General features: G+C 47.4%; 2 protein-coding genes and 1 long non-coding RNA gene across 6 annotated transcripts; 1 reads left to right on the top strand and 2 right to left on the bottom strand.

Moving 5' to 3' along the window:
• Nucleotides 1-19482: 19482 nt before the first annotated feature.
• LOC142466763 (uncharacterized) lies at nucleotides 19483-31837 on the bottom strand. Of its 3 annotated transcripts, XM_075572142.1 has the most exons (4): nucleotides 31820-31836; nucleotides 27341-27445; nucleotides 23438-23576; nucleotides 19483-22581 (listed from the first exon to the last, which is right to left on the bottom strand). In XM_075572142.1, exons 3-4 carry the CDS (start codon nucleotides 23530-23532, stop codon nucleotides 21102-21104), a joined length of 1575 nt encoding a protein of 524 aa, XP_075428257.1. In that variant the 5' UTR covers nucleotides 23533-23576; nucleotides 27341-27445; nucleotides 31820-31836; the 3' UTR covers nucleotides 19483-21101. The 3 variants fall into 3 exon arrangements, with proteins under 3 accessions (XP_075428257.1, XP_075428258.1, XP_075428256.1); XM_075572143.1 differs by lacking the exon at nucleotides 23438-23576 and having other exon boundaries at nucleotides 31820-31837; XM_075572141.1 differs by lacking the exon at nucleotides 31820-31836 and having other exon boundaries at nucleotides 23438-23587; nucleotides 27341-27447.
• LOC142466762 (uncharacterized) lies at nucleotides 30232-57932 on the bottom strand. Of its 2 annotated transcripts, XM_075572139.1 has the most exons (3): nucleotides 57416-57931; nucleotides 36462-36652; nucleotides 30232-32220 (listed from the first exon to the last, which is right to left on the bottom strand). In XM_075572139.1, the coding sequence occupies exon 3, from the start codon at nucleotides 32106-32108 to the stop codon at nucleotides 30465-30467; it is 1644 nt and encodes a 547-aa protein (XP_075428254.1). In that variant the 5' UTR covers nucleotides 32109-32220; nucleotides 36462-36652; nucleotides 57416-57931; the 3' UTR covers nucleotides 30232-30464. The 2 variants fall into 2 exon arrangements, with proteins under 2 accessions (XP_075428254.1, XP_075428255.1); XM_075572140.1 differs by lacking the exon at nucleotides 36462-36652 and having other exon boundaries at nucleotides 57416-57932.
• On the top strand, nucleotides 32139-37426 carry LOC142466764 (uncharacterized). The gene is made up of 2 exons (XR_012788212.1): nucleotides 32139-32269; nucleotides 36767-37426. It is a non-coding gene; the product is annotated as an uncharacterized LOC142466764 (long non-coding RNA).
• Nucleotides 57933-72089: the final 14157 nt, after the last annotated feature.

Below are 72089 nucleotides of genomic sequence, written 5' to 3' on the forward strand. Positions count from 1 at the left end.
CGCCGAACCCGCAGCTACCTGAGGTAGGATACATATGGGGGGAGATGGGAGATGCAGAGTCGGGGCGGATGGGAGATGCAGAGGGGGGCGGATGGGAGATGCAGAGGGGGGGGCGGGAGAGAGAGATGGGAGATGCAGGGGGGAGAGAGATGGGAGATGCAGGGGGGGGAGAGAAAGAGATGGGAGATGCAGGGGGGGGGAGCGAAAGAGATGGGAGATGCAGGGGGGGAAAGAGATGGGAGATGCAGGGGGGAGGGAGAAAGAGATGGGAGATGCAGGGGGGGGGGGAGAGAAAGAGATGGGAGATGCAGGGGGGGAGAGAAAGATGGGAGATGCACCCAATCACCCCGCCACCCAACCCAATCAACCCCTCTGTCTCTCGCCCTCTGTCTCTCTCTCGCTCTCTGTCTCTCACCCCCTCTCTCTCTCACCCCCTCTTTCTCACCCCTTCTCTCTCTCTCACCCCCTCTCTCTCTCTCTCTCTGTCTCACACTCTGTTTCTGGATCTCTTATTTACCCTATATATCTCAACTGCCCTATACTACACCGAAATAACCTACACTGCTTTATTCCAACTCTGACTCAAGCTTCACACGGAAGACATCGGAACCCCCCCTAATCCAGAAGACAGGTAAGAAACACCTCCCCTCCAATGTATAACATTGCGGGAATGAGGGTACCGGGACATTGAGGGACTGCGGATCAGGTAAGATCCCAGGCGGGATTGCTGCTTTAGATATTGTGAAGCGGGGACGTCCAGACACTGGTTAAGGGGTTCAGGAAACTAGTCATTCACACCTGGCTTTTATTTCTAGATCCGACACACACACACACACACACACACACACACACACACACACACACACACACACACACACACACACACACACACACACACACACACGTAACAAGGACTAATTGTAGTATAATGTAATACAATAAATACATTTATGTCAAAAATGAATGTTGTTCTGACTAGGAATTTATTCAATGTATTTTATTTATATATATTTTTTTTTTTATAACTTTGGTTTTATTGGGTGAAATACATCTTACATGGTAACACTCTCCATTATCTCCAAATATATCACCATAATAAAAGCTTTCATTTTTGTTTTATACAAACCTTCCAAAATTTTGACGAACTAGACTCACAAGACGAACAGGGGGGGAAGACATGCCCAATGGATACTGGGGCAGGGAGGGGGGGGAAGGGAGGGCTGGGGAAGGGAGAGGAGGAGGGGGGGGATGCTCCGTGAACGATCCAAACTGCCGCTGTCAGGTGGGCTTCCGCGTACTATGCTTCTTTTGCTCCCCCTGAGACCCCACCGGTCGCCTTCACCTCCATATATCTCCCATGGCCTGAGTCTCACACCTGCTCTGGGCCTACGGTCACTAAGCTGTCAAGGATCCCGTTCATTACCGGAGAATGCATTTACCGGTAATCATTGCAGAATTGTGGTGATATCTATTCCCGGGATGTCTGTCTGTGCCAACCAAGGCTCCCAGACTTTTAGAAAATTTGAGCCGGTGTCGTTGACCAGACTCGTCAACTGTTCCATCCGGCACACAAACCAAATTCTGTTTCTAATCTTCGGGAGAATTGGAATCTCTGTTTGTTTCCATACTGCTGCGATCTCGCATCTGGTGGCAGTGGCCAGATGTGCTATTAATTTATGTGTGGCGTTTGAAAGCCCCTCGACTCGTCTGCCTAATAGGAATAGCCACGGGTCTAAGGGGATCTCCACATCCAATAGTCTTTGGAGCCAATCCTTAATTTCCTCCCAAATGGGGGTTATTTTTGCGCAAGACCACAGCATATGAAACAGGTCCGCTCTCTCCCCGCACTGTTTGGGGCAGAGCGGGGAGTAGCCTTTGACAAATTTAGATAATTTAGCGGGCGTATAATACCACCTCATCAGGACCTTATATGCATTCTCCTTTAATGTGGTACAGATGGAGCTTTTGGCCGCCACCTGCAGGATCCTGTCCCAGTCTTCGTCCTCTAAAGTCCCACCTAGGTCTGCCTCCCACTGTCTCATGTATGAAAGTCTGGGTTGATCGTCCGTCTCCGGGCACACTACTTCCCTGTACATTCTAGACGTTAGTCCCCTTGTGTCCGTATCTCTTGAACAGAGCTGCTCAAAATTTGTTCTCCGAGGCCGAATAGGGGCTTCATTGTAGAAGGCCCTAATCTGGAGGTATCTAAAAAATTCCGTGTTAGGCAAATTTTTCTCTTCTCTAATATGATCAAATGTTTTTATGTGTAGTCTGCCCTCCAGATCTTTCAGACGGAGATATCCTGCTTGGATCCATTTTTAAAAGATCGTACTATCCATCCCTGGAGCAAAGTTTGGGTTCCCCCAGATAGGGGTCATTAGAGAGTGTAGGGACGTGAGATGGCATTTGAGCTTAACTGCGTCCCAGACCTTCAAGGAGCTAGCCATGGTCTGCAGAGGTGTCTGCATTACGGCCCGACTCTTACAGGGCAGCCAAATTAGATTCTTAATATCTATTGGTGAGCAACATTCTTTTTCTAATGCTACCCACCGGCGAAGATTCGGGTCTGTGTGCCACTGCACAATCTGGCTCAGTTGCGCTGCTTTGTAGTAGGCGAACAGACATGGCACCCCCAACCCTCCTCTCAAGGTCGGCCTCCTCAAGATTGCTCTATTAATTCTCGGGTTTTTCCTATTCCAGATAAATTTTGTTATCAGGGACTGTAGCGAGAGGATATCTTCTCTTACCAGGGGGATCGGGAGGGCCTGGAAAAGGTACAGCACCCGTGGCAGGAGATTCATCTTAACACTGTGTATGCGGCCTATCCACGAGATACTGCACTCCGCCCATTTCCCGATATCCTCACGAAGAGTCCGAAACAACCTGGGATAGTTAGCTTTGTACAAAGCCTTATATTCTTTTGTGATGTATACCCCTAAATATTTGATCATAGAGGGTTGCCACTTAAAATTGAAATTTAGAGCGATTAATTTTTCTACTTGTTTGGGTAAATTTATATTGAGGGCTTCCGATTTGGCCTGATTAATTTTGAACCCTGAAATTTGTCTAAAGGTCCCCAGAATTGAGAAGACGTTGGGCAGGGAGGTGAGAGGTTGTGACAATGTCAGGATCACATCATCTGCGTAGAGCGCCACTTTGTGTGATTGCCCTTTTACAGTTAGTCCCGTAATATCCGGGTTGTTTCTGATATGTGCCGCCAAGGGTTCCACGCATACTGCACCGACACACTTTATTCGAGCAAATACCCAGTATGTACCTGGCAGATACCTGGAATGCGCCGCTCCTCACCTCTGACAAGCCCCGTTGCGTTTGCCTTCCCAGCCTGGGTTCATGCCTGGCTGATGGGCGGCTGATCTGTTAAATGATAATGATTAGGATTTAATAGGCTGCAATGCTTCGCGTGTCTACCAGATGGCATAAATTCATGAATTGTAATGCAGTATATATATATACACTGTGCAGTATTGCAGCCAGCGGGAATAAAATGCTTCAATCCCTGCCTGGAAATACCTCAATGCACTCGGGCAGAAAACAGTCACAAACCTCAATACACCCGGGTATACCCGAATTCGTGGGACTAGCCGAGCTCGAATAAAGTGTGTCGCCAGTGTAGGGCGAACAACAAGGGGGACAACGGGCATCCCTGGCGCGTGCCGCTCTTAATTAGGAATTGCTCGGAGGAGAAACCCTGATGCCTTACCCTTGCCGCTGGCCCCTCGTAGAGTGCCATAATGGCCTCCAAGAGGCGTCCCTCAAAGCCGAATGCTCCAAGCGTCTTCCTCAGATAGGGCCAATCTATTCTATCGAAGGCTTTTTCAGCGTCCAGACTTAATACCATTGACTGGATGTTTTGTTTCTGTGCCAAATCTATCAGATCTATTATCCGTCTGGTATTGTCTGCCGCTTGCCTTCCTCCGATAAACCCGACCTGATCCGGATGAACTAACCTGGGCAGGACGGTACCCGCTCTATTGGCTAGTAATTTGGAGAAAATTTTGATATCCGTGTTAATCAATGAGATGGGCCGGTAGCTCTTGCAGTCTGCCGGGTCCTTGCCAGGTTTATGGATCAGGGAGATTGACGCCTGCAGCATCTGGGCTGGGAATGAGGCCCCATGTAGTATAGAGTTAAAGAGCTTCAATAGGTGTGGGGCTAATTTTTTCAAATATTTTTTATAGTATAAGTTGGAGAAGCCATCTGGCCCGGGCGCCTTGGCCGGTTTAAGTGACTTTACAACTTCCGTTAACTCTTCTAAAGAGAAGTCCGACTGTAACGCTTCTTTCTCCACCCTGCTCAGTGTCGGCAATTTGGCTTCTTTTAAGAATTCCCCTAGATTATCCCTCGTCTTTTGATTGTGTATGACCTTACCTCCATCGTACAGTGTCTCGTAGTAGTTTTTGAATTCCGCCACGATCCGCTCAGGATTGGAAGTGAGGTCTCCCCCTTGTGTGCGTATAGTTTGTATATGGTAATTAGGGATTTTGTTTCTCAGTTTGTTTGCCAATAGGGTGTCTGGTTTGTTCGCCTTTTCAAAGTACCTACGCCTGGACCAGCTCATCTCCTTTTCTGCCTGGGAGGCTAGTTTGATGTTCAATTGCTGTTTGATATCTGCTAATGCTCGCAGCGTGTCCGCGTTTCTATATAGTTTATGCGCCTTTGATAGGGACGCCAGCTTGTCCTGTAGGACCTTGATTTGCTTCTCTTGATCCCTCCTGCGCCTAGCAGCCAGGCACATGAGGGATCCTCTGAGCGTTGCCTTATGGGCCTCCCACAGGGTAGTGTTGGACGAGACACTCCCTACGTTCTCAGCAAAGAAGTCTGTGATTCTGTCTCCTATCTCTCTCTGTATGTCTGGGATTTTGAGCAATAATTCATTAAGCCTCCAATTTGCTCCAGGTCTGGCCCGCAGATCTAGTGAGCACCGCAGCTCAATGGGTGCGTGGTCGGACCACAAAATATCGTGGATCCCTGAGTGGGAGACCACCGGAACCAATCTATTGGATACAAGGAAGTAGTCCAGCCGGCTGTATCGGTTGTGGGGGTGAGAGAAAAAGGTGTAGTCTCTACTGCTGGGGTGTTGTTCCCGCCATATGTCTACTAATTGGCAATCTTTTAACCCCTGTGTGATTTGCCGAATGTCCATTTTAGGGGGGGCATCCGTAGACGTGCATCTGTCTAATTTGGGATTTAGGGTCCTGTTTAGGTCACCTGCTATTATCATCTTTCCCTTAGCCTCCCTGTGGAGCTTTCTAAAGAAGAGGGAGAAGAAATCCGCCGAGGCTTCGCAAGGTGCATAGACCGATGCTAACGTAAGCGGGTTTCCTTGTAGTGACCCCACTAAGATTAAGAATCTGCCCTCTCTATCTACAACCTTCTTCTCAACTAGAAAATCTAACCTGTTGTGTATAGCTATTGCAACCCCTCTTTTTTTAACTTGTGCGGAAGCCATGTGTACTACTCTGAAATCTTTGTCCCAGAATTTTGGGTAACTATCTCTAGAGAAATGCGTTTCCTGGAGAAACAGTATATCGGCCCTGAGACGTTTGTAGTCCCGCAAGGCCAGCTTGCGTTTTGCTGGGCCGTTGAACCCCTTCACATTGTGAGATATGCATCTGACCTCATTACTCATAGTGTTTTATTGATGACCTGATTCTGTCGTTGACTTCTTGCGCCCTTCGGGGCCCTCTGGGAGGTGCATGGATTTCAGTTTCAGCAACTCTCTTTGCGGAGCGTCTCCTCATCTGCCTCTTGATGGGTGGGTAGGGTACGCGAAAAGGGAGAGTGGTACAAAGGGAAAAAACATTAGGAGAGGATACATACAAATCAAAACACTCAAACATATAAACGGTTATACACATGTAACTGATACCGGAACCAGGCCTTCCCTGACCTACTTCCCGCATCACTGCCTTTCGGATTGAGGATCTGGCGAGTCCCGGACCCTGCCCCCCTCCCTCTCTCCGAAGGTCTTTAGGTGGTTCTGGGAGACCCCCCCCCCCATCACCTCCTGCTTGAGGCTTATGCCGACTTCGGGGTAGACCAGCCGGTTCCCACCCCGTGTCCGCGCATCTCATACACCCTAAATGGTAAATGGGGATATATCCCCTAACTTGTTAACTGCACAACTTGGCCTAATGTGACTGTGTTTGCCAATCCAACTTTTAAGAATCAATTCTCTATCCTGTTGCCCCTTGCCTCTCTCTCCGAGTCACCAACCATGTTCTTCAGATTCCCAGCTTACTATACTTAACCCTGCTTCGCTCTACCCATGCTACCTCTCTCCTATCTGCTTACTTCCCCCCACCTGCTTCCAACTTTCCCTAGCCTGCACATCCTCATTCTCCTCCCCTGCGACCTCTCCGCCCCCCATCTCTTGCTCTCTTCTCTGTCTCTGATACCTTTATTTTTAATTCTCACTCTTATATTCCCTCACTCTGCCTTTCCCCCTCGCCTACTTACGTACGCCCTCTTTTTTCTCCTTCCTATTATTTTAGCCTTCCTTGCTCCCATATCTAGTCTAAAACCTACTTCCCTGAGCCCCTCTCGGCTACCTCCTGTTATTACTATATCTGAAGCTCCCTTCTTCTACAATCTAGTCGGCTCTCCGCTTAATGTACCCCCTTTCCCAAGGCCTTCAAGTCCCATATATCGTATCTTCCCTCCTGTTCCGAGTGGGAGACTTCCGCGGTATTCTGCAGATCTTTCGCGCCTTCCGGTGCGGTACGTCTCTGTCTGATGACGTCATCTGATTCCTTTGCCACCTCCAAGATGGCGCCCGTCGCTGTGCATCCGCCCTCGGCTGTCAGCTGGTTTCCTGTTTCCTGTGACCGGACGCCATTTTGAGGAGTGCTCCGCCATGAGGAGGAGGTGTGGCGCGCTGCTTCTTCCCGCCTTAGGAGAGCCGCTGCCGTCTGCGTCTCACGCTGGAACTCACCATGCTCCGGCCTCAGCGCCATCTTTTGCTGAATGGAGGTAAGTCCGTTTACTTTTTGCAGGGATTGAGCTGCCCATCCGTTTACCCTGGGTCGGTCACCCCCCGTTCCAGGGCGGATGTGATCTTCTTGCTTCCCCCCTGGCCGTGCCATTTGGTGAGGGCGCGTCTGTATGACCCGTCCGGGTCAGAGGCATAACTGGGCGACATTAGGCTGATGAATGGCCGGTTTACCCACCCCTCCGGTTAGTGTGTCCAGTGGGCAGGTAGATAACAAGCAGTGGGGCTAGATAGTTTGTAACAGCATGATAACTTTAAAACTGCGCAACTGTGCGCTAGTGTGGGAGGACCGGTGCCATATTTCAGCGCTTCCCTTTTGTCCGAGGGGATCCAGGCCCTCCACTCCGGCTCCAGCACTTCTGCCTCCTCCGTTGGGGGTGCCGGGGCACCTTTGAGGCCCAGTTTGCTTAAGAATTCCGGGCCGTCTGCGGGGTCTTTTATGTGGAGTGCCCTCCCGTTCCTGGTTACCTGCAACCCGAACGGAAAGGTCCACCTGTACCGCACATTCTGCTCCCTGAGGGCCCTTGTAATGGGGAACAGGCCGCGGCGCCTGAGAAGCGTGGCTGGGGATAGATCTTGGAAGATCAGCATCCTGTTCCCCTCAAAGTCCACAGATGGCAGGGGCCTCGTCAGTCGTAGGATAGCTTCCTTCGTGGTGAAGTAGTGTAACCTAATTATAATGTCTCTGGGCTGCTCGTTATGTACTGGACGAGCCCGGAGGGCTCTGTGGCATCTGTCCATTGCCCGGGCCTCCTTGTTTAGGTCGGGGAGAAGGGTCTCAATCCAGCGGGTGACATAGTCATTGCAATCCTCTATCCCCTCTGAGACTCCCCGGATCCGTAGATTGTTCCTTCTATCCCGGTTCTCAGCATCTTCCTGTCTCTCCCGCAGCTCGTCGATTTGTTTCTGTAAGTCCCCCGATTTTTTGTCAGTCCTTTGTACTGCCTTTATGGTCTGGTCCACCTTCCGTTCCAAGTCATCAGTTCTGGTGCCCAGCTTCCCCACATCCCGTTTAATTTCTTTTATGTCCGCTTGCAGGAGCGATTTAAGGTCATTATATAACCTCTCAAAATCGCACCTTCTGACTGGTAATAGTGCTTGGTCGCTGGGGGAGTCGTCCTCACCTTCCGTTTCATTATCTGTGCCGGGGTTTGAAGTTGGCGCCATTTCCTCCCTGCTCCCGCTTGTGCTAGCGCCGCCAAAGTAATTCCTTACATCAACCGTTTTCGTTTTTTTCTGCGCCCCCGGTTTCTTCAGTGCCATCCTGGGATGTTCAGACAGGCTGCTGGCACTGATTATTGTAAAGATCTTTATTATTTGGGTGTTTTTAAATTGTTTTATGTGTCGCGCGGCACGGAGCTAGATTCCTATGCTGCCATCTCCGTTGCCGTCTCACTGTGTGCTCATTTGCATGTCATTTCCCAGAATCCCTTGCGGCAGTGGAAGTGCTTTGTGCTGGGTGATAATGGTGAAAGGCGGGGTTGCAGACCTGCCTAAGACATGCAGATGAGCATACAGTTGTATTTACATATATATTATATATATATATATGAGAAAAATAAACAGTCAGCACACTGATATAGGCCAAAAGGCAGTTGCTAGTCCCATAGAAATCCACACAGCAAATGAACCAGCCCAAAGACCAGTAAGGAGACAGCAACCAGCAAGGAGTAATCCAAAATAAACTGTATTAAAACAACAGTTACACGAAAGCCAACGTTTCGGTCCCACAAGGAGACCTTCCTCAGGGCCGTGCAAACACCAAATGACAGTGACCATACCTATATATGGCAGTTAAAATGTGGAATTCATTACCCATGGAGACTGTGATGGCAGATACAATAGATTTGTTCAAAAAAAGGTTGGACATCTTTTTAGATGGGAAAGGTATACAGGGATATACCAAATAAGTATACATGGGAAGGATGTTGATCCAGGGATTAATCCGATTGCCAATTCTTGGAGTCAGGAAGGAATTCATTTTTTCCCCTTAATGGGGTTTTTTGTTTGCCTTCCTCTGGATCAATAAGTAAGTATAGATATAGAATAAAGTATCTGTTGTCTGAATTTAGCATAGGTTGAACTTGATGGACGTACGTCTTTTTTCAACCTCATCTACTATGTAACTATGTAACTATATACCCACACCCCAAGTGCACCAAAATAAACCAATCACCAACAGCCTATCAAGGAGTAATCAGTGTTTAATACTGCGCCTGCGCGGTCTGTGTGCTGGCGTCCCAGGTTGCCAGGGATACTACATACTGGCTCTGTGTGCTGTGTCAGTGCGCAGTTCCGTTCCCTATTGGCTCCCCGGCTCAGACTTTGCTCTCTGACGCGCAGGCTTGACAGGTGACGCGCTGCAGCTCCCGGCATCGGTCGCAAGTTGCGGACTTCAGAGAGGTTGCTCCGATTACGAGATTGACCTCCCTCAACTCGGTGATATGGAAGGCATTTCCCCGGTTCAGGTATTCTCAACTGGTGCATGGTGCTCAGCTGTGGTACATGTTTGTAATGATAGGCTGTTGGTGATTGGTTTATTTTTATTTTGGTGCACTTGGGGTGTGGGTAAATAGGTATGGTCACTGTCATTTGGTGTTTGCACGGCCCTGAGGAAGGTCTCCTTGTGGGACCGAAACGTTGGCTTTCGTGTAACTGTTGTTTTAATACAGTTTATTTTGGATTACTCCTTGCTGGTTGCTGTCTCCTTACTGGTCTTTGGGCTGGTTCATTTGCTATATATATATATATACATACACATATATATATATACATATATATATATGACAGAAAATATAGACAGCGCCCTTCACACACTACACCTAAATTGCTGCAGCCCGGATAGATGTGGCAAGAATTTGCACCAGGCAAATATGCCCAATAAACAGTGGTGTGAAAATAACTAAATGTATTCTGGCAGGAAAAACTAAAAGTGACTATTAGATAAAAACACAAAAGCAAAAAAGAAGTGTGCATAACATATAAAAATAAAAATAAAAAAAAGCAATAAAAGAGATATTGCCAATTGATGTGGGTAAAAATGACACTGAGTGTCACTGGGACTTAACTAAAAAATGCAAATATAAAAAAAATGGGTTCTTGTGATAAGCAATGAAAAATTCAATACACGATTATGAACCCATAAATGCAGTGAATATTAAAAATACTTAAGTCCACATGTGTCCATGATAAGTTGATTTGCAAAAGGTCCAGGCTGCTTCTTCTTGGGCTCACCGAACTCCCACAGTACCTATTAGAGAAAAAGAGAAAAGAAGCGCCCGATCCTTGTGTAAAATCAGATGAACAAAGTTTTAATATCTCATGGACAAGACAAATGCACACTTACAATTTGTCTGATAAAATAAAGCATGTTATGGGACCTGCCCATGCACCAACTGAGGACTCCTCGGTCTCTTCTTTGTGTGTGAGTGTCAGTATTGGCTCCAAAAAGGATGTTGCTGTTAGCTGCTGTCTCCAGGGGAGTAATCCTTAGTGTTTGTGAGCACTCAATCTCCACATGCAGCCGCCATTTAGCCTTTCTTCTCACACTTGAAACCGGAAAAAAATCTTCAGGCAAGTCCTTGCCTCCTCACGCTGGTGCTGGGAGCTGCCCTGTCACTGTAGGCTCACTGCCAGATATCCCTACGCGTTTCTTCCGACTCTGCGGATTTCATCAGGGGATTATTATGTTTCACTTATGTATGGCACTACCTGCTTTACTTCTTTAGATATCTTCTCCCTGCTGCCCCTGACATATCTATCAGCTCAGACATGCTGTAGAACATATGTGGCTGGGCACATTGGTAACCATGACAATGGATGCAATACACAGCTGGGTGATTAGCAGTATGGAGTTATCTTATGTAAGCTTAATCAACACATGACAGAGCTGCAGGTTTCTTGTGTTATTTTAATTGGGTGATGGTGATTGGTTAATTGACTTTCAGTGTTTGATATATATGTCCCTGGTTTTATTATGCTTCACTTATGTATGGCACTACCTGCTTTACTTCTTTAGATATCCTCTCCCTCTGACATATCAATCAGAGCTCACACCCATTGGTAACCATGACAATGGATGCAAAACACAGCTGGGTGATTAGCAGTATGGAGGTATCTTATGTAAGCTTAATCAACACATGACATCAGAGCTGTAGGTTTCTTGTGTTAATTTAATTGGGTGATGGTGATTGGTTAATTGACTTCCAGTGTTTGATGTATATATATATATGTGGTGAACTGTGTCATTCTCCCTTTGTACTCCCCTGAGGAAGGTCCCATTCTGTAGGACCGAAACGTTGGGTTTCTGGATGTATTTTTGCTTTCACTAATACACTTTGATTTTCAACATTGAGTGCTGTCTCTTGTTTACCAATCCTTGGAACGGTAACGTATAACTATATAACTATATATACAGCTTCATTGGAACTACTGGACTGTGTGCTGTCTCGTTTTTTCCGGACTCCAATCTGGTAAAATCTACTTTTTATATATATATATATATATATATATATATATATATATATATATATACACATACATACATACATACATACATACATACATACATACATACATACATACATACACACACGTCGACAAATCACCCAAAAATCTACAGCAAGCGGGGACCCCCCCAGCCTACCTCCCGCTCCGGGCAGTAAGCGGGGATCGGGGGCAGGGGGGGAGGAGATCAGGGGTTAGGAGATCGGGGGGAAGGGGCTTACCCAGAGCTACCAGCCGGCCCTCTTCCCCGCATCAGCCCAATCAGGGAGGGGGATTATTATTTAATTTTTTTTATTTTTTTTTAAAATGCGCGAGCAGGGGAATTCATAGAGCCGCAGCACGGGTCGCGAGCATCCTAAATCCAGTCGCCACGGGCGTCCATATTTGTCGAACACTGTATGTATATATATATATGTGTATGTATATATATATATATATATGTGAGAAAAAGAGAAAAGAAGCGCCCGATCCTTGTGTAAAATCAGATGAACAAAGTTTTAATATCTCATGGACAAGACAAATGCACACTTACAATTTGTCTGATAAAATAAAGCATGTTATGGGACCTGCCCATGCACCAACTGAGGACTCCTCGGTCTCTTCTTTGTGTGTGAGTGTCAGTATTGGCTCCAAAAAGGATGTTGCTGTTAGCTGCTGTCTCCAGGGGAGTAATCCTTAGTGTTTGTGAGCACTCAATCTCCACATGCAGCCGCCATTTAGCCTTTCTTCTCACACTTGAAACCGGAAAAAAATCTTCAGGCAAGTCCTTGCCTCCTCACGCTGGTGCTGGGAGCTGCCCTGTCACTGTAGGCTCACTGCCAGATATCCCTACGCGTTTCTTCCGACTCTGCGGATTTCATCAGGGGATCCCCTGATGAAACCCGCAGAGTCGGAAGAAACGCGTAGGGATATCTGGCAGTGAGCCTACAGTGACAGGGCAGCTCCCAGCACCAGCGTGAGGAGGCAAGGACTTGCCTGAAGATTTTTTTCCGGTTTCAAGTGTGAGAAGAAAGGCTAAATGGCGGCTGCATGTGGAGATTGAGTGCTCACAAACACTAAGGATTACTCCCCTGGAGACAGCAGCTAACAGCAACATCCTTTTTGGAGCCAATACTGACACTCACACACAAAGAAGAGACCGAGGAGTCCTCAGTTGGTGCATGGGCAGGTCCCATAACATGCTTTATTTTATCAGACAAATTGTAAGTGTGCATTTGTCTTGTCCATGAGATATTAAAACTTTGTTCATCTGATTTTACACAAGGATCGGGCGCTTCTTTTCTCTTTTTCTCACATATATATATATATATATACATACACATATATATATATACATACAGTGTTCGACAAATATGGACGCCCGTGGCGACTGGATTTAGGATGCTCGCGACCCGTGCTGCGGCTCTATGAATTCCCCTGCTCGCGCATTTTAAAAAAAAATAAAAAAAATTAAATAATAATCCCCCTCCCTGATTGGGCTGATGCGGGGAAGAGGGCCGGCTGGTAGCTCTGGGTAAGCCCCTTCCCCCCGATCTCCTAACCCCTGATCTCCTCCCCCCCTGCCCCCGATCCCCGCTTACTGCCCGGAGCGGGAGGTAGGCTGGGGGGGTCCCCGCTTGCTGTAGATTTTTGGGTGATTTGTCGACGTGTGTGTATGTATGTATGTATGTATGTATGTATGTATGTATGTATGTATGTATGTATGTGTATATATATATATATATATATATATATATATATATATATATATAAAAAGTAGATTTTACCAGATTGGAGTCCGGAAAAAACGAGACAGCACACAGTCCAGTAGTTCCAATGAAGCTGTATATATAGTTATATAGTTATACGTTACCGTTCCAAGGATTGGTAAACAAGAGACAGCACTCAATGTTGAAAATCAAAGTGTATTAGTGAAAGCAAAAATACATCCAGAAACCCAACGTTTCGGTCCTACAGAATGGGACCTTCCTCAGGGGGATACAAAGGGAGAATGACACAGTTCACCACATATATATATATACATCAAACACTGGAAGTCAATTAACCAATCACCATCACCCAATTAAATTAACACAAGAAACCTACAGCTCTGATGTCATGTGTTGATTAAGCTTACATAAGATACCTCCATACTGCTAATCACCCAGCTGTGTTTTGCATCCATTGTCATGGTTACCAATGGGTGTGAGCTCTGATTGATATGTCAGAGGGAGAGGATATCTAAAGAAGTAAAGCAGGTAGTGCCATACATAAGTGAAGCATAATAAAACCAGGGACATATATATCAAACACTGAAAGTCAATTAACCAATCACCATCACCCAATTAAAATAACACAAGAAACCTGCAGCTCTGTCATGTGTTGATTAAGCTTACATAAGATAACTCCATACTGCTAATCACCCAGCTGTGTATTGCATCCATTGTCATGGTTACCAATGTGCCCAGCCACATATGTTCTACAGCATGTCTGAGCTGATAGATATGTCAGGGGCAGCAGGGAGAAGATATCTAAAGAAGTAAAGCAGGTAGTGCCATACATAAGTGAAACATAATAAAACCAGGGACATATAGGTGTGGGGGAGTGGTGGGGATCATGATGGAATGTACTGACATTACTAGAGGGCAGAGCCAGACTATGTCATGTGAACCATACATGCATATGGCAATACCACAATAAGTAGAACTTGCATGTAAACAAATAATGAATAAATATGCATAGACTTCTAAACAAAGGAGAACAACAGAGGATATTATACCATGAAGCACATCAGTGAAATTAATGTTTGTCCACACATGCACATGTCCATAGGTATCATCAGGATCTGACCTAAAGAAAACAACTTAGCTTAAAATCCTCGTTAAGCCCTTTTGGGGTCATTGTACTTAAATCAAAGATAGCTTTAGCTTCCAGCTGTAATAGTTGCTTATTCCTGTCGCCACCCCTGGTAGGGGCACGAGCCTGTATAATGGACATGCATCTTAGAGTTGCTAAACTGTGTCTGTGTTTCCTGAAGTGTCGCGCCACCGGTTGGTGTTTTAAATCATCGTCACCTTCAGCACCCAGTAGTGCCTTCCTGATTGCGCATCGATGAATACTGATACGTTCCTTTAACATTCTCATCGTCTTTCCGACATAGTAGAGCCCACATGGGCACTTGATGAAGTACACTACATATTTAGACTCAGTTTAAATATTGTTTAATTTTTGTAGATTTTGTAGATTTTTTTTGGAATGTTAACGTATAACTACATTCTCTATATGGGACGTGCACCTGTGGCTTAATATAAATATATATATATATATATATATATATATATATATATACTGTATATAGTGTTCGACAAACCTATACATTTGCACGCCCCGGGCGAGTGGATTTAACATCGTGGCGAGCTCCTATTGGCCCAAGCAGCACACATGTGATACTAGGTGGCGAGTAGATTTGGCCACAGCACATGTATGAACGGGAAGCATTTAAACAGTTAAATGATGCTTCATGTTATTCTGAGCTCTCCTGCGATCCAACTCTGCGATTTAGGTCAGACTTGGACCACATATTGCGCTCTGCTTTGGACAACAATGTTATCACTAAACGTAATTATGATGGTCTTATTCCAAAATTCCCTGTGGTTCCAACTTTTTATCTGTTGCCCAAAATTCATAAACATGCCTCTCGCATACCAGGTTGTCCAATCGTTTCCGGCATAGGGGGGTTGCGCGAACCTGCTTGCCGTTTTATTGACTCATTCCTGTGCCCACCTGTTATTAATCTACCTTCTTATTTGAGAGACATGATGGAGGTTCTGTCCAGGGTCAACTGCATCATGGTCGATGAGCATACTATCCTCGCGACTTGTGATGTGGAGTTCCAACTTTCCAACTTCACGAGTATTCCCCATCTTGAGGGTCTCAAAGCATCCAATTTTTTTTTATCTATGCAGGATATTTCTACCGATTTAGTCAACTTTATAATAGAACTAATCCAATTTATTCTCACCCATAATTACTTTATTTTTAAAAATAAATACTATTTACAAGTAAGAGGCACAGCGATGGGGGCGGCCTGCGCACCCTCCTATGCGAACCTGTTTCTGGGCTGGTGGGAGAGAGAGGTAGTGTTTTCAGATCCAAATCGTCATCTTAGCGATTTGGGTTTGCTGTGGTTGAGATACATCGATGACATCCAGGTGGTCTGGAGTGGCACCAGTGATGCATTTGCAGATTTCATTGATGTCCTCAACCACAATGAACTCAACATCAAACTCACCTTTTCCTGCAGTCCCACATCCGTAGACTTTTTGGATGTCAAGATCAGTATTGATCAGACTGGCATGATTGAGACAGATATTTTTCGCAAGGTGACTTCAACAAATTCTGTTCTTCATGCCTCCAGCTCCCATCCTCGACACCAAATTTCAGGTATCCCACGCAGTGAATTTCTGAGACTCAAGAGAAATTGTTCATCTAATGTTATCTTTGAACAAAGATGTGAAAGCAAAGAAAAAGCAGGCACCGTTTCTCAGGAAAAAAGCAAAAAAATGATGAATAAGTCAAGGAGAGCGTTTGCCCTAAAAACAATTGTTTAATGGAACCAGCAAACAAATACAGCTAAATTACGGGGTGCAAAGGACCCCCACCAACGCGTTTCGAGCGTGAGCTGTTTATCAAGGTGCCTTGATAACGCTCGAAACGCGTTGGTGGGGGTCCTTTGCACCCCGTAATTTAGCTGTATTTGTTTGCTGGTTCCATTAAACAATTGTTTTTAGGGCAAACGCTCTCCTTGGCTTATTCATCATTTTTTTTGCTTTTGTCCTGAGAAACGGTGCCTGCTTTTTCTTTGCTTTCACGTTTATCTCCATCAGAAAAATCGGATGCACACCCCCAATTGGAAAAAGAAGATTGTTTGGACAACATCTACTCCAAAAGTGAGTTATTTTTATTACTAACACACACTCCATTCTGATACTCTACGTTGGGACACTTTTATTCATAGTGTGGCCCCTTACTGCAGTGTTTGTGGGGGTCCTAGCCCACTAGTCAGACTATAATGGAGAAAGTGATTCATGTTGGACTTCATTGATTATCGGGGGTTATCTTCTCAAGAACATCATATGATATATTGAACATCACAGTTTCTTTTTTGCAAGTATATTTTGAGGTTTTTCTTAGAGCACCACACATTTCCGCTTTTCTATCTTTGAATAAAGAGCCATGGAACTTAAAACAAGATTTTCCAAACGCGGGTACAGTAAAATACAAATTAACAAAGGCTATAAAAACTGCCTTACAGTGGCCCGCGAGAGCCTTTTGCAACCAAAACCTAAGTATAGGGGCAGAAAACAAATTAGATTTGTTAGCACTTTTAATCAACAGTGGCCTGACCGGAGGGGTATTTTACAGAAACATTGGGGCATCCTGATGTCAGATCCAGAACTTAAAAATGCATTGGGCGATCATGTCAGTCTTGTGAGTCGTAGATCACCGAATCTACGAGACAAGCTAATTCGTAGCCATTATACCCCCAAGGTCAATCCCACTTTTTTATCACAACGCGAACCGGGTTTTTTTAAGTGCGGTGTGTGTTTCGGCATGCAGATATATGTACCAAACTACATCTTTTTCTAACATCGCTAAATCACGTACATACACAATACTCTCCTTTCTCAATTGCAAGAGAGAGGGAGTTGTTTATCATCTGTCTTGCACCTGTGGTCTTGTCTATGTGGGCATGACCACAAGGGAAGTACGTTTCTGTGTGCTTGAACACACACGCAATATAAAAAACGCACAACGTGATTTAGACGCTTTAAAAAAAATCACCTCAGTAGCCCGTCGTTTTTTGCGTTATCATGGATCCGACTGTGCGGTCCTTACTGCGTTTGCCTTTGACAGAGTCTCCCTCGGTGCCCGTGGTGGTGACCTTAAGAGGACTCTGTTGAGGAGGGAATGCAGGTGGATCGTGCAGCTGGGTACCATGATCCCCTGCGGGGGTTAAACGATTACCTGGGCTTTGCCATGGTTGTATAGCATGATCCCCTTGTTATAATTGTTATTTCTCTGCCCCTCATTAAGAGGCTCTAACACATGGCGTTTTCTCTTTCTGTTTTCCTATGTTCTATACTGTGGACCAGTACCCTATCCTGGTACTGAATCGTGATTATGGACCCAGTGATGGAAGACTTGCACGCCCGTTATAATGTAGAGTCACCCTCCAAACAGCTGTATGACGACGAAATACCCTGTATCATGTTCCTGCATATCATGCAATCCTGCAAGATTTTGGTGTACGATCGACAGAGGACTGCCACATGGATTAAGTCTTGTGACACCTGTCCGAGTTAATCATGTCTTCAATGCTCCTAAAATATACGGTGTATTTTCAGGATCTTGTTTTCATCAAGGGTGAATGACTTTTGAACATTTGGAATTTATTTTTTGTGCTGTACTGGATGGACCTTTTCAATATCAGTGTTTCAATTATCAGTACAATACTGTTTAACTATAGTGTTTGCAAACCTTGTCTTGGATACCAAGGTACCCTAATACTAATTTAGAATTTAGGAACCACTTCAATGAATTCTTCTAAGGTTTCTCTCTCATTTTTCATTTTTTGTTCAATTTACTTTTTGCTACTTTGTCATTTATATTTATTTCAGTGCTATATGCAGTTTATGCTTTAATAATCAATTTTGCAGTATCTTCCAAGATCCCAGCCCTATATGTGTGTTAAAATTTCCCTTATAATCTTCATGGCTGTCATTGGTGGGTCTCTCTTTTGCTTGCAACCGCTCGTGGTATGTTTATTTGGTTGCCATGACTACCCCACGTAATTGCGTGATGACGTCACATGTTTTACCCTACGATATTTACACGGGACTTGGCAGTAAGGGATAGCTGCCTGCAGATCTCTCCCACCTCCTCCTCATGCGTAGCTGCTTTGAGGAGTGTTTATTGGTAGCTATGTCTACCAGACGTCATGACGAGCATTGCGTCACACACGTCAATACAAGATTTACATATGGGAGTGTTCTGTTAGTACCACCTGACAGCCCTGGACCTATTAGAAGCCTGTATTGGTATTTTAAACACCAGTTTGGGATTATGCCTTACGAACTCATCATTTAATCACAGCTGCAAACATTTTAAGTGTGTTTAGGCACAAATTCAGTTAATACATTCTTGCCTATATATTCTAGCTCATTTCTCCCCTCACCACTCCCCAAAGACCGTTTTAAGTCGAAACGCGTTGGAGTGGGAGTCTGTGGAGTGGGACCCCTACCTTTATCCTGACTAAAAGGATCTGGTCACTTTTTGTCTGACCTCTAACACCCATGCTTCAAATGGTGATGTATTAACATCCTTGACATTTCAATACCTGTGCAACCACTGTTACCATTTTTTGCATTTACCATTTTATCAACAAACAGTTATTTCCGGATGGAATGCGAACAAATCTGCAGTTTGTGCTTATGATTTACATGCATGCCTGATTCAGAGCTGCTTACGTTTGTTTGAATAATCTGGTGTGTTACTTGTTTCAAATACGTGCCTTTGCCTCTAGGGAGATTTATCTCGTAGATGTGAGTCCCCCTCCTCTTTTAATCTTCTCCCCCTGTTCTTAAATCAATAATAATAATTGATTTAAGTAAAAAGATTAATTTTGTAATCATTCCCACGGTATGCCCGTGTGCTTCTTTATAAGGTTGCTTTTTTCTCGTTGTTTCATATATATATATATATATATATATATATATATATACACACACACTGTAAATATTACTGTATTTTCATTTGCATGTCTTAGACAGGTCTGCAACCCTGTCTTTCACCATTATCACCCAGCACTTCATATATATATATTGTGACAAACGCCCCTCTTTTGTAGCGCTGACGTCTGTCTGGGTTCTTCCCGACACAGTCTTCTAGGGTTATTTATACAAAAAACAGGATCATGCAAAGTATTACGTTGCTTAACTCAGGCTTCTGCCTGCTTTATTTTCATCCAAGTAAGGTACTGCAGCTTTAACATGTGTAGGTTAGACGCACTCAGATATTTACACTCAGCGGTTCACTCATATCAGTGTTATAGTATTTCCCACACTGTTATTTCAAGTAACAAGAAACCAAATTATATAAACAAAATCCTATCCCTTTCTGGGATCTAACTACACATCAGAATCAGCCTCTAACTGCTGCTGGGCCAACTAACCTGGTTCCCCCAGTTTAAAACAATGCCCTCTCATTTAGGGTCACTAGATACAGCATAGTTCTTTAGAAACAGCAATACATCTTTGTTTGTCTTATCTGTTTGTGGTGGGAACTCGGTCCCAAGGGTCCAGGCAAATCCTCTGGTACTGAGATACTTGGAGGGGCCGTCCACCCCGAACTAGATGCAGGGGAGCAGCGACACTCCCAGCCCCCAGGCTCTAAGGAGAGAGACTGAAATGCAACCCTCTCTATTCTAAATACATGTGTTAGTGATTAGGAGAGCAGGTGAGGGAGAACTAGACCCATTGTAATCTGTGGTCTGGAGTTTCCATCCACCAGCCTGAGTTAATGTGAAGCTGTGGAATGGATCCTTTTTTAACTATTCCTGCACTTTCTGACCTAAAACGGGGCAGAAAGCTGCCTAACATCTTTGGACTATGTCACATATCCCCCTCCCCAGATCACACCTACTGGGGTGAGCGGCCATGGACCTCACTGGGGTCAGCGTCCTACCTGAAATACTTGAAATACTTGAGCTAACTCCCCAGTACAATATTAAGCATTCACATGACACGAATATGAACTTTTTTCCACGGCAATTATGGACAATATGTCTCGTCATAAGAGACTATACTTGGCAAACATATTTTGTTGCGATCTATTAGGTAACTATTTTGAAAAAATAAATGTCTAGCACACATTCTTATAACCCAGGATATGTTAAATATACTCACAAAACCAGACAGTTTCTATTACCTCCCTGGATTTTTTCTATATTGTAAGCTACCAACTTGTTTTTTTTTTTTTTTTTTTAAACTACAGCCTTGTAATCTTAAGGGCCATCAACCCTGTATATTAATTTGTAGTTTTACCTACATTTTCAATGAAGAGAAAAAAATAACATTGCAATATTTCAAAATGCTTATTCTAGAGGCCTAATATAGCATAACTACACTAGCTTATTTGCAAAGTTAAGTGACATAGTCCACACGTATAACAAAAAAATCGGTCAGTTCCCAAACATTTTTCCCTTTTTTTATTTTCTTGACTTCCAGTCCATTACATCTTCTGACTTTATTTCAACACCCGCTGCAGCCTGCAAATGACTGGACTGTTTCTTTAGCCTCTGACGGAACTCTGGGGCCGGATAGTCTTTGTCTTTATATTGTGGCCCAGAGTGGCGAGATCTGGAAAAATTCAAGGCCAGCGTTGACCTTCGTCGCTTTTGCTTTGCAACCTTTGAACCTTTATGGTACTTCTTACTGCCATGTATTTTCTCACGACCATCACTCTCAGAGATTTGGGATTTTCCCTTTGGGGCAATTACATGGTACTTAAAAGATGAAGCACTGATTACCTGGAGCGCCTTCACCTAGATGGGGCTCTCACCAACTCCGGCTGTACCCTGTGGCCTTTTACCTTTGCAGCCGGCAGGCATGTAGTCTTGGGCCTCTCTTTCCTGGGGCCTACATTTATTCAGGCGGAAGTACCGCTGGATAACCAGTGACGCATTTATCAGGGTTTGATAGCGAATCCTGTTCTGTGTCATCCTAGTCAGAGACTGGATTTTTATAGTTGCTCCTTTCATAATGAGGAACCTGTTTCGTACCATGCGGGCACGGTAGAATGATTGAAGAACACAGGCTGCTTTATTCCGGCGATTAAACTGACGAATTTTCATCCCTCTGTAGGCAGCCTGTAGGATGATAGTTGCGGCGCGTTTACGCCGATAATTTTCTCTTTCCCTTCTTCCTTGGATAAGAGCTTTGCAGTGCTTCTGAATTATTCGAACGCTTTTCTCCTTTTTCAATACGTTAAGTTCCTCTGCGAGAGAATTCTGTTTTGTGCATACATCTCGCAATTCTGTTCTCAGAGCGTCCATTTCTTCCTGGTGCTGGCTCTGAGTGTGCATCAATGCATTCTGTAGTGCTTCCTGCACTTCTAATTTTTCCTGAGTCAACTGTTTCTTCACTTTTTCTGCTTGGTCAGTCAAATCTGAATTTTTAATTTTCAGACTCTCATTTTCTTGCTTTACAGTCTCTAAATCACACAGGGCAATCTCATGGGTTTGCTTCAACATTCCCAGCTCTGCGTTCATACCGTGACCCTCCAGGCGTGAGTTTTGCACCTCTGTGCAGAGCGCGTGAACCTCTTGTAGAGCCTTCCCGTATTTCTGTTTTAGGATAGCAATTAATTTGTCAGACTTAATCTGTTTTTCATCCATGGTGGCAATTACGGTGTTGGCCTTTTCCAGACTAGTCGTCACCTCTTCCAGCTCACTCCGTAAGAGAGACTCTGTTTTCTTCAAAGCCTCGTACTCCTGTAAAGCTGGAAGTATACACCTCTGTAACTCAGCGTTCGCTTCTCGCTCCTTCTTCCAACATTCTCGCTCCTTGACCAATCCCTGCCACAGGACTTCATAATCATGGCGGGCAGCTTGGAGTGCAGAAACCAAAGCCTCTTTATCCTCTGCCACTGTTCCCGTGACAATTCTGCCGGTCACTCCGGTCTGCAGCACATCTCGGCGCCTTTCTGACGCATGTCCTGACAGCGCAGGTGTCTCGGTCACTTCCCCTGTGACTTGAGGAACAGTTTTCTTTTTCTTCTTTCTTTTTGCTTTATTAGCTCCAGAGATATCAGTGGTACTGGGCACACACTCACTGGTAGCTTCCACATTTTGCTTGCACTCACAGGGTGTTGCTTGCTTTTGCAGCTGTTTGTCTTTGAACATTTTGGGGCATATATCTTCCATGTGACCGTCTTCACGACAGGCCCAGCATACTAAATTCATCTGTGGGTACGGCTCTCCTCCAGGGGCCACATACGAGTCGTCATCATCATCATCGTATGGCCTGAAGGGACACTGTTTTTCATGATTATGTACATTACAAAACAAACATTTCACGTCGGCCATTTTAGAAACCCGGCAGGGACAATTTGCTAGCTGCAATTTCACTTACTTCAGCAACTTACATACAGCACTTGCTAGCTGCAAATTCACTCACTTCAGCAAAAGGCATTAGCTTTACAAACAGCACTTGCTAGATGCATTTTTCACTTTCTTCAGAAAACATTTTGGTTTTCTGTTTGGGTTCAGGGTTCTATTGCATCCACACTTCGCACATTCTCTGTGTATGCTAGAAGCAGAACTGGATATACACAGTGGGACAGACTTCACTCATAGCATCTGTATTTTACTTCAGGTGGGCGGCCATTTTAAACCCCCGCATTTATTTGCAAACCCACAGACTTTTTAGTGTCGACCCGCAATCTCCACCATATGTGACAAATGCCCCTCTTTTGTAGCGCTGACGTCTGTCTGGGTTCTTCCCGACACAGTCTTCTAGGGTTATTTATACAAAAAACAGGATCATGCAAAGTATTACGTTGCTTAACTCAGGCTTCTGCCTGCTTTATTTTCATCCAAATAAGGGACTGCAGCTTTAACATGTGTAGGTTAGACGCACTCAGATATTTACACTCAGCGGTTCACTCATATCAGTGTTATAGTATTTCCCACACTGTTATTTCAAGTAACAAGAAACCAAATTATATAAACAAAATCCTATCCCTTTCAGGGATCTAACTACACATCAGAATCAGCCTCTAACTGCTGCTGGGCCAACTAACCTGGTTCCCCCAGTTTAAAACAATGCCCTCTCATTTAGGGTCACCAGATACAGCATAGTTCTTTAGAAACAGCAATACATCTTTGTTTGTCTTATCTGTTTGTGGTGGGAACTCGGTCCCAAGGGTCCAGGCAAATCCTCTGGTACTGTGATACTTGGAGGGGCCGTCCACATCGAACTGGATGCAGGGGAGCAGCGACACTCCCAGCCCCCAGGTTCTAAGGAGAGACTGAAATGCAAACCTCTCTGTTCTAAATACCTGTGTTAATGATTAGGAGAGCAGGTGAGGGAGAACTAGACCCATTGTAATCTGTGGTCTGGATTTTCCATCCACCAGCCTGAGTTAATGTGAAGCTGTGGAATGGATCCTTTTTTAACTATTCCTGCACTTTCTGACCTAAAACGGGGCAGAAAGCTGCCTAACTTCTTTGGACTATGTCACAATATATACAGGCATACCCCGCTTTAACATACGCAATGTATGTATGTAAAGTGAAAATGTACTTAAAGTGAAGCACTACTTTTTTTCCACTTTACGATGCATGTACTGTACTGCAATCGTCATATATGTGCATAACTGATGTAAATAAGGCATTTGTAACCAAAATAAATACAATAGGCTTTATTCAAATAAAATGAATGGGAGCAAGCAAATAGGTGAGAGGCGCGCACGCAGGTCAGTACTGTATAGCAGCTCTCTCCTTCTCGCAGTCACGTGCTCCTTCTCGCTGTCTCTCTCTCCTTCTCGCAGTCACGCGCTCCTTCTCGCAGTCTCTCTCTCCTTCTCGCAGTCTCTCTCTCCTCGCAGTCTCTCTCTCCTTCTCGCAGTCTCTCTCTCTCACTCAGTCAGTCTCTCAGTCAGTCTCTCAGTCAGTCTCTCACTCTCACTCTCTCTCTCTTTCTCACTCAGTCTCTCTCTCTCACTCAGTCTCTCACTCTCTCTCACTCAGTCTCTCACTCTCTCTCACTCAGTCACACACTCACTCAGTCACGCACTCTCACTCATTCACGCACTCTCACTCATTCACGCACACACGCACTCAGTCGCACACTGTCACACACAGTCACTCAGTCACTCAGTCACACACAGTCACTCAGTCACACACAGTCACTCAGTCACACACAGTCACTCAATCACACACAGTCACTCAGTCACACACACACACACACACACACACACACACACACACACACACACACACACACACACACACACACACACACACACACACACACACACACACACACACTGTCACTCAGTCACACACACATACATTGTCACTCAGTCACACACACATACATTGTCACTCAGTCACACACACATACATTGTCACTCAGTCACACACACACACACACACACACACACACACACACACACACACACACACACACACACACACAGTCACACACACACACACACACACAGTCACACACACACACACACAGTCACTCAGTCACACACACATACATTGTCACTCAGTCACACACACATACATTGTCACTCAGTCACACACACATACATTGTCACTCAGTCACACACACATACATTGTCACTCAGTCACACACACACACACACACACACACACACACACACACACACACACACACACACACACACACACACACACACGTCACTCAGCCACACACACATTGTCACTCAGCCACACACACATTGTCACTCACTCAGACACACACACACACACACACACACACACACACACACACACTGTTTCTCAGTCACACACTGTCACACACTGTCACTCAGTCACACACTGTCACTCACTCAGACACACACACACACACACACACACACACACACACACACACACACACACACGCACGCACACACACACACACACTGTCACTCAGACACACACACACACACACACACACAAGCAAAGATTGCAGCAGACGATCTTCTCCTCCCCCTCACAGCAGACAGGAGCGAGCTCTGAGGAGGGAGGAGGGGGGAGGAGCGGGGGATCGGAGGAAGCAGAATCACGGGCTGCAGTAAGTGCGGGCAGAATTGCTGGTTAAGCTGCAGATTTATGGAGCTTGGGTGCAGGAGGAACGGAGACAGATGGGAGGGGGAACAGAGACAGATGGGAGGGGGAACAGAGACAGATCGGAGGGCAGAGGGAACAGGGAGATCGAGCATGAAGGAGGTTGCAGGAGTGTTGAGGTGCGCACGCCGCCCCCTGGTGTCCGTACTCGCGAAGCACGCGTACGTACACAGGGGGTAAGGTGCAACAACAAAAAAATGGACGTACTAGTGAGTGTACGTAAAGCGAGTGTATGTAAAACGGGGTATGCCTGTATATATCTCCAGTATTCCACAAACCTATACTGCTGCGGCACAGTTTATTCGAGCATTTGCCCGTTCTGTGCCGCAGCAGTAGCCTGGCGCGCGCCCGAGTGTGACGGGCGCACGCCGAAGCAGCGGAAGAGCGCCCTCCGATCGGGGCGCTCTCCCTACCTCTGCCGGGTCCGCCGGGTCCCCCGGAACCCCCTGCCGCTGTCCCGCGATCGCGGGACACCAGGGCTCCCTCGGGGAGCCCCTGGACACGCGTGCAGGGGGCGCACGCTCCCGATGACGCGTGACCGCGCGTCTATGACGCGCGGCACGCCGAGGGGCGGCCACTAGCAAGCCGGGAGATTTCCCGGCTTGCGGTACCGACCACACTTCAATAAAGTGTGTCGGTAGTGTACATTTGCACGCCCTGGGCGAGTGGATTTAACATTGTGGCGGGCTCCTATTGGCCCAAGCAACACACGTGTGGTACTAGGTTGCGAGAAGATTTTTTTTGTTCGGCGAGTAGATTTTTTGGTGATTTGTCGACCACTGTATATATATATATATATATATATATATCTATCAGATGGCACTCCAAAAAAAGCATGATAATAGGTGCTAATCCCATAGACATAACATAGGTAAAGATCCCTTACCAGGCAGAGCAGAAATCCTAAGACCACGCAGCAAGGAAGAGACTGCACACAAAATAATGCATTAATAAAAGGTTTATTGAAAAAAACTGGCACCAACACCGACGTTTCTCAAGGAAGTGCGAAAGGTCCTGTTTGTAGGACCGAAACGTCGGTGTTGGTGCCAGATTATTTCAATATACCTTTTATTATTGGATTATTTTGTGTGCAGTCTCTTCCTTGCTGCGTGGTCCTAGGATTTCTGCTCTGCCTGGTAAGGGATATATAATATATAATATATATATAAATATAATAAAGCACTTACATAAGGGATGGCCAGGCCGGTCCCAGGGGCTCCAGGGGGCACGCCGGCCTTGCGCTGCAAATTGGTCCCGACCTCCGGGTTGGATGCCAGTCGTGGCCATGCCCCCGCTTCTTCATCAGCTGCAGGTCTCTTCCTCACTCTGTCCCACACTGAGCTTCCAAAGTCAGCGCGCACCAGAAGCTTAGGCCCAGCTTACTTCTGGCACGCTGACATCAGAGGCCCGTCGCACGCCGCCAGCGTTGGAAGCTCAGCATGGGAGACAGAGTAAGGAAGAGGCCTGCAGCTGATGGAGAGCCGGGGCCAGGTGGTGACCGGCAGCCGGGCCTGGCCAGAGCTCGAGGCTAACTTGCACCGCCAGGTCCCCGCAGCCACCGGGCCCGGGAAATCTGTCCCAACTGTCCCCCATGTCGGCTGCCCTGCTTGCTGCTCTCTAAATGGAACATGACATACAGTATGTAAAGGTGGCTGCATTAATGTCCCTCACTGGGGACGTTAGTCTGTGTCTCTGTCCTCCACCTCAGTATTCACACGACATTCCAGGACATTTGGTCACGGCCGTTTCGCCATGACTCAATACACCTCTGGCCACTTCACCGCTAAGGTAAGTGCCTAAAACCCCTACCCTAAAACCTCTATATCCTAAGCCCCTCTTTACCCTAAATCCCCTACCTTAAGCACTTACCCTAAAACCCCTTAAATTAACACCCTACCCAAAACAGTAATAAAACTTACATTAGAAGCGGCTGGAGGCGGAGGGTCTGTCTGTGGCATAACGCCGGCGGCCAATTGGTCGCTGCGAAAATATTCTGATTCACAGCTGAGTGAGGCTACAGACAGCTTCAGCATAATGGGAAACACACATTTTATTAGACCCAACAGAATGGAAATATAAAACATTAAGAACAAAATATTTATTTACATAAAACTACAATAAGAATGATACAAATAACCTGCTGTTAAAAAGTTATAACTTTTTTGTATCCTTAAACTTGCCTGGCTATAGAGAAAGGTCTCTCCCCTGTGTGTGTCCACCTGTGTATATTCAGGCTGGATAACTGATTAAATCCCTTCCCACATTCATGCGGTCTCTCACCTGTGTGTCTCTTCTTGTGTGTGTTCAGGCTGGATAAGTCACTAAATCCCTCCCCACATTCCCCACATACATGCAGTCTCTCCCGTGTGTGTGTCCTCTGCTGTAGGTTCTGGTGTGATAAAGTCAGACTCTTCCCACTTTCTCCAAGATCTTTTCCTCTGGCAGCTGCTAATATATATATTTTGGAATGAGAAGCAGTTACATTGTTTATTAATTGCCTTGACTGGTTGAAAGATGCATTTTCTGTCATATTTATTGGAATGCTGCAAGATTGTTCTGTCCTCATCTTTTCCATATACTCCTTTGGGTGTCTGAATTTCAGATGTTTGAGGGGGTAATCCTGACAACAAAAAGCAACATATATGGTCTCTCTCCTGTGTGTGTCCTCTTGTGTTTGTTCAGGCTGGATAAGTCACTAAATCCCGTCCCACATTCGTGATAGAGAAGAGGGGAGTGGGAAGTGGGAAGGGAGAACATTCTAGCTATTGTCATGGATTTCGTTGGGGTGCTGGGACTATAATATAATATGAAAGAAATACCTATGAAGAGACATAGGTTAGAAAAGAAGGCACCTAGTGTAGCACTCCCAACGGTGTAATGATTATACGATTAAAATGTAACCTTTGTTGGTATGTTTTTAAAATAATGGTGGACTATACAACATAAAAGGTCTCAAAAAAACCACTTACTCAGCTAGTCTCTCTCAGATTCATATGTGTGTAATATGCCAATCTGTAATATATGTTCCTGTTAGAACAGGTATAGGTTCACCTTAGATCCTGGTACAACCAGGTAAAGGTAAGATATCTTATCTTTCAAAAAGCAAAAAAACACCACTGAGTGAGCAGTAAGACCTAGGTACTGGTGTTATCTGATACTGCTATTCCTTATTTTGTTAACTTGGTGTTCGCCACTAAATAGAGAGCGTGTGAGTGTGATAAAAGTGATTAAAATGCCTGGTATCAGGTTAGTGTGGCCTTGGTTGCAGACCACAAAAACCTATTGATTTACTTATTAGTAAACCCTAGTGGAGCAGACTATGTTTAGTTATGCTCTAGTAACCGCAAGTGTCAGTAGATGGTGACTTCATATAATTTAAACAGGGGGTACTGTTTTAATGGTATTGATAGTTCTAGTGGTAGCATTTATAAATGCAAACATATGATAGGTTGCTATGGGATCTATTTGTTGGTGTTCCTGCTTTGATTGGCAACCACAGAATTAGCTGTTATTTAACCATTAGCTTTTACTCAGGTAAGTATATAAATCATACCCAACAGGTTCAGGTTTTCTTGCAGCCTAGTAGTGTGTAGTTATTTACTTAGGTTCAAGCCTAAGGCAAGTATAGACTTGTAGAAAACACCAATGCCTTTGTAGGTAGCAGCCTTTATTTAGAGGTAGTTCTAATATTGATAATATAGCTAGTATAGCTATGCATATCTATTACTACTTTGTACCTCATGTTTTTCATGTAAGTCTACTTGGACCTACATATAACCACATAGAACCTGATCATGGTCTGGTGATAATTTTTATGCCAAATCCACATGGTATGTTTATACTGTGTCTCCGTGTAGGAAGGATATCAGCTCAGTTAGATTAATAAATAGCCGGGCAGTCAATTTTAAAGCCTTCCCCACTCGCTGTGTTGCGGGGGGAATACACGGAACACTGGATGATCAGCATAAGCTAGATGCACTTGTAAGTGAGAGGTGACTTCCCGGGTCACATGGTATTGTGTAGCGTAACGGCATAGCGCACTGACGGCCGTTTTAGTTTTGATGACGCTTTTTCAAGGTGGCCACATTCCCCACATACATGCAGTCTCTGCCCTGTGTGTGTACTTGTGTGTTTTCAGGTGGGATAAGTGACTAAATCCTTTCCCACATTCCCCATATACATGTGCTTTCTCCCCTGTGTGTGTTCAGGTTGGATACATCCCTAAATCCCTTCCCACATTTCGCAAATACATACGGTCTCTCTCCTGTGTGTGCAAGGTAAAAGAACATAGTTCAATGATAGTGCTCTAATGACCTTAGGTAATGAACATGTAATCAATAAACAATTTCTTGATTGAAGAAGGATAGTAGGCTGGGTTAATGGTATATGAGTGAGTATATAAGGTATATAGGTGGGCGTATAGCTAAGACATATGAATAATGTCCTGGTGAGTGTGGTGAAATGGAGATATATAAGTCCCACCACATCACTCCCAATATGGACCAAGTCTGAAAAAACGCCTATGAACACCTGTAGTATACCTCCCAGTACAATGATAAAGTACAGTGACTCACGTGAACCATGCCCGTTTAGCCTTCTGGTATGCGTGCTTCTGCGGGGTTGAGTATAACATCAGGTAGCCACAGGATGCGGAAGTGCAGAGCACAGCAGAACAACAGGACTCCACGGGACAGCAGCGGTATGGTAAAAAAGATACTTTATTCACACATCATGGTGCAGACAGGGATGGGTGCAAAAAATCTCCTTCTCTTACGCGTTTCACGCCTGTGCAGCGCTTCGTCAGACTGACGTCTCTGACGAAGCGCCGCACAGGCGTGAAACGCGTAAGAGAAGGAAATTTTTTGCACCCATCCCTGTCTGCACCATGATGTGTGAATAAAGTATCTTTTTTACCATACCGCTGCTGTCCCGTGGAGTCCTGTTGTTCTGCTGTGCTCTGCACTTCCGCATCCTGTCTCTCCTGTGTGTGTCCTCTTGTGTGTGTCCAGGCTGGATAACTGACTAAATCCCTTACCACATTTCCTACATACATACAGTCTCTCCCCTGTGTGTCCTCTTGTGTGTTTTCAGGTGGGATAAGTGACTGAATCCTTTCCCACATTCCCCACATACATGCGGTCTCTCCCCTGTGTGTCTCCTCATGTGTGTGTTCAGGTTGGATACATCACTAAATCCCTTCCCACATTTCGCACATACATGCGGTCTCTCTCCTGTGTGTGTCCTCTTGTGTGTGTCCAGGCTGGATAACTGACTAAACCCCTTACCACATTCGCCACATACATACGGTCTCTCCCCACTGTGTGTCCTCTTGTGTGTTTTCAGGTGGGATAAGTGACTAAATCCTTTCCCACATTCCCCACATACATGCGGTCTCTCCCCTGTGTGTGTCCTTATGTGTGTGTTCAGGTTGGATACATCACTAAATCCCTTCCCACATTCCACACATACATACGGTCTCTCCCCTGTGTGTGTCCTCTTGTGTGTGTTCAGATGTGATAACCGACTAAATCCCTTCCCACATTCCCCACATACATGCGGCCTCTCAACTGTGTGACTTTTCTTGTGTATGTTCGGGCTGAATAACTTACTAAATCGCTTCCCACATTCATGCGATCTCTCCCCTGTGTGACTCTTCATGTGTATGTTCAGGCTGGATAACTTAATAAATCCCTTCCCACATTCCCCACATACATGCAGTCTCTCCCCTGTGTGTGTCCTCATGTGTGTTTTCAGGTGGGATAAGTGACTAAATCCTTTCCCACATTCCCCACATACATGCGGTCTCTCCCCTGTGTGTGTCCTCGTGTGTTTGTTCAGGTTAGATACATCACTAAATCCCTTCCCACATTCCGCACATACATGTGGTCTCTCCCCTGTGTGTGTCCTCTTGTGTGTGTTCAGGCTAGATAACTGACTAAATCCCTTCCCACATTCCCCACATACATACGGTCTCTCCCGTGTGTGTGTCCTCTTGTGTTTGTTCAGGATGGATAACTGACTAAATCCCTTCTCACATTCCCCACATACATGTGGTCTCTCTCCTGTGTGTGTCCTCATGTGTGTATTCAGGTTGGATATATCACTAAATCCCTTCCCACATTCCGCACATACATGCGGTCTCTCTCCTGTGTGTGTCCTCTTGTGTGTTTTCAGGTGGGATAAGTGACTAAATCCTTTCCCACATTCCCCACATACATGCGGTCTCTCCCCTGTGTGTGTCCTCATGTGTGTGTTCAGGTTGGATACATCTCTAAATCCCTTCCCACATTCCGCACATACATGCGGTCTCTCTCCTGTGTGTGTCCTCTTGTGTGTGTTCAGATGTGATAACCGACTAAATTCCTTCCCACATTCCCCACATACATTCGGTCTCTCACCTGTGGGACTCTTCTTGTGTATGTTCTGGCTGGATAACTTACTAAATTCCTTCCCACATTCATACAGTCTGGCACCTGCGTTTGTCCTCTTCTGTAGGTTCTGGTCTGATAACCAAGTAAGACTCTTCCCACTTTCTCCAAGATTTTTTCCTGTGGCAGCTGCTAATATATATTTTTGGGAATGAGAAGTAGTTACATTGTCTATTAATTGCCTTGACTGGTTGAAAGATGCATTTTCTGTCATATTTATTGGAATGTTGCAAGATTGTTCTGTCCTCATCTTTTCCATATACTCATTTGGGTGTCTGAATTTCAGATGTTTGAGGAGGTAATAGTGACTGCTAAATGCAACCTTGCAGTGTTGGCATGGGTGGATTATTGGTTCTTGTCTTTGGACAGTACTAGACGAGACAAAAAAGTAACTGTTACACAATCGGTCATGCAAGAGAGGTAAGTTGGCATATCACAAAAAGTTCAGGATGAATGTAAACTGTAGATGTACATTGTAAAAATGAAGGATTTAGCACATGTGCAGCATTAGGACAGGGAGAGTGTGTTCCCGTTACTGCACCATGTTCCAAGTCTCTACTAGTTATAGGATGACCCAACTTTCTGCTAAATATGCATTATTAAAATAAGGAACCAAATACACAAGGATTGTATTTTAACATATATACATATACAATGGTGACGGGGACAATGCAAACACAAAAACGATGCAAAATCATGGAATGTGATTCCAAAAAGGAATGCGATTCCCTCCCTTTAAGGTTACATCCCAGTACCCAAAAAAGGGCATTCATCACAAGGTACATAAACCAACTCCCTTCATTACCTTAGCGGTTAGTCACTGAGGGGGGTTATTAATGTTGATGTATTTATTTATTACTGGGTTACCATTTATCGCCAATGTGGATATCTGGGCCCCCCATTGAGAGGGTCTAGTTATCCACAGTGATAATCAATGGTTTTGTGTGTAAAATGTATTTTGAATGTTCTTTTTTGTTTTCTTTTAAACGTGTATATATTTTTGGTTAATATTTAAAACCACATTTGTCTAATAAGGATATTGGGCATTAGTCTAGAAGGGGGGCGGAGGTAGGGGATGTGGGTGATGACACTAGTTGCCCCAGGGAGGGTGGTTGGGCTTAGTGACTAGAATGGCAAAGCTTTACTGGCCACTAACGGGATCAACAGGGTTAGGTAACGTTTTTTTTAAATAAAGTATTTACCCCTTTGGTGCCTGTGGTATACCTTGGTAACCACAGGCATGAAATGGGTTAATGTTATTTTGATCATAGGTTTCTGTAATAACAGAAGCCTATGATAGAAATATTAACTCAATGAGGTATGTAACACATTATTAACGATCGCATTAAGCCCATATCGTGAAATTGGCCCAAATATCGCACCTAGTAAATTATTACCACAATCTTGACATATACCACCTCAAAAATTGCCTTAATAAAACCCATTAGTTTATTATTTCCCGAGTGCGATATTAACTCCACTTTAACAGAACTTGATGTTTCTGAGCCGTAGTGTTTTGTTTTTGCCTTCGGGACAAACCAAGAACTAACCATGCTATACTAGCCACTAAGGTAGCAACGGGGGGTAGGTAGCCTAATGTAATGTTTATATTATCCCCTATGTGGTCAGCTAGTCATGGAAACCGATGACTAGTTGAGCCGTGAACTACCGAGGGGTTAATATGTACTGTAATGTATTTTAACAACTATTTTATCTATGTTGGTTTAGCTCATCTTGCCTATGTATATAACGGGCAGTATTTTGGCCATTATATACAGTTGTGTGAAAAAGAAAGAACACCCTCTTTGAATTCTATGGTTTTACATATCAGGACATAATAACAATCATCTGTTCCTTAGTAGGTCTTAAAATTATGTAAATACAACCTCAGATGAACAACACATGACATATTACACCGTATCATGATTTATTTAACAAAATAAAGCCAAAATGGAGAAGCTATGCGTGAAAAACTAAGTACACCCTTACTGCTTCCATAGGAATTAAGATGCTAAGTAGCAGACAGGTGCTCCTAATCAAATGCCCTTGATTAATTGATCATCAGCAAGTGTGACCACCTCTATAAAAGCCAAAGTTTTAGCAGTTTGCTGGTCTGGAGCATTCAGGTGTGTGTTAACACAATGCCAAGGAGGAAAGACATCAGCAATGATCTTAGAGAAGCAATTGTTGCTGCCCATCAATCTGGGAAGGGTTATAAGGCCATTTCCAATCAATTTAAAGTTCATCATTCTACAGTGAGAAAGATTATTCAAAAGTGGAAAACATTCCAGACAGTTGCCAATCTTCAAGGAGTGGACGTCCCAGTAAATACAACCCAAGGTCAGACCGTGCAATGCTCAGAGAAATTGCAAAAAAACCAAGAGTTACATCTCAGACTCGACGGGCCTCAGTTAGCATGTTAAATGTTAAAGTTCATGACAGTATAATTAGAAAAAGACTGAACATGTATGGTTTGTTTGGAAGGGTTGCCAGGAGAAAGCCTCTTCTCTCTAAAAAGAACATGGCAGCACGGCTTAGGTTTGTAAAGTTGCATCAAACAAACCGCAAGACTTCTAGAACAATGTCCTTTGGACAGACGAAACCAAAGTGGAGATGTTTGGCCATAATGCACAGCTCCACGTTTGGCAAAAACCAAACACAGCATATCAGCACAAACACCTCATACCAACTGTCAAGCACTGGGATGGAGGGGTGATGATTTGGGCTTTGTTTGCAGCCACAGGACCTGGGAACCTTGCAGTCATTCAGTCGAAACAAGAAACAAAGAAGACCAGAGCAACATCCAATGTGACAAAAATACACAGTGAAATACAAAAACATATATATAAAAGGAAGAGAGAGCGCACGCCCCATAGCGTAATACTGTACATTTATTTGGGAAAGGGACAAGGGAAGGGGGGGGGGGGGTAGAAAAACCACTCACAAGGGTAGGTTAAAATCAAGAAGTGTGTGATACAAGTCACCGCCAACTCTGGTCACTCAGCATCCGGACCCTGCAGTCCAACTCTCACTTGAACTGCTGGTAGATGTTCCCCGGTGCATAAGTCCAAAGGCTCCTTTAAAATTGATGGTGCAGTCTCTGAGTATGCACGCTGAGAGCTTGCTGGGTATCTGTGTGTTTGTTAACTTTGTCCAGCTGGTTCAGCTGTTTTGGAGGTTAGTGGCTCCTCCCACCCAGGGTTTAAAGCTCGCCCCTCCCAACTGTCCAGGTAAGCAGGTTTTCTTTTCATACAGTTGGTTGCGACAGGTTCAATGTCAGGACCATCCTTTCTCTAATTATAGATGTAAATAAGGATTTTAACCAGTTAGTGTTAGGACCTGCAATATTATGGTCATGTCTTGAAAGTGGCTTGCAGGCTTATAAGCTTTGGCCAAAGGGTTAACTAAATGACCCTTTTTTGAAGAGATATATAGTAATTTCACTGTGTTTTTTTGTCACATTGGATGTTGCTCTGGACTTCTTTGTTTCTTGTTTTATACAATTTGCCTCGACCAGTAGCACTCCTTTTGACACTTATACACAGTCATTGAGTCGACCATGAACTCCTCTGTATACCAAAGTATTCTTCAAATGTGAAGCTATCTGTCCGACAGCTAAAGCTTGGACGAAATTGGGTAATGCAACAGGACAATGATCCCAAGCACACCAGCAAATCTACAACAGAATGGCTGAAAAAGAAAAGAATCAAGGTGTTGCAATGGCCCAGTCAAAGTCCAGACCTGAACCCGATTCAAATGCTGTGGCGGGACCTTAAAAGAGCTGTGCATAAACAAATGCCCACAAACCTCAATGAACTGAAGCAACGTTGTAAAGAAGAGAGGGCCAAAATTCCTCCACAACTATGTGAGAGACTGATAAAGTCATACAGAAAACGATTACTTCAAGTTATTGCTGCTAAAGGTGGTTCTACAAGCTATTGAATCATAAGGTGTACTTAGTTTTTCACACATGGCTTCTCCATTTTGGCTTTATTTTTGTTAACTAAATCATGACACAGTATAATATGTCATGTATTGTTGTTCATCTGAGGTTGTATTTACCTAATTTTAAGACCTGCTAAGGAACAGATGATTATTATTATATCCTGATATGTAAAACCATAGAATTCAAAGAGGGTCTACTTTCTTTTTCACACAACTGTACATAGGAAAGACAGAGATAACGCCAGTCTCGAGTAGGTGATAAAATATATGCTGTATTTCTGGTGTTCATCCCGTTCGATAAATATCGGAACTTGATGTATGGTATTTTTTACTTGAAAATGTGATATTATGCCTGTTTTGTATAATATTATTATTATTATTAGATCTGATGCTTTTAACGGTTCGATAAAAAGTGCTTTATTTTTGGCGCTGCAATGCTGATTCATTGCACGGTAATAAGGCGCTTTTTATGGGCGGTAATATGGCATTTTTGGTTACCGCAGCTTTATGTTCTGGCCCTTTGCCTCAAGCCAGGTTTAGAGATATAATAAGTTCTAGTTGACCCGTAATGGTGTATGCAGATCTATCACTATTTGCAATGTAACATCAGTAATAAGACAATAGAGATGTAAAAACCACGTAACATACATATTCCTGATTACTGTACCTTGTGCTGGCGCATTAGTTTTCCACAGCATACCCCTCTTGATACCAAGCTATTTCCCATATTCATCTCCATACCAGACCAGGAGCTCTGTGTGTGGGGGGAGGTCTGTGCAGGTTCTGTAGTAGATTTTCCTGTGGTACTGGAACGCCACAAGGTTCTGTTCTTCCTCGTTTCTCGCACAATTTACAAATCTAAAATTGGGACAGTTAGTAAGGTCTTAAAGTAATGTCTGTTTTATAAAGGAATAGCTGAAAAACGATACAAGTTGTTAACAATGTAACTTGTCTTTTCTTTCTTCTCTACAGTTTGAGGTGAACAGAAGGTAATGGAGAGCAATGTATATACGATGGCTCACTTGTATGTACCCGCATTTTGATTGGAATGGGACATTTACTGTATAAACAGTAATAAAAACACTGGAACTGTCCATGATAGCTTAAAGTTCATAAGTATATAAGGGGGATAAAGGACCTAGTGGTGTGCACTTGACAACCACAACCAATAGCCTTTGTATATTAACCCCCAATAGGTATAATCATCAACAATAGTAAGTGTAACGCTCGGCCTACCAACAAGCCAGACGAGACCCCGGGACTGAGGTGGAAAGGACAAATACCCCACACCTAACAGTAAACGGGGCGCGCTAGAGTGTGGAAGTAGCGTAGCTGGTCCAGGGAGCAAAAATAGAAAGAGTTCAGTACTTGCCAACTCCAGCGTAGAAGGGTTAGGTCTGTAAGCCAATGGTCTAGGTGTTGAGAGAGCAGCGTGGTAGAGTGTCCGTAAGCCTGGGTCGTGGAGAGGAGAGAGCTGCGATGTAGGGGTCCGTTAGCCGAGTCCAAGGGATATAGAAGACAGCGAGGTAGAGAGTCCAAAGCCAAATCCAAGGGGGTCCAGAGAGCAGCGTGGTCAAGTCCAAAACCAAGGTCGAAATCCAGGGAGGTCAGCAGAGAATCCAGGAACAGGGACTGAAATACAAGAGGGCCAAGCAGAAGCAGACAGCACCAAGGCACAGGAGCTATGCAGAGCACTGTGGTAATGGAGAGACCAGGTTAAATAGTGGGCTGGGACCTATCAGGGGAAAGGGAGGAGTGGAGGTGCGGTCCAAGGGTAGCCCTGATAGGGGAGAGGAGCCTGGGGGCAGAGCTGGTGGAGCAGGGGCAGGCCAGCGTGCCGATGCTCACGCCGTAATGAATGAGGCGGTATCAGGCTCCTGGCGCCAAGAAATAGAAGCCTGGGTCCGAGCGCGCCCGTAAGTGTGACGCGCGCGACCCGGAAGTGAGGAGACAGCCGCGGGGGAGATGCTGAAGGCCGGGGAATGCCGCCGGTGGTTAGAGGCAGCGGGGAAGAGAGGTAAGGGAGCGCTGATAGCGGGAGTACCCGCAGCGCGGGTCCTTACAGAACCCCCCCTATTGAGGATCGGACTCCGGACGATCCATCCAAGGTCTGAGGGGAAATTTTTGGTGGAATCGTTCGAGTAGAGACGGAGCGTGGAGATCAGCATGTGAGACCCAAGAACGATCCTGAGGTCCATATCCTTTCCAGTGGACCAAAAACTGGAGTTTTCCCCTGGAGATGCGAGTCAATGATGGACTGAACTTCAAATTCCTGTTGTCCTGGTACAATGGCGGGAGGAGGGCGAAGTGAAGGATGAGCAAATCATGTGTCTTGGATGAACGGTTTCAAGAGTGAGACATGGAAGATGGGTGAAATCTTCATGGAGGAAGGCAACCGAAGCTGATAGGCCACAGGATTAATTTGTCTCAGAATGGAGAAAGGGCCAGCAACCCAGGGGTTGGGGCCTTCAGTTTAATGTTTTTTGAAGAAAGCCAGACCTTCTCTCCAGGAAAGAACTTGTGAGCCTCCCGACGAAGCCTATCTGCTTGCCTCTTCTTAGGACCAATTCCTGTAAAGCAGTTTGAATCCTCCTCCATGACTCCTGTAAGGTGGTTACCCTATCATCTGGTGCAGGAACTCCGGACCTGGATGAATGCATAGGTAGGCGGGTGGGATGAAATCCATAGTTTACAAAAAAACGGTGATTCTTGAGTGGACTCATTCTTGAGAGAGTTAATCGCAAATTCCGCCCAAGGAAGTAACTCTACCCAATTATCTTGAGAATCGGAAGAAAAACAAAGCAAATATTGTTCGAGGGACTGGTTCATGCATTCAGTCTGCCCATTAGTTTGGGGGTGATAACCTGAGGAAAAAGAAGAGTAATGCCCAGCCTCTAGGAAAACGCACCCCAGAACTTTGAAACAAATTGAGTACCACGGTCCGAGACAATGGACAGCGGAACGCCATGAATACAGAAAATTTATTTTACAGATTGTTAGGACCAATATGTCAGGCCAGAATCTGCACTCATGTTAAGCTTCCATTTTGTATGGTCATAACTAGTTAAGATTCTGTAGTCAGCCTTTTGCTGAAATATAATTCCTAAATGCACTCAGTTTCTGCCAAAATTGCATTTCCTTTCTTTCTGGTCAGGATATTACTAGATACTTTTGTGATGTCAATTTCCTGATGTTTTAGTTAGAATATAATAGAATGGTTCTCTGCAAGAAGCAAAATAGTGTAATATAGTTGTTAAAGACTCAAGGTCTCTTTTGATAACAGACAATGAATAAGCTATATATTCAGACAATTGCTTGTATTGGAAAAGACACATCTCAAAAGTCACGCCACTAATATGTCCTGCCCCTAAATCCCGCCTCTAATCAAAGCTACGCCCAAGACACGCCTATGATACGCCTATGTTACGCCTCTAACCAATATCTTTTTTTTTCTGTATAAAAGTCATTACCATATGAGTAATAAATTGAGACAAAGGATTTGAAACCTGGCACGCGTTACGTTTCATTTCGTTCGTCTTCCAGGCCTGATAAAGTTCATCAAAGATCGAAGATAACAGTTGCAGGGCGTGAAAGCTTCCTGGGAAGTCTGCTGCAAACGGTGCAGATGGTGTATCCAGTCACAAGGCTTCAGTTTACCTGGCAGAGGAAAGGTTCCTCTCGGTTCTGAAGCCAGGGGAGGAAATAACGGATTTTCCTTCACAAATACAGCTAAACCCCGTTATAACGCGGTCCTCGGGGTCCACCCCGAGACCACCGCGTTAGTAACGGGGTCGCGCAATTTTTTTTTTTAAAAATGGCCGCCGCGCGCCTGATCGGGAGGGAGGGAGTTAATTAAATAAATAAATTAAAAAAAAGTTTTAAAAAAATGGCGGCGATTCATCCCTCCTCCCTCTCCCTCTCAGCCCCCTCCCTCCCTCTCAACTCCCCCTCCCCCCTACCCCCGAGGTATGCCCCCGCAGGGCAGTGCCCCTCTCTGGGTGCAGGAGGGTGGGTTACATGTCAGCCGCACGTTGTACTCACGGTCACAAGTACAACGCTGCAGAGGCTGCAAAATGGAGACGGAGCCCCCAGGAGGAAAGCTGGGACCGGAGCCAGATGCTGCTAGAAGCAAAGCATTCTGGGAGTGGACGGGGCTGCTTCTGTCCAGCCTCATCTGCCCCTCACAGGGAGGGGGGATCCCCCATAGAGACCTGCCCCCCTCACTCCCAGCCAGGGCACAGGGGTGACCCCAAAACAGAGACCTGCCCCCCTCCCTCTCCCTCCCAACCCCCCTCCCTCTCAGCCCCCCTCCCTCTTCCTCCCAGCCTCCTGGTTTTGCGGTGCGTGGCAACGTGTGTCTGTGTCCTCCCAGCCAGATCTGCTGCTGCTGCTGCTGCTGCAAGAGGGAGGGGGGGGGGGGGGTTGGGCTGCTGACATGTGAGTTCTGCTGACATGTGAGGGGGGGGTGGGCTGCTGACATGTGAGGGGGGGTGGGCTGCTGACATGTGAGGGGGGGGTGGGCTGCTGACATGTGAGGGGGGGGTGGGCTGCTGACATGTGAGGGGGGGTGGGCTGCTGACATGTGAGGGGGGGGTGGGCTGCTGACATGTGAGGGGGGGGTTGGGCTGCTGACATGTGAGGGGGGGGGTGGGCTGCTGACACATGAGGGGGGGGGGCTGCTGACATGTGAGGGGGGGTGGGCTGCTGACATGTGAGTGTATTGTGAGGGCTGTGTGCAGTGTGTGTGCAGTGTGTGTCAGTGTGAGCAGTGTGAGCGTGTGGCAGTGTGAGCAGTGTGTGTGCAGTGTGCAGTGTGAGCAATGAGCAGTGTGTGCAGTGTGAGCAGTGTGAGCAATGAGCAGTGTGTCAGTGTGAGCAATGAGCAGTGTGTCAGTGTGTGCAGTGTGAGCAATGAGCAGTGTGTGTGCAGTGTGAGCAATGAGCAGTGTGTCAGTGTGTGCAGTGTGAGCAATGAGCAGTGTGTCAGTGTGTGCAGTGTGAGCAATGAGCAGTGTGTGTGCAGTGTGCAGTGTGTGTGCAGTGTGAGCAATGAGCAGTGTGTGTGCAGTGTGTCAGTGTGTGCAGTGTGAGCAATGAGCAGTGTGCAGTGTGTGTGCAGTGTGCAGTGTGTGTGCAGTGTGAGCAATGAGCAGTGTGTGTGCAGTGTGCAGTGTGTGTGCAGTGTGTCAGTGTGTGCAGTGTGAGCAATGAGCAGTGTGTGTGCAGTGTGCAGTGTGTGTGCAGTGTGCAGTGTGTGTGCAGTGTGTGTGCAGTGTGTCAGTGTGTGCAGTGTGAGCAATGAGCAGTGTGTGTGTGCAGTGTGCAGCTGACATGTGAGGGGGGGGTTGGGCTGCTGACATGTGAGGGGGGGGGTGGGCTGCTGACATGTGAGGGGGGGGGCTGCTGACATGTGAGGGGGGGTGGGCTGCTGACATGTGAGTGTATTGTGAGGGCTGTGTGCAGTGTGTGTGTGCAGTGTGTGTGCAGTGTGTGCAGTGTGAGCAATGAGCAGTGTGTGTCAGTGTGAGCAGTGTGTGTCAGTGTGAGCAGTGTGAGCGTGTGGCAGTGTGAGCAGTGTGTGTGCAGTGTGCAGTGTGAGCAATGAGCAGTGTGAGCAGTGTGAGCAATGAGCAGTGTGTCAGTGTGAGCAATGAGCAGTGTGAGCAATGAGCAGTGTGTCAGTGTGTGCAGTTTGAGCAATGAGCAGTGTGTGTGCAGTGTGAGCAATGAGCAGTGTGTCAGTGTGTGCAGTGTGAGCAATGAGCAGTGTGTCAATGTGTGCAGTGTGAGCAATGAGCAGTGTGTGTGCAGTGTGCAGTGTGTGTCAGTGTGAGCAGTGTGTGTGCAGTGTGAGCAATGAGCAGTGTGTGTGCAGTGTGTCAGTGTGTGCAGTGTGAGCAATGAGCAGTGTGCAGTGTGTGCGCAGTGTGTCAGTGTGTGCAATGAGCAGTGTGTGTGCAGTGTGCAGTGTGTGTGCAGTGTGAGCAATGAGCAGTGTGTGTGCAGTGTGTGTGCAGTGCGTCAGTGTGTGCAGTGTGAGCAATGAGCAGTGTGTGTGCAGTGTGCAGTGTGTGTGCAGTGTGTGTGCAGTGTGTCAGTGTGTGCAGTGTGAGCAATGAGCAGTGTGTGTGCAGTGTGTGTGCAGTGTGTCAGTGTGTGCAGTGTGAGCAATGAGCAGTGTGTGTGCAGTGTGCAGTGTGTGTGCAGTGTGTCAGTGTGTGCAGTGTGAGCAATGAGCAGTGTGTGTGCAGTGTGCAGTGTGTGTGCAGTGTGCAGTGTGTGTGCAGTGTGGCAGTGTGAGCAATGAGCAGTGTGTGTGCAGTGAGTGTGTGCAGTGCGTTTTTTAAAACGGGAGCCACTTCTATACAATTCTGTATATCAGCCAAAGTACTGGAATTGGGTAGACCCTTGAGGAGAACAAAATGAGCTTGCTTGGAGAATCTGTCAATGACCACTAGAATAGTAGTCATACGATTAGAAGGGGGAAGATCCATGATGAAGTCCATGGCAATGTGACTCCAAGTACAGTTGTAGCCACGGTAGGCCCAGAATGAGTTGAACTGAAGGGGAATGGATGACATCGAAAGAAATGATTTCCAAATGTCCATCCTTCATAGAAAGTTATATGGGAAGTGTCTCCAAGGAGATAAAGGCTGGCTGAAGAGGTCGACCATCGATAGCTTCCAACCCGACCGGAATGGCCTTCTCCCGGAGAGGGATGTTGTACTGGATAGCAAAAGCATGATTCATGAAGTTCCCTCCAGATCCAGAATCGAGGAAGGCCAGGGCAGGGATTTGGATGCTGACGTACTTAAGGAGGACAGGAAGTAAGACGCGCTTGGGGAGATCCTGTGCGGGAGAGGGGAAAGAAGAGATAGTACCCAGTGAAATCCCCTCATACCTCACTGGGTGTTGGCATTTCCCGGCTTCAAAGGCCAACGTTGCAAGATGTGCCCAGGAGATCCGCAATAGAAGCACAGGCCCTCATCCCTCCGACGTAGTCGCTCCGTAGAAGAAAGTTGATGACTGCCCAGTTGCATGGGTTCGGGAGCGTCCAATGCCGGTAAGGCAGGAGCAGGATACCTGGAAGCGGAAGGCATAGAAACAGGAGTACGAGGACATTGATGTTCAGCCTGCCTTTGCAGAAGTCTTTGATTCACCTGATGCACAAAGCAATCAAGGCCTCCAATGAGGATGGCTTTCACAAGCCGCCAGTTCGTCCTTTAAGGATTCCAAAAGGCCCTGCCAGAAAGCCGCGGTAAGTGCACCATCGTTCCAGTCAGTCTCAGCCGCGATTGTCCGGAATTCCAGAGCGTACCGTGCCAGACCAAGGCGTCCCCGGTGAGAAGGGAGAAAATATAAGCTACTTTAGTTCGGTCCGTGGGGAAGGGAGGTGACAATTCAAATTGTATCTCGCACTGATTTAAAAACCCACGGCAAGCAAGCGGGTCTCCAGTGTATTTACTAGGTGTAGGGATTCGCAACTCCGAAGAGCCTGTTCCTTCTCGGGAAACAGTGGGACGGATAATGGAACTGGAGACATTAAACGGGGGAATCTGAGAAGTTAAGGTAGCAACCTGTTGGTTAAGAGCAGTAACCTGGTTGTCCAAAAAGGTAAATTGGAGATAGTGGTCAGGGTATCTTCCACCTCAGGGGAGGTCTGGGTCTGATGGGCTCTGCATAATGTAACGCTCAGCCTGCCCACAAGCCAGACGAGACCCCGGGACTGAGGTGGAAAGGACAAATACCACACACCTAACAGTAAACGGGGCGCGGCTGGAGTGTGGAAGTAGCATAGCTGGTCCAGGGAACAAAAATAGAAAGAGTTCAGTACTTGCCAACTCCAGTGTAGAAGGGTAAAGTCCGTAAGCCAATGGTCAAGGTGTTGAGAGAGCAGCGTGGTAGAGTGTCCGTAAGCCTGGGTCGTGGAGAGGAGAGAGCTGCGTCGTAGGGGTCCGTTAGCTGAGTACAAGTGATATAGAAGACAGCGAGGTAGAGAGTCCAAAGCCAAATCCAAGGGGGTCCAGAGAGCAGCGTGGTCAAGTCCAAAGCCAAGGTCAAAATCCAGGGAGGTCAGCAGAGAATCCAGGAACAGGGACTGAAACACAAGAGAACATAGCAGAAGTAGAAAGCACCAAGGTACAGGAGCTATGCAGAGCACTGTGGTAATGGAGAGACCAGGTTAAATATTGGGCTGGGACCTATCAGGGGAAAGGGAGGAGCGGAGGTGCGGTCCAAGGGTAGCCCTGATAGGGGAGAGGAGCCTGGGGGCGGAGCAGGGGCAGGCCAGCGTGCTGATGTACGTGCCGTAATGGAGGAGGCGGGATCAGGCTCCTGGCGCCAAGAAATAGAAGCCTGGGTCCACGCACGCCCGTAAGGGTGACGCGCACGACCCGGAAGTGAGAAGACGGCCGCGGGGGAGATGCCAAGGGCCGGGGAACGCCGCCGGGGGTTAGAGGCAGCAGGGAAGAGAGGTAAGGGAGCGCCGATAGCGGGAGTCCCCGCAGCGCGGGTCCTTACAGTAAGGCTGAAGGTAAATATATAGGAGCTATTGCCCATTACCTGCCCACAGAATTGACCACAGTCAGTCCAATGTTCCAGGGCGTGCAATCCTCCACAGTAGAAGCAGCAACAAGCAGTATAGGACATAGGAGCACAGTAAGAGAATTTCCACCAGGAAAAAATAAGTTGAGGGCAACTCCAAGTAAAAATAAGAAGGCTTTAATTAATCAGCTCACAATGAGAGTGAAAGTACGCATGCACCAAAGTGTTTAATCCCGTGGGAGATGAAACGCGTTGGTGCGTGCGTTCTTTCCCTCTCATTGTGAGCTGATTAATTAAAGCCTTCTTATTTTTACTTGGAGTTGCCCTCAACTTATTTTTTCTTGGTGGAAATTCTCTTGCTGTGCTCCTACGTCCTATACTGCTTGTAATTAAAAAGTCCCTGACTGCGACAGAAGGCAAGTGGAAGGTAGGTGAGTTCTATGTTATGAGGTCTGGGTGAGTGGTCCGATCCTGGGCTCGGTGACGTCTGGTATATGACCCTCCATGAGATTTTCTTCTAAGGCTATGGACGAGTACATCCAGGGGAACCTGAAGACAGGTTTTATTCGCCCGTCTACTTCACCAGCTGGAGCAGGGTTCTTCTTCGTAAAGAAGAAGGATGGAACTTTAAGACCTTGTATTGATTATAGAGGGCTTAACCGCATCACCGTAAAGAATCGATACCCACTCCCCCTTATCACTGAACTTTTTGATAGGTTGCAAGGTGCCAAAGTCTTCTTCAAGCTGGACCTCAGGGGAGCTTATAATCTCGTACGAATACGTCAAGGAGACAAATGGAAAACGGCCTTCAACACGCATAGTGGCCACTACGAATACCTTGTGATGCCCTTCGGACTGTGTAATACTCCGGCTGTTTTTCAAGATTTCATTAACGATGTCTTCCGCAAAGTACTCAACGACTTCGTCATAGTCTATCTGGATGATAGCCTGATTTTTTCGAAGGATTTACAGGACCACATCTTTCATACATCTTATGTGCTCTGTCGCCTTCGTGAACATCGATTATATGCCAAGATGGAAAATTGTACATTCCATCAGACTTCGACCCAGTTTCTAGGCTACATTATTTCCAGCGATGGTTTCATGATGGATCCAGACAAATTAAAAGCCATTACTAACTGGCCTAGACCTGACTCTCTTAAATCAATCCAGCGCTTCCTGGGATTTGCGAACAACTACCGCAAGCTTATCCGTGATTTCTCCAGAATTGTTGCACCTATCACAGCCCTTACGAAGAAGGGGGCCGACCCATCGGTTTGGTCACCAGAGGCCATTACCGCCTTCAACACTCCTAAGGAGGCTTTTGTGTCCGCACCGATTCTCCATCACCCCAACACTGATCTCCCTTTCGTGTTGGAGGTGGACGCCTCTGATACTGGCGCCGGTGCCATTCTATCCCAGAGACCTTCACCCCAAGAAAAATTGCATCCCTGCGCATTCTTTTCGAAGAAATTTACCTCAGCGGAGAGGAACTATGACGTGGGGAACAGAGAGTTACTGGCCGTTAAAATGGCACTTCAAGAATGGAAGCAGGCACACGGTCTTACTCAAAAGGAGGTTTAATATGCCATAAAGTCAAACGTTTCGGCAGTCAAATACTGCCTCTCTCAAGGTGAAGGCTACCAAACACATGAAAACAGTCAAAATATATACCACCCCCCCTGATACTCACCCATCCCCATTCTGCCACATAACCAGGATGTTGACGCCCACCTGATGACGTCAGAGCTACCATATGGCGCCCCCTAGTCACGTCAGACATCTAGGTCTAAATCCCTGGCAATACAGCATAGAGCTGTCTTGGAGGACTGCAGCCACAGCCACACCTCTCCCCAGACTGAACACTCCCCCATGATGACGTCAGCGTGACCGGCCGTCAGGGGGGGGGGAGAGGGGGGGGCGTGCACCAATCAAGACTGTACTCACAGGGCTGGACAAAGATGTATCAGTCGCCATGGGATCAGTGTCAGAGCAGGGAGGAGTGAGACACTACTATAAATCACCCTGAAAGTGTAAATAAACCACACACCAAAATATTAATAAAGCATATGTGCACAAAACTAATACAGCAACATACTATTAAAAACATGTGACTGTATACTGCTGATGACATCAGTATAATCCTGCAAAGTTACAGTGAAATGCCACATAAGAATATGCAGTACATCAGTATTTAGAATATACTAGTGTGTATACCTAGGTCAGAAATGGGTACACACAGCCAGGGGGGGGGGGGGGGAAGGGGGAGGGAGGGACATAAAGAAAGAAAGAAAGAAAGAAAGAAAGAAAGAAAAGGGAAGAAAAAAATGGAAAAAAACACACAAAAAGGATAATCTTCCCAAAAGGTAAGTGCAGTCCATGGATGGTGCAAGATCAAATATGCCTGTAGAAAGACAAAAAATTACCTTCTATTAAGGAAGCATTTTAAATTCTGTTGCTCATTAAGACCCATACCGTTGCTGGTATTTAAAGCATGTATCCAGAATGCTTCACGTCTCAATAAGAAAGTCTCCCTATCTGGAGTGCCTTGTCTAGGTGCTACTGACTCAATACCCATGATGCGTAAAGAGGCAACATTATGATTGTGTTCCACACAGTGTTGCACAAGAATAGAGGGATCCGTACCTTTTCGAATTACACTTTTATGTTCAATGAACCTTGTTTTTAACATTCTTATGGTCTTACCCACATAAAGAAGACCACATGGACACTTTATTATGTACACAACATATTCAGATCTACATGTGATTCTATTTTTAATTTTTATGATCCTCCCGCTGTGGGGGTGACTGAATTGACTACCGGTAGTCAGACTGTTACAGACCGAGCAGCTCATGCATCTAAAGTTACCCGGTCTGCCACCCTCCAGAAAATGAGGAGTTCTGTAGTTACCCTCATTATCTGCATGTATCAGGCTATCCGCCAGATTCCTCCCTCTTTTGAATGCCACCATTGGTGGTACACAGCAACTTTCAGATAATATATCATCATTTTGCAGAATATGCCAATGTTTAAGAATGGTAGATTTAATAAAACCACCAGCTTGACTGTACGTAGTGGTAAATACAAGCCTGTCCTCCTTATTTTTGGTAGCACTTAACTCTTTATCCAGTGCCCGGTCTAACACAGCAGGAGGATATCCCCTAGCCAGGAATCTACTACGTAGTTCTCCAATAGCTGGTTCAATATTATCCTTCCTGCTCGTGATTTTGCAGATTCGGACTTTCTGTGAAAAAGGTAATGCATCAATAAGAGAAGGAGGATGTTGAAGGTCTTGAGATAATCAAGGCCGCCCTCATTCGCCATTATAGTGATACTGTTCCAATTGAATACATTATGCTCATTTTACATTTCATTCTCTATAAAAATTATTTTAGATTTGAGAGTGATTTCTTCCTGCAGATTAAGGAGACAGCAATGGGCAGTAATATGGCCCCTGCTTACGCCAACATATACATGACACATTTCGAAGAGCAGTACATCTACAAATCAGACTTTTTTGTGCATATTAAAAGCTATTACAGATATATTGATGATCTGTTTTTCATATGGACAGGTACGGAGGATCAGCTGTTGTCTTTTTTTGAGTATCTTAATGGTCTCCATTCACCGGTCCGCCTCACTAATACATGGAGTACACAGCAACTCTCTTTTTTAGATGTCCTCATTACACAGACTAATGGGGAGTTACATACTGATCTTTTTAGAAAGGATACAGACAGAAATGCCATTTTAAGGGCAGATAGCCATCATCCTCCTTCTCTTATTGATGCATTACCTTTTTCACAGAAAGTCCGAATCTGCAAAATCACGAGCAGGAAGGATAATATTGAACCAGCTATTGGAGAACTACGTAGTAGATTCCTGGCTAGGGGATATCCTCCTGCTGTGTTAGACCGGGCACTGGATAAAGAGTTAAGTGCTACCAAAAATAAGAAGGAGGACAGGCTTGTATTTACCACTACGTACAGTCAAGCTGGTGGTTTTATTAAATCTACCATTCTTAAACATTGGCATATTCTGCAAAATGATGATATATTATCTGAAAGTTGCTGTGTACCACCAATGGTGGTATTCAAAAGAGGGAGGAATCTGGCGGATAGCCTGATACATGCAGATAATGAGGGTAACTACAGAACTCCTCATTTTCTGGAGGGTGGTAGACCAGGTAACTTTAGATGCAAGAGCTGCTCGGTCTGTAACAGTCTGACTACCGGTAGTCAATTCAGTCACCCCCACAGCGGGAGGATCATAAAAATTAAAAATAGAATCACATGTAGATCTGAATATGTAGTGTACATGATAAAGTGTCCATGTGGTCTTCTTTATGTGGGTAAGACCATAAGAATGTTAAAAACAAGGTTCATTGAACATAAAAGTGTAATTCGAAAAGGTACGGATCCCTCTATTCTTGTGTAACACTGTGTGGAACACCATCATAATGTTGCCTCTTTACGCATCATGGGTATTGAGTCAGTAGCACCTTGACAAGGCACTCCAGATAGGGAGACTTTCTTATTGAGACGTGAAGCATTCTGGATACATGCTTTAAATACCAGCAACGGTATGGGTCTTAATGAGCAACAGTATTTAAAATGCTTCCTTAATACAACTTAATTTTTTGTCTTTCTACAGGCATATTTGATCTTGCACCATCCATGGACTGCACTTACCTGTTGGGAAGATTATCCTTTTTGTGTGTTTTTTTCCATTTTTTCTTCCCTTTTCTTTATTTATTTATTTTTTTCCCTCCCTCCCTCCCCCTTCCCTCCCTCCCTCCCCCTTCCCCCCCCCTGGCTGTGTGTACCCATTTCTGACCTAGGTATACACACTAGTATATTCTAAATACTGATGTACTGCATATTCTTATGTGGCATTTCACTGTAACTTTGCAGGATTATACTGATGTCATCAGCAGTATACAGTCACATGTTTTTAATAGTATGTTGCTGTATTAGTTTTGTGCACATATGCTTTATTAATATTTTGGTGTGTGGTTTATTTACACTTTCAGGGTGATTTATAGTAGTGTCTCACTCCTCCCTGCTCTGACACTGATCCCATGGCGACGGATACATCTTTGTCCAGCCCTGTGAGTACAGTCTTGATTGGTGCACGCCCCCCCCCCTCTTCGCCCCCCCTGACGGCCAGTCACACTGACGTCATCATGGGGGAGTGTTCAGTCTGGGGAGAGGTGTGGCTGTGGCTGCAGTCCTCCAAGACAGCTCTATGCTGTATTGCCAGGGATTTAGACCTAGATGTCTGACGTCACTAGGGGATGCCATATGGTAGCTCTGACGTCATCAGGTGGGCGTGAACATCCTGGTTATGTGGCAGAATGGGGATGGGTGAGTATCAGGGGGGTGGTATATATTTTGACTGTTTTCATGTGTTTGGTAGCCTTCACCTTGAGAAAGGCAGTATTTGACTGCCGAAACGTTTAACTTTATGGCATATTAAACCTCCTTTTGAGTAAGACCGTGTGCCTGTTTCTTCTTCTTTGTACTGGAACATTTGGGACTACAGGAGCTCCCCAGGACCAGCGCACCGGCAGCTAAGTACCCCACCTCTATTACCATTAATATTGAGTGCGTGTCTCATCCTCTTTCTACTTCAAGAATGGAGGCATCTCCTGGAAGGATCGAGGGAATCATTCACCATCCTCACCGACCATAAGAATTTATTATATATAGAGAACGCTCGCCGTCTGGGTCCACGGCAAGCCCGCTGGTCTTTGTTCTTTTCCAGATTTAATTTCCAACTGTCGTATATTCCTGGGACTAAAAATGTCAAAGCCGATGCTCTCTCAAGACAACATTCTTCCGAAGAGAGACCAGAAGATTCCATGGAGACCATTTTACCTCACGAGAAGATTTTCGCCGAATCTTCCTTCAGAAGCTTAGACAAGATCGTCAAGTCACAAAGGTCAATTCCAAAGAACCTGAAGGTCCCCAGGGGCAAGCTCCTCGTGAGACCTAATTTCATACCCGAGGTTCTGGATTGGGGACATGCCTCGAGAGCAGCTGGTCATCCTGGCTACAAAGAGACTTTGGACCTTATACGTCGCAACTTTTGGTGGCCCAAGATGTCTAAAGACATTTTCGAATTCATCAAAGGCCTCACGGTCTTCTTCTTCCTCTGCCCATCCTAGAACGTCCATGGTCACACATATCAATGGATTTTATTGTGGAGTTGCCCAGGTGCAAAGGGATGAATACGATTTTAGTGGTGGTGGATCGTTTTTCAAAGATAGATCACTTTATCCTGCTCAAAGAACTTCCCACCTCACCAACCCTTGCTGATATCTTCACTGATCACATCTTTTGCATTCATGGTATTCCTTCGTCCATCGTATCTGACAGAGGGTCACAGTTTGTATCCAGATTTTGGAGAACTTTTACCAAAAGACTAGGGATCTCTTCTTCTTTTTCCTCAGCTTAGCATCCTCAGTCCAACGGTCAAACAGAAAGGGTCAATCAGTCCCTGGAAAAATACCTGAGGTGTTTCATTTCCAATTCTCAGGATGATTGGGCACAAATTTTGCCATGGGCCGAATATGCTTTTAACTCTGCTACCAACGAGTCCACCCGAGAGTCGCCATTTATCCTCAATTACGGTTTTCATCCCCCATGTCTTCCCGTCTCCAACATTCCTTCCGGAGTTCCGGCCGTAGACGACCGCGTCTCATCTCTGCAATCAGCATGGTCCAAGATTCAGTCTGCTCTTCTTACCGCCTCTCAACGGGCCAAACATTGGGCGGATCGCCACCGCCGTCCGGCACCCAGGTACAAGCCCGGGGATATGGTATGGCTGTCCTCAAGAAACATTTATTTGAAGGTACCTTCCCCAAAATTGGCGCCGGGGTTCCTGGGCCCTTTTCCGATAATTGAACGGATTAATCCGGTAGCATTCCGACTTCAACTTCCCGACAGCATGAAAATACCAAACGTGTTTCACACATCTCTACTCAAGCCATTCGTATCCAGTCATTTCTTCCCCAACCATAACCGTAGGCCTGATACGGTTATTACCCAGAATAGGGAAGAATATGAGGTCCAGTCCCTGCTGGATTCTCGCATATGAAGGGGGGGTACTGTAAGGAATCTGGTGTCTCAGCGCCGTCAGCGCGACCATTACTCACCTCCCGTCGGTACTCAGGCGTCCAAGCGCCTGCAATGCAATTCCCACATACCTCCGTTGTCTGCCACTGGCACTCTGGCTCCTCGCCATCACAGGATTCCACCAACTGAAGTGGTGCCTGTTGAACCGCAGCCTCTGCGTGTCTCCGGCTCTGCGCTTTATGTGCACACGTGCATCTGTCACTGACCGCATACGCGCGTCAGTCACCGAATCCACGCATGCCATCCCCAGACGTTATGCGCATGCATTCCCAGCACACGCTTTACAGAGCACTTTTAACCACTGCTCCTGCAGTGAGGCGTCGCCCCCAAGCATCACACAGTTCCATGCAAATCAATGACTACACTCAGCTGGGCTGTAACACCTCCCTCCAATCAGGGAGGACTCCTTGCAGTCCTCCAGGCCTGCCCCCTTTTCCCATTGGCCTGCCCAGCCTTATTATGCCTGTGCTTCCCATCACTCGTCGCTCGACATAGTTCTGTATGGAAGCATTTGACTACTCTCTCAGTGACTCCTCAGGTATTGACGTGGATTGGACGATTACCCCCTCTGGCTCTCGACTTGGGCTCTACTTGGACTTCGTGACTTCTGGCATCCCTGACACACGGCTTATACCTTCGACCTTCCGCAACTCTCCAATCCCTGAACTTGGCAACGGCAATAACTACTCTTCCTCTACTACCGGTACCGGCAAGTATTGTCTTCCTTACTATAACTGGCCTGGCAACACTAACACCACACTCCGGACGCGCTCCCTTTGCTGCGGGTGCGTGTATCTCTACGTCCCACCTCAGCACAGGGGACGGGTCTGGTCTGCGGGCAGCACCGGTGTAACAGTATCGAGCTGACGGAGCTGAAATTTTACCTCAAGCTCATACCTCTGTTATTTACCCCCTCAAGTCAGCCACAACGAAAATGTCCCGTTTTCTTTCACCTCATCTGTCACTCGGTTCATCTCCTGCGGCTGCCCGAGAAGAACTGATAGCTGCCCATGTAGTTGTTTCTGGCTGGGGGTCTTTGCGGTGTGTGGTTACTGAAGCTGATCCAGTGTCCTCCGCTGTGTGTCCCTTCTGCCCATGCTCGCAACCTGTAGGTCCTCCAAGTAGATGAGGTGATTCCAAGATTGACGCCATTTACTCTGTCACTGCAGCAGGGTGAGGTGGTGGAACCGCTATAAGTCAGGGGACTTGGACTCATTGAAATTGTCTGTAAGGGGAGAGGCCCCTTTAAAGGCTTAATTGCCTTCAATTATTGTGCTTTTCTCTCTGTTCTTGCGCTGAATCTCTCACAACCGTATAGGACGGCTCGGGAGCGGACCGTCCACTAGATCCAGGTTAGTAGATTCTACAGGATTTATTTTCAGGCCTAATTTTTTGAGAAATGTATCTCCATCCTTCAGGCGTCTGTTTGGTTGTGGGTAACAAATCATGAAAAGACTTGAAGCTTGAACCCCTGGAATTCAATATGCCTTTTGGTCCTAGTTATTTGACATAGTGCCTCCTTCACTTTGAAGTAATGAAAGAGCAGGATAATGTCTCTAGTGGGATCTCCTGGCTGTGGTTTGGATCGTAGAGCCCTGTGACAGCGATCAAGGTGCAACTAATTTTCTGATCAGTCTGGGAAGGTATGCTCCAGCCATTTTGTTACAACGTTCATCAAAAAGAAAAAAGGCGCAATGGTTTAGCAAGAATATGATAATTTATGAACAAAAAATGAAAAATATAAAAATCACACAGTACAAATATAAAAGATATGGGTGAACTGCAATGAAAAACAAAAGTTTTGTCTGCTTGATAGAGGACTAATGCCGTTGTGCCAGGTGAATTGGTATAGTCTTAAACGTTAACCTCCAAGTTAGCCTATGGTGTTTGAGAAAAAGATGAAACTCAGCTTGCCAAATGATTGCCGGGTTGTTTCTGCTGCTCAGTTGGGGAGCGTCTCCTGGGATGGTTACCTCAGTCGGCTTGCTCCCTTGCTTCAACGCTGCTTGCTCCTACGGCTGGCTGATGCTGGGTGTCTCCTCACGAGGCTCACAGGAAATGACGTCAGACTGCCAATCTCCAGCGTCTCAACCGGTATGACGCTGGAGCATATCACTCAGGGTGTATCAGACTGTGAGCAAGGATCTATTCCAGATCTTCCAGCATCACAGGGGTTACCAGCAGAAACAGCAGAAAATTTGGTTAACGGCTCATTACAAGCAAAGAAAGCAGCAGACACCTATGATGCTTGGTTATCTCAGACCCCCCCCCCCCCCTGGGAGAGGTCATGGAAATTACAGGGAACTCTGTCTGAAGAGCAACCAAGTGAGAATCTAGATTTGTTACAACGTTCTCCAGATCCATGATGGGACTCCGGTAACCCCCCCTCCCCCCCCCCCGCAACCAAATGTTATTTCGCCTGTCCCGATTTTCGGTATCCTCTAGCTTGTCTGTGAGGTGCGATATCACGGATTTTAGCTGAGCTGTATTTTTTTCTGTTTTTTTGGAGGGCTCTCACTGTTGAGTCAAATCTTTTATCCAGGATGTTTGTCCTGTCACCTATATTATTTATGTCCCTTCTTAAACCAGCCATTTTGCGCTGGAAAAAAGCTTTAAATTACCTACAAAATTCTTTCATGTCGCTCCTGGTCACGAGGAGCAGGTCCCGATTTTCGGGTCTTTTCTGTGAGTGCTCTTCATACGATTCGGATCCCCATTGTGGGGTTGGCGCTCTGGAGCTCCCTGCTCACGCCATTTCATCTTTGTGAAAATAAACAGATGATGCTTTTCTAGATTTTGATAGTGTGATGTTCTGATGCTTAAATCTTTCCTTGTGTGTTTGTACTGCTTATTGGGTGAGGGTGAGGGTGAACCAGCTCCGTGACGTCACGGCCACACCCCCATAACGTCTAGCTTGGCCAGAAACCGTGGGTGACATCACACACGCGCATGCCTCTGCGCGGTCTTTGGGAGCATGGACGCAGCCTAAGGATACATATGGGCAGCAATGGTGCTGAACAAGGCTGTGAGGAGAAGACAGGAGTGAGGGGAGAGGTGCAAAGAGCTCCTGTGATCACATGTTAAAGTGCAATTGAGGCTATTGCACTTTAGTGAATCTAGTGTTTGGTAAATAAGGGAGGCAAAGTGCATAAAGAAAAATAACCACCTGCAGATCAGTACCTGGGAGGTAAATAAAGGGAGTGGGAGGAAGGGGGATACAGAACACAAACAGCAATAGAAACACAGTAAGAGAAACCATGTGAGACGGGTAACTCTTCTTTTGAGGGGGTATAGGGGAAATAATTTGACAAGTTGTTTGGGGGATAAAAAAAATTACCTGTTTAGCAGACCAAAAACATAAACTTCCATAGAAAACAATGTAATTATAATGCCCTCATTAGCAACACATAAATGTTCCTAGACAAATACAGAACGGGATTTCTTTCACAATACACAAATAAGTAAACCAGTTATTTTAACCCTTTGAGTTACGGAGGGCTCATGTGATCACTCCCTCACTAATGACAGAACGGACGGGGAGACCCCCTCCCTTCTATCCCACGTAGTGATAGATCCGTCCTGCCCTGCACAGGAGCACAGAATGTCATCTCCCCTAGGAAAACCAGCAGGATAACTATGACGTAGCTATTACATCATGGGGCCAGACGCGGTGACATAGCAGCTACATCAAAAGGGCACCCAAAGGGTTAAATGGAGATTTCATCCTTTTCCAGGAAGTTATGTACTCCTAGTAATTTCATGTTTTCCCGTCGCTAGGTTGCCTTTAAAGCAGCAGTTCAAGCTGCCTTTAAAAAAATTTAAAAAATCTCCTTCAATCTCCTTCAATGCAATTCAAACAATGACAAGTAATTTGCTAAGTTGCCGATTGATCCGTTCTCCTGTGATCAATCGGCGAAGATACGGCTCGAGGGGTCACTAAATCCGTGTGTAATGCAGTCAGTGGAACATATTTATAATCATATGTGTTCCACTGACGTGTGCTCGCTCCCGAGCCCTGGTCCTGTCTCATGCTCCTCCATGCTTCTCCAGCAGCAGTATCTCCCTGTCGTAGTAAGTATTGTGACTTGAACTAAACTGGTTCCTGGGGTAAGTAATAAATCCCAATTCTCGGGGCTCAGTAGATAGATGGACGAAGGTATATAAAAAATTCAATATGAATGATCACTTGAGATGGAGTGGAGCTCTGATTAAAGCTAAGTGAGACTCACTAGACCAGTGCATACATCTCCTATATGGAAAGTATAATAGTCCCTGTGATAAAGACAGACCTCTGTATCAAAGATCATGGTCATGTCTATAATACCACTGGGACAAACATCCTGGAGTGGCACTTTAGAAATGGTCAAACATTCTTCAATGCATATAGAAGTTGGAGTACTCACATTAAACGCAGCTCATCCGGATGCATGCATCACGCCAGTAATAGTCAAAAAAGACGGTCCAGGGATCCAATGCGGAGCACAGCTGTGTGGAAGAGACGGGGGCTAGACACCAGCAAAATCTGTTAAAAAGCCTTTATTTTATGGTGAGTGAGGGGTACAGAGAGCACTCAAAGAGATTGTTTCCCGAAACGCGTCAGAGTGCTCTCTGTACCCCTCACTCACCATGGAATAAAGGCTTTTTAACAGATTTTGCTGGTGTCTAGCCCCCGTCTCTTCCACACAACTGTGCTCCACATTGGATCCCTGGACCGTCTTTTTTAAACCTCTGTCACTCTGGCCAACGACTGCTATGGATTCTACTATTCTGTTTCTCACTTAAGTCTACTCAATAATTATTAAGTTACTAGATAACACTTATGATCTAGCCTATGTGCCTCTGTGTCTACACTATAATAGGAGTTATGTCTTTTAATCTATATATCCAGAATGATTTGTAGTTTGCCTTGTTATCTTAGGCTGCGAACCCGCTGTGGCCGGCGGGGCGCGCGGCCGCGAACCACCAGACCCTTGTCCGAGTGGTCCCTGCCCCCGCTGCCTCCTTCCGACAGGGCTGACTACGTACTGTGACGCGTCAACCGGCCGATGCTGCAAGAATCTTGTGAATTTCGGCGTTGACGCGTCACGTGGTACGCGAGTCAATGGGGAGGAGGGGAGGGAAGGAGCTAGGTGTGAGGCGCCTTGGGCGGGGAGCAGGGAAGGAGCTGCGTGTTATCAAAGTGTGTGAGTGTGTGTGTATGTATGTGTGTGTGTGTGTATATATGTATGTGTGTGGGGGGGTGGACGGCACCACAATCGGAGCCCGCCCCCCTCCCCCTCCGGTTCCCGGCTCCCTACAGACCGCATATCGCGGTCTGTGTCTGTCAGTGCCCCGCCTGTCTGCAGTGCGGGCGCGCTGACTGAGGGAGCGGGGCCTTAGCCTTATGCCCAGATAAATGTGTAATAAGGCTGTTTCTGACTGTAGGCTCATAACATTGAACCATCTTTTAACTTGCTCCTTTTCAGCTTTAACCCCTTTGTTTAGGCAGAAAAATCATCTAAGAAAGAAAATATCAGCATGGCAGCTCCCAGCTAATTTATAGTCATTAAATATCCTTTATGGCACCAATATAGTGCGTACATGTTGCTTCAATTTACTGCCACTTAAGTGTAACTTATGCAATTTGACTTCTCCACAGTTCAGTAAGTGTACTGAGCTGTCCCTGTGTCACTCTCTATTTTATTATTGGTTTTCCAGGTTGCTTGGCGACGTGACGTAATATGACACTGCGATGACGTCAGATGGCAACCAGGAAGTACTGAGGCTGCAGTGGCTGCAAACACAGGTGATGGGTATGAGGTGATTGTGTAACCCATAGGGGTATATATACTTGTTAGTGTCACTATTGGTCTGAGGAGAGGACGTGTCTGTCCTGAAACGCCACGTGTTTGCATATACCTGCTCTGATGCTTTGAATACAAAGTAAGTTACTTACAGAAAAGGCTCCTGTGTGCTTCCTGCACCACTTTATTTCTTCATTTTCTCTTTCCCGGAAGTGGAGACACTGACTACATCCGGGTCACAGCTCTGTGTCCTACTGCGCATGCTCACACTAAGGGGATCATGGGAGTTGTAGTTTTCGACTCCAAAACGGACCACGTGTCAGTATACTGTGTAGAGGGAGGGAGAGGGAGATATTGATATGGATATGATATATGATGGTGGGCGTGCACTGTGAACCTGTCCCAGCTGACTGTGTGCTGGCGTCCCGGTTGCTATAGCAAACCTGATGCACATGCGCAGTGCGTCCGTTTGTATCCAGCAGCTGCCGCTCGAGCAAACAGCTGCTTGTGCGTTGAGCCGGAGTGTAAGTAACTTCCGATGCTGTTGTAGGGAAGGGGAATTCTCCTTGTCGTCCTAACAGCCAACTAGCTGTTGTATGGTGTGTTGATCGCGGTATTGCTAGAAACCTGGAGTTCCTGCAACCGACGGAGGGACTCCCCACGTGACCTCGAGTCAGAGGGATATGCGCCCTGGTAACCATAGCAACCATTATGCCAGCGGTATCCGTGTCCAGAGTCTGCTGCACAAAAGCTGTGTAGCTGTCTCCTGATGTAGGTTGATTGGGGTAGAGGGGTTAAAAAGTTTCACATAGCTAGTAAGCCTACTGGCCTGTTGGAATTGGCAGATATTAAAGTATTAAAATGCGAAGCATATAAATGGAGTCCAATCCTGTGTAACTGAAATAGTGGAGCTGGAGACTCTGTGGCTCTGGAGACTGCTCAGACAGAGGTGGCAGGGGTCAGTGCAACATCATCCCATGAGGGAAACAATCGCCCCCTAACAGTAGGTAGAGGGTCAATCTAATAAAGACCGGTTGGTCCCGTTAGACCAGGGTTTCCCAAACTTTTTTTTCCGTGCCCCGGTTATTTTTGAACTTCTCCTTCGTGACCCACTAAAAATGTTATCGCCTAAACTGGCCAATAGGTCCTGCACAGACACACACACAGCCACTGATATACACACACACACACACACACACATACACAGCCACTGATACACACACAGACACACACACACAGCCACTGATACACACACACACAGCCACTGATACACACACACACACACACACACAGCCACTGACAGACACGCAGCCACTGACACACACACGCAGCCACTGACACACACGCAGCCACACAGAGACACTGCCACACACACACACACTGATACACACACACACACACACACACACACTGATACAGATACACACACACACACTCGCTCTCCCCTATACGCACACAGACACAAACAGTGAATTACAGGTAACGACGGATGTGAGTGACTGGAGAGGGGGCCAGTGACACTTGGGTGGGAGAGGGGAGGGGCCAGGGACACTTGGGTGGGAGAGGGGGGGGGGGGCAGGGGCACTTGGGTGGGAGGGAGGGGGCCAGGGGCACTTGGGTGGGAGGAGGGGGGCCAGGGGCACTTGGGTGGGAGGGAGGGAGCCAGGGGCACTTGGGTGGGAGGGAGAGAGGGAGCCAGTTGCACTTGGGTGGGTGGGAGGGAGGGAGGGGGTCAGGGGCACTTGGGTGGGAGGGAGGGAGGGGGCCAGGGGTACTTGGGAGGGAGGGGGCCAGGGGCACTTGGGTGGGAGGGAGGGGGCCAGGGGCACTTGGGTGGGAGGGAGGGAGGGGGCCAGGGGCACTAGGGAGGGAGGGGGCCAGGGGCACTTGGGAGGGAGGGAGGGAGGGGGCCAGGGGCACTTGGGAGGGAGGGGGCCAGGGGCACTTGGGAGGGAGGGGGCCAGGGGCACTTGGGTGGGAGGAGGGGGGCCAGGGGCACTTGGATGGGAGGGAGGGGGCCAGGGGCACTTGGGTGGGAGGGAGGGAGCCAGTTGCACTTGGGTGGGGGCCAGGGGCACTTGGGTGGGAGGGAGGGAGGGGGCCAGGGGCACTTGGGAGGGAGGGGGCCAGGGGCACTTGGGTGGGAGGAGGGGGGCCAGGGGCACTTGGGTGGGAGGAGGGGGGCCAGGGGCACTTGGGTGGGAGGGAGGGGGCCAGGGGCACTTGGGTGGGAGTGAGGGGGCCAGGGGCACTTGGATGGGAGGGAGGGGGCCAGGGGCACTTGGGTGGGAGGGAGGGAGCCAGGGGCACTTGGGTGGGTGGGAGGGAGGGGGCCAGGGGCACTTGGGTGGGTGGGAGGGAGGGGGCCAGGGGCACTTGGATGGGAGGGAGGGAGCCAGGGGCACTTGGGTGGGAGGGAGGGAGCCAGGGGCACTTGGGTGGGAGGGAGGGAGCCAGGGGCACTTGGGTGGGAGGGAGGGAGCCAGGGGCACTTGGGTGGGAGGGAGGGAGGGAGCCAGGGGCACTTGAGTGGGAGGGAGGGAGGGAGCCAGGGGCACTTGGGAGGGAGGGAGGGGGCCAGGGGCACTTGAGTGGGAGGGAGGGGGCCAGGGGCACTTGGGAGGGAGGGAGGAGGCCAGGGGCACTTGGGAGGGAGAGGGCCAGGGACACTTGGGTGGGAGGGAGGGGGCCAGGGGCACTAGAGTGGGAGGGAGGGAGGGGGGCCAGGGGGCACTTGGGAGGGAGGGGGCCAGGGGCACTTGGGAGGGAGGGAGGGAGGGGGCCAGGGGCACTTGGGAGGGAGGGAGGGGGCCAGGGGCACTTGGGAGGGAGGGAGGGGGGCCAGGGGCACTTGGGAGGGAGGGGGCCAGGGGCACTAGGGAGGGAGGGGGCCCGGGGCACTTGGGAGGGAGGGGGGCCAGGGGCACTTGGGTAGGAGGAGGGGGGCCAGGGGCACTTGGGTGGGAGGAGGGGGGCCAGGGGCACTTGGGTGGGAGGGAGGGGGCCAAGGGCACTTGGATGGGAGGGAGGGGGCCAGGGGCACTTGGGAGGGAGGGAGCCAGAGGCACTTGGGTGGGAGGGAGCCAGGGGCACTTGGGTGGGTGGGAGGGAGGGAGCCAGGGGCACTTGGGTGGGAGGGAGGGGGCCAGGGGCACTTGGATGGGAGGGAGGGAGCCAGGGGCACTTGGGTGGGAGTGAGGAAGCCAGGGGCACTTGGGTGGGAGGGAGGGAGCCAGGGCACTTGGGTGGGTGGGAGGGAGGGAGCCAGGGGCACTTGGGTGGGAGGGAGGGAGCCAGGGGCACTTGGGTGGGAGGGAGGGAGCCAGGGGCACTTGGGTGGGAGGGAGGGAGGGAGCCAGGGGCACTTGGGTGGGAGGGAGAGAGGGAGCCAGGGGCACTTGGGTGGGTGGGAGGGAGGGAGCCAGGGGCACTTGGGTGGGAGGGAGGGAGCCAGGGGCACTTGAGTGGGAGGGAGGGAGGGAGGGAGCCAGGGGCACTTGGGAGGGAAGGAGGGGGCCAGGGGCACTTGGGTGGGAGGGAGGGAGGGGGCCAGGGGCACTTGAGTGGGAGGGAGGGGGCCAGGGGCACGAGGGAGGGAGGGGGCCAGGGGCACTTGGGAGGGAGGGGGCCAGGGACACTTGGGTGGGAGGGAGGGGGCCAGGGGCACTTGGGTGGGAGGGAGGGGGCCAGGGGCACTTGGGTGGGAGGAGGGGGGCCAGGGGCACTTGGGTGGGAGGGAGGGAGCCAGGGGCACTTGGGTGGGAGGGAGAGAGGGAGCCAGGGGCACTTGGGTGGGAGGGAGGGAGCCAGTTGCACTTGGGAGGGAGGGGGCCAGGGGCACTTGGGTGGGAGGGAGGGAGGGGGCCAGGGGCACTTGGGAGGGAGGGGGCCAGGGGCACTTGGGTGGGAGGGAGGGAGGGGGCCAGGGGCACTTGGGTGGGAGTGAGGGAGCCAGGGGCACTTGGGTGGGAGGGAGGGAGCCAGGGGCACTTGGGTGGGTGGGAGGGAGGGAGCCAGGGGCACTTGGGTGGGAGGGAGGGAGCCAGGGGCACTTGGGTGAGAGGGAGGGAGCCAGGGGCACTTGGGTAGGAGGGAGGGAGGGAGCCAGGGGCACTTGGGTGGGTGGGAGGGAGGGAGCCAGGGGCACTTGGGTGGGAGGGAGGGAGCCAGGGGCACTTGGGTGGGAGGGAGGGAGCCAGGGGCACTTGAGTGGGAGGGAGGGAGCCAGGGGCACTTGGGAGGGAAGGAGGGGGCCAGGGGCACTTGGGTGGGAGGGAGGGAGGGGGCCAGGGGCACTTGAATGGGAGGGAGGGGGCCAGGGGCACTTGGGAGGGAGGGAGGGGGCCAGGGGCACTTGGGAGGGAGGGGGCCAGGGACACTTGGGTGGGAGGGAGGGGGCCAGGGGCACTTGGGTGGGAGGGAGGGGGCCAGGGGCACTTGGGTGGGAGGAGGGGGGCCAGGGGCACTTGGGTGGGAGGGAGGGAGCCAGGGGCACTTGGGTGGGAGGGAGAGAGGGAGCCAGGGGCACTTGGGTGGGAGGGAGGGAGCCAGTTGCACTTGGGAGGGAGGGGGCCAGGGGCACTTGGGTGGGAGGGAGGGAGGGGGCCAGGGGCACTTGGGAGGGAGGGGGCCAGGGGCACTTGCGTGGGAGGGAGGGGGCCAGGGGCACTTGGGTGGGAGGGAGGGAGGGGGCCAGGGGCACTTGGGAGGGAGGGAGGGAGGGGGCCAGGGGCACTTGGGAGGGAGGGGGCCAGGGGCACTTGGGAGGGAGGGAGGGGGCCAGGGGCACTTGGGAGTGAGGGAGGGGGCCAGGGGCACTTGGGAGTGAGGGAGGGGGCCAGGGGCACTAGGGAGGGAGGGGGCCAGGGGCACTTGGGAGGGAGGGGGCCAGGGGCACTTGAGTGGGAGGAGGGGGGCCAGGGGCACTTGGGTGGGAGGAGGGGGGCCAGGGGCACTTGGATGGGAGGGAGGGGGCCAGGGGCACTTGGGTGGGAGGGAGGGAGCCAGGGGCACTTGGGTGGGAGGGAGGGAGCCAGGGGCACTTGGGTGGGAGGGAGGGAGCCAGGGGCACTTGGGTGGGAGGGAGGGAGGGAGCCAGGGGCACTTGGGTGGGAGGGAGGGAGCCAGGGTCACTTGGGTGGGAGGGAGGGAGGGAGCCAGGGGCACTTGAGTGGGAGGGAGGGAGCCAGGGGCACTTGGGAGGGAGGGAGGGGGCCAGGGGCACTTGGAGGGAGGGAGAGAAGGGGCCAGTGGCACTTGAGTGGGAGGGAGGGGGCCAGGGGCACTTGGGAGGGAGGGAGGGGGCCAGGGGCACTTGGGAGGGAGGGGGCCAGGGACACTTGGGTGGGAGGGAGGGGGCCAGGGGCACTTGGGTGGGAGGGAGGGGGCCAGGGGCACTTGGGTGGGAGGAGGGGGGCCAGGGGCACTTGGGTGGGAGGGAGGGGGCCAGGGGCACTTGGGTGGGAGGGAGGGAGCCAGGGGCACTTGGGTGGGAGGGAGAGAGGGAGCCAGGGGCACTTGGGTGGGAGGGAGGGAGGGAGCCAGTTGCACTTGGGTGGGAGGGAGGGAGGGAGGGGGCCAGGGGCACTTGGGTGGGAGGGAGGGAGGGGGCCTGGGGCACTTGGGAGGGAGGGGGCCAGGGGCACTTGGGTGGGAGGGAGGGGGCCAGGGGCACTAGGGTGGGAGGGAGGGGGCCAGGGGCACTAGGGTGGGAGGGAGGGAGGGGGCCAGGGGCACTTGGGAGGGAGGGAGGGGGCCAGGGGCACTTGGGAGGGAGGGAGGGGGCCAGGGGCACTAGGGAGGGAGGGGGCCAGGGGCACTTGGGAGGGAGGGGGCCAGGGGCACTTGGGTGGGAGGGAGGGAGCCAGGGGCACTTGGGTGGGAGGGAGGGAGCCAGGGGCACTTGGGTGGGAGGGAGGGAGCCAGGGGCACTTGGGTGGGAGGGAGGGAGCCAGGGGCACTTGGGTGGGAGGGAGGGAGCCAGGGGCACTTGGGTGGGTGGGAGGGAGGTTAGCCAGGGGCACTTGGGTGGGAGGGAGGGAGCCAGGGGCACTTGAGTGGGAGGGAGGGAGGGAGCCAGGGGCACTTGAGTGGGAGGGAGGGAGCCAGGGGCACTTGGGAGGGAGGGGGCCAGGGGCACTTGGGTGGGAGGGAGGGAGGGGGCCAGGGGCACTTGAGTGGGAGGGAGGGGGCCAGGGGCACTTGGGAGGGAGGGAGGGGGCAAGGGGCACTTGGGAGGGAGGGGGCCAGGGGCACTTGGGAGGAAGGGAGGGGGCCAGGGGTACTTGGGAGGGGGCCAGGGGCACTTGGGTGGGAGGGAGGGGGCCATGGGCACTTGGGAGGGAGGGGGCCAGGGGCACTTGGGAGGGAGGGAGGGGGCCAGGGGCACTTAGGGAGGGGGCCAGGGGCACTTGGGTGGGTGGGAGGGAGAGGGCCAAAGGCACTTGGGAGGGAGGGAGGGGGCCAGGGGCACTTGGGTGGGAGGGAGGGAGGGGGCCAGGGGCACTTGGGTGGGAGGGAGGGAGGGGGGCACTTTGGTGGGAGGGAGGGGGGCACTTGGGTGGGAGGGAGGGGGCCAGGGGCACTTGGGTGGGAGGCAGTGACTGGGTGGGGTGACTTACCTTGCCACCGGACGCTTTCCCCTGCTGCCCCCGATATCCCCTGCTGCCCGGGACGGGAGGTGGGCTTGGGGGCACGGGAGGTGGGCTCGGGAGGGGGTGCCACGGGAGGTGAGCTCGGGAAGCTGGCCGCGGGGGGAAGTGGGCCGCAGTAGGAGCTTGTACTTCCCCCTACGTCCCACGTAACGTGCGGGCCGCAGAGGTGCTGGTACTTCCTCCTCCGTCCCACATTGGGAGCGGGGGGGAGGAAAGGAGTGGGCCCTGCGCAAGCGCGCGGGACCGCGGGGGGAATCGCCGCCATTTTTTTAAAATTGAGCAGGGGGGACGGGAGACACCGCGTGGCCAGCCTCGCTGCGACCCGGCAATTTTGGTGCAGGGTCGCGACCCACCATTTGGGAAACGCTGCGTTAGACTACTGATGAACAAAATATGTGTCCTGTAGTTACTCAAAAGCGGACTAAGAGGAAAATTCACTAAAACACCTTAACAGTGTGGATGCATGAAGTGATAGACAAGGGGAAATGCAATACCAAACGGGGGGAGGGGAGTTGGCGTAGGATGAGTGCGGATAGATGACCGTAGCAGAAATGGACCATAGTCCCTAGCACAATGTGCTGAAGAGCGTGTAGTACCAGTGTAGTGCCCCTGGTGTAACAAACAACAGCAACCGTGCATAAGCTCCAAGAGCAAGTGTGTGAAAGTAATAAGTGCCAAGCAGGGCAGATATAGGAGCTAACACCGGTGGAATGGGATAAACGGCTGGCAATAATAGCCCATTACACGGGTAATATAAGAGAGGGCTAAAGGTATATAGGACAAAAGTACTCACTTAGTCCCAAGCCCTGGCCCGACCTGGCCCGGTGTGGAGTCCACGCGACTCACTAAAATCACCGCTCAGCTTCTCTCCCGGTCTGGCTCCAGTCTTGACGCTGAACTGTTGAGAGTGTCTCCCTCTGTGAGAACTGCAGCTGCTTCCGCATCCGGTGGTGGACACTGATCCTCACACGAAACGATATACAGAAAAAAGGATCCGGGGCCCATCTACTCCAAAAAAATGTAAGTACTCACCAGCAGAGAGGTTAAAAAATGATATACTTTAATAAACTACATAAAATAAAAAAACGAACAGCACAAACACTCTCCCACGCGTTTCACGCCCAATGTGGCGCTTTTTCAAGGCGTACAGGGAAGGGGGAAGCTCTGGGTATTTAACACACTCCCCATCTTACAAAACAGCTGTTAAGAATAATCAATTGATTGTGTTTTGCAGGAAGAAAAGTGAAGGACAAGGAAGACAAGAAATTACAAGAAAAGTATTGAATTAATTCATATACATAGCTGAAAAAAACTACATAAAGCATTAGTACAATAAAAAATACAAAATACATAAGAGTTGTTGTACCATTCTTATTCCAATGCTAAGTGTTTAATTAATTACACTCAGAACTAGTTATGCCTCATGGAAACTAACCAGCCTTATAATTAGGCGCTGGTTCACATAGGATATGTGCAGTGTTAACCCATTGCCATATAAGTTAGATAAGAACAACACCTAACTAGGGTAAATGGTTCAATGCACCTATCCACTTAGAGGGATAGAAAATTGGAAAATCGGTAAGATCAACAACATGAATAAAAATATCCACCTGGCACAAAAAAGATATTATAAAGATATTGTAAATATATTATAAATGCAATCCAACTTGGAACACATCTACATCCTCGTTAAAAATGGCTAGTCCTTACTACCTCATTCAATTCATAATCATCTAACCCAATTAATTATCCTTATGAGATATATATATTCTCTTAGTTCATTCTCTATATTCCACAAATTCCTCCTAACTATAAAAAGGGTTAACCAAAAATAATAATAATTGATTGGACCTAATCCTTACCAATAAAGTAAATCTGTATATAAACAATTTAATATATATACACACACATCTATATGCTAACTGACAATGGAATGTTAAATTATAACCTTATTGGTACCTTATTAAAACAGAATATTTAATATTACTTATAATTTTCATATTTATTTATTAATTATCAACAGTTATCTAAGAAAGGGGTTAAGCTCTATCATATCATTTAGCCCATCCGGTGTTTTACTTCTTAATGTATATATCCAGTATTGTTCTCTTTGAAGCAGTTTAAGTTCCCTATCACCCTTCCTAATATCCCTTTGTACCACCTCAAGGCCTCTAAAGCGTAAACCTTCCGTTACCCCATTTTGGTGCTCCAAAAAATGCTGTGCTAAATTATGTACTTTCTGTCCCTGTTCAACAAGGCGTTAGGCATTTTTAATACCATTCACATGTTCACCAATTCGCACCTTTAAAGGTTGAATGGTCTTCCCAACATAACATTTCTTACATGGGCAGGCAATGATGTAAACTATAAAATTTGTTTGACATGTGATAAATTGCCTTAAGGCAGGAGAGGGCTTTAGATACAAAGGGGGTAGAGAGAAGACATCCTTGAGCAGAACGCAAGAGTCGGGGTGGTGCATAGCGAGAAATTAGGGCTGAGATATAAGAGGAGCAGAAGAGTGTAAAGCTTTAAACATGAGGAGGAGAATTGAGTGTGAGATGCGTGATTTGATATGAAGCCAGGAGTGATTTCAGCAGGGGAGACGCTGAGACAGATTTTGGAAATAGAAAATTTGTATTGAGCGCGCTGTCTCTCCAAACGACCCCCTCTCTCACAGCTCCCAATCTCCCGTGATCAGCGGGGCATAAGCAGCAATACAAAAAACAAAAATAGGAGCGCATGAAAATGAAACCAGAAGAAACCAGAATTAATATATATATTTTTATCATGAAAAATCATTCATCATACAAAAAATACACATAATACAGTAATATAATAATAACCTTGTCTAAATGGACACAAATAAATTATGCAAGAGCCCTAGCCACACAAGAATAATGGATGTAAACACCCAAATGCACAACCCTAGATTGTGACAGGGAAGGAGAGGTGCTAGGAATGCAAGATGTTATAGAAAAAACAGACCTTAGGCACTAGAATTCCCCTTTGTGCTCCTTGTGGCAGGTAGGGCTCCACCAGCTACACAAAATGACCGTCGTCACGGCCGTGCGTCGCTGCGTTATGACGTCACCAACATGTTTCGTGTCACATGACACTTCATCAGGGTTTGGTAGGACACTCAGAGAGGCACTAATATACCTCCCCTGGTTCCTATATTAACCAATAGGGAACCATGGCTTATTTCAGGCTATCAGACCATACAATCAACTGTGGAAAACAATAACAATAGTGCTCAAAACAAACCCAAAGTATAATAATAATAATAATAATAATCACTATTGTGACAGTGAAAATGTGATAAATACAATCAGTGACAATGCAAAAACAGTGATAGTGCACGTGCCTATTTAAAGTGCATATATAAGGTGAAAAAAGCCTCAAAATAAACTACAACCCTTGAAAAAAGACTGTTTCACTTGTCTTCTCATGGATAATTTTCAAAGCGTCAGGGGAGTTCGTCTCGAAGTCATAAAATAGAAAAAACATATCATAGTGCAAAAATGTTTTAACAGTGAAAAAAGTGAAAATACTTCCAAAATGACTACTCACATTTTAAGTAATCAATTTAGACAGTCATCCAACTTAAGGGGTGGATGCGCCCTATGTGTGAACAGCAGCCACCAATCACAACCTCCAAAGGAGAAAAAAGAGAGAGACCATATAGTGTAGAGGTAATACAAATATATTATCAAAACATGATTCAAGGCTTACACGTAATACGGTCGATGTGGGCACTCATAGGTAGCAGTTGACAGATATCCCAGCGGCTCGCGATTCCTCTGGGTATCTGGTCACCTCTGCTCTCTCTGGAAACACTCGAATCCACACCGGAGCTTCACTTCCGGCACACCGAGGGACTCGCAGGCTCCCGCTGCGTCACTTCCGGTGCGCCTAGGACTTCCGGATCGGATGGTAACAGTGAATTACAAGTGTCTCCCTTCTCGTGGCTGTTGGACTGAAACACTCTACGCGTTTCGTCGCTCTCTCTGGCGACTTCCTCAGGAGTGACTAATAGCTGCTTGTTGAACTGTTATATACCCTAATGCCCTCCCTCTAATTAAGACATCGTTATACAATTAAAGTGATATCACATAAAATCGATGGTTCATATATATTCAATTGAGGTGTCATATGTATTAACAGAGTGGGTTGGTGTAGTGTCATAAACTTCATATGTCTTGTTATCATTTATACAGGGTCAAATCAAAACTCAAGAATAATGCAAGGAAATATACATGGCATCATATAAAATATAAAAAATTGGTAATAAAAATATATAAAATTATTAAAAAAGCTAAAAAACTATCTGACTTATATCAAGTTAAACACTAATAAAATCACGGCGATTGCGGTTGTGCTCAAAAAAGAAGAAGAAAGAAAAAGAAAGAAAACGGGATTAATACCATATTATATTACAATCAACATCACAGGAACACCCCTAGTTCAATATCCGTCAACTGCTACCTATGAGTGCCCACATCGACCGTATTACGTGTAAGCCTTGAATCATGTTTTGATAATATTACCTCTACACTATATGGTCTCTCTCTTTTTTCTCCTTTGGAGGTTGTGATTGGTGGCTGCTGTTCACACATAGGGCGCATCCACCCCTTAAGTTGGATGACTGTCTAAATTGATTACTTAAAATGTGAGTAGTCATTTTCACTGTTAAAACATTTTTGCACTATGATATGTTTTTTCTATTTTATGACTTCGAGACGAACTCCCCTGACGCTTTGAAAATCATACAATCAACTGCTCACATACTAATTGACAAATCAATATAACTAAATGCTAACAGTAAATGAAAAAAAATGATAATAAATACATGACATTTACAAAATAATACACACACAAATACATAACATGACAAAACTTAAAATAATAAACTATAATTGATTTAAAAATGACACATATAAATACAAACAATTTAAAATACTTTGAACCAAAGCAATGACTATTAATTAGTCTATTGTTCCTCATGATGCAACATACTTATAATGAATTAATGTGTAAACATAAAAAATATTCAGAGCTATTTGAGCTCTAACTCCTTACAATTACATCATTGTCCATACCTTAAAAAATAAAATATAAAATAATATATATTATAAAGAACAAGAGATAAACAACATTATCGCAGCTTGTCCTGATTAACCTATGAGTGTCAGAGTAAAACCTCGCAGGACACCCTTAAGAAGGTATAAAGATAAATCCCTGGGTCACTGGAAACATTGGACTTGCTGCTCATCGTGGACCAAAATCCCAAGTGAGTTTATTCCAGTTTGACCCCATTCATTCAATATTGTCCAGTGTTATAGGATGTTTTATCTACTGGTCTCCCGGCAAGTGTAAATGACTTTATCCTTACCGGTTTGCTATGTGGGATAATTTTCTACCAGGTTACATCCTATTGGACAGCTACATAATATAGGGTTGCTTTTCCAGGCATCATTCTGTTACTACGGGTTTTTCTTCAGAGCACCATACAACACATTTTTTCATATGACCAACTTTAAAATAGTAAATTCTCCCGTAATTTAAAGTAAAAGTACTGTAAATTCAGCATACAAAAAAAAATTGCAACTCCTTTCCATTTCAGCCTTCCCCCTTGCTCTTGTCCCTGCCCCACTGCCTTCCGTCACTCCCCTTGTAGCAAGAGACGTCTCCCAAACTCAAATACAACTTTCTCTTGGGCTATGGAGACGGGAGACGTCATCCGTAGCTGTAGCTGGCACTATAAGCGCAGCCTTATATGACCCAAATTATTGAGGAACCAACCAGGAGAGGGGCAATATTGGATTTGGTAATATCAAACAATGTAGAAGTAATAGCAAATATTCAAGTCCTGGAACATTTGGGTAACGGTGATCATAACATGGTCTCATTTGAAATACATTATCAAAAAACAGATTACTTGGGTTCAGCAAAGACCTTTAAACTTTGGAAAGGCAGATTTTAATAAATTGAGGACTAATCTACAAGTAATACATTGGGATTATGTTTTTGCAGGGAAAACCCATATTTGAATTGTCTGTCTTCAAATCATCCCCTGCTGTGTCTATTTAAGTTCTAGCTAGGTAAAACCATATTTGAATAGTCTGTCTCCAAATAACCCTTAGAAGTGTCTCTTAATTCAATTCAGCTTTCACACTTGGGCAGGACAACACCCTGCTTAGAAAAACCATCTGTTTTAATGTCACTCACATGTGCTAATAAAGTTGGTTGGGCCAGTCAGGTGACATTTTAGAAATATATAAGTAAGCATACAGCAGCCTTGCTGTCTGCAGCCATGTTTGGAGTAGCCAGGTGAAAGTAGAATGTTAGTGCTGAAGTTTAAAAGGAAGTTCAAAAGGAGTGAACAAGTTTACAACACCTACAGGTCCTGATTCCTGCATTTGATCTACGCTGGAAAGGAGGATATTATCTATTCCATACTGCACATCTCAGCACTTTACTATTGCTGTGATGTCGCCTTTACTATTCATATTTGCAATGACATCACTTGTTTTCAAATTATGCACTTCTTTCTGCCAGCCTCATGTCTCCAACTATTCATATATCTCCATGTCTCCTTTCTTCGCCACTTCTCAGCCAACATGAACTATTTTTTACCTGCGCCCTCTCTCACTACGAAGCTATACCTCCAGCACTAAAACACACCCCTACAAAACATCCTCACACATTCTCTTTCTATCCATACTTCTCCTCCTTGCTTCTGGGGATATATCTCCCAAATCTGGTCCCTGCCTTATTTCTACATGCTCTTGCCCTTGTCTGCCAAATACAACTTCTACTCTTTCTGGTGTCAACTCCTCCAACCTCATACTGTGAGGATTCGCCATCCTGGCGGTCGCAGACTCCTGACCTCAATAATCTTGCCGCAACAGACACCCAGGATGCGCTATCTCGTGGCCCTGTTACGCGTGCACGCAGATCTTGCGCGGTCTAACTCTCCGACTGTGTGTTCTGACTCCGCCCCGGCCCACCACGGGTGCGCTCATCCAGCCTCCCCACAGACGTGCGTTCCAAGCTCCTCCCCCTCTCTGATCATGGACAGGACTGGCGTGGGAGTAAGGCGCGTTCTAAGCTCCACCCCCTGACCTCCATGACACGCGCGGGTCGGAGCGCAATCGGCCCCGCCTCCATCCCTGATTAGGCTGCACCATAGGGCACACCTGTGTGCACCAGCAGCCTATTGGATTCTACTTCCTGGTTCCGCCCTGGCTTGCTATTAGAAGGCCTTCCTATACTGCCGCGGCGCATCTGAGTCTAACACATCGCCGTTTTTTCCCTGGCTTTTTCCTGGAATGCGACACACTTCAACCAGAGCATGCCGCATTCATTTTGCGTTCTCAGCCGCGGGTTGATGCGTTTATTGAGAATGGTTCGGATTTAATAGGTTGCAATTATTCGCGTGTCAGCCAGATGGCAGATATTCATGAATTGTGATGCGTATGCGCTTCATTAATGTGTCGACTTGCAGATGTTTCGTTGAAAAAAGATACTGTACCACAGTGTGCCATTGTAACTTGGCCTTGAGACTGAAGGAAGAGGTTGCAAAAATGTATCAATTTAGGCTTTTCATATTAAAGAAAGACAAATACCAGTTTCAGTTACACTATTCTCCAGAGACCCGCCGCCCACCATGAGTGTTCAAGTGCAGCCCGTTTTCCAAAAACCCGACAGAAGTTACGCGTATTTGATATGGGCCGCGATTAATGCAACGGAAGATAAGATGGCAACAGTTGTTCAAATTTATCATTATTTTATGGAAAACTATGACTTTTACAAATTTTCGCCAGCTCCTCATACGTGGAAGCGTGCAATAAGGAAAAGGTTATGTAGCGATCCCTGTTTTTATCGTATTGAGCCGCAATTTGTTGGAGGGTATTGGTGTGTAGCACCGGCTTTTTCCTGTATCTATGATCATCCAGACGGCAAAAGGCGAAGTGTCGTGTTAAAACCAACCAAGAAACAACATTCGCTGCCAAGCAATGCACCGGCACCGTCTTCCCATAACGTTCCCACCGTCAGTGAGCCTGAGCCGGATTTCGCATGCAGTTTCAATCAAGCTTGCATGTACCTAAGCAATTTCCAGCCTCATCTGCTGACTACAGGTGGGCTAGTCCCGCTGCAAACTATCGACGTG

This window comes from Ascaphus truei, chromosome 15, assembly GCF_040206685.1.
Source record: "Ascaphus truei isolate aAscTru1 chromosome 15, aAscTru1.hap1, whole genome shotgun sequence".
Classification (NCBI taxonomy): domain Eukaryota; kingdom Metazoa; phylum Chordata; class Amphibia; order Anura; family Ascaphidae; genus Ascaphus; species Ascaphus truei.

Coding starts and splice junctions, on each gene's coding strand:
- LOC142466762 (XM_075572140.1), bottom strand. CDS start 32,108: ATGGAAAAGATGAGGACAGAACAATCTTGCAACATTCCAATAAATATG.
- LOC142466763 (XM_075572142.1), bottom strand. CDS start 23,532: ATGTGGACGGCCCCTCCAAGTATCACAGTACCAGAGGATTTGCCTGGA. Junction 22,582..23,437: donor CAGATAAGACAAACAAAGAT/GTATTGCTGTTT, acceptor GTGTCCCTTCAG/GCCATACGATGATGATGATG.